The following is a 69,883-nucleotide window of genomic DNA, read 5'->3' as shown; positions in this document are numbered from 1 at the left end:
TGTGAGATATTGGATCGAACTCTAGTATGGTCGAAGGATAGCTTCTTGATTCGAGAGGATTAAGTATGAAGTCGAAGGTTGTTCACATACTTGTGTCAAAGATGCTAGGGTTGTTAGCATGTTAAATTAGGTTTAATGTTTAAACCCTAATTTGTTAAGTTAGCTTGTTTATTAAGTTGGCTTGTGTAATGGGCCTTGTGGAAAAAGCCCATTAGTTAGTATGTTAGGTTTTATTATAAATAGCATACTAGTCTCTCATCATTGCTAAGCTGCAAATCCTAATTTAGGATGAGAGAGGTTATTTGTTATTCTTGTAAACTTGTAATCTTGTTTTAAGAGAAAGTAAAAGAATAGCAGTTATAACCAATTCTTGTGTTCTTCTTATCTTCCCTAATTCCTATTATATTTTGTTCTTGACATCGTTTTTCACAACAAATTGGTGCGGTGAGCATGGAGAAGATGCCGTCAACAAAGTATGAGATTGAAAAGTTCACCGGAGTGAATGATTTCGGTCTATGGCGCTTGAAGATGAAAGCCCTACTAGTTCAGCAAGGTTGTTTGGAAGCGTTGAAGGGAGAGGCAGCCATGAATGCTGCATTAACGGCAGCGGAGAAGACGACTATGATCGAGAAGGCACACAATGCAATTTTGTTGAGCCTTGGTGATAAGGTTCTCAGACAGATATCAAAGGAGACGACGGCATCAGGGTTATGGGCAAAACTTGAAAGTTTGTATATGACCAAATCGCTGGTAAATCGACTCTACCTGAAGCAGGCTTTGTATTCATTCAAGATGGTTGAAGACAAAGTGTTGGCTGAGCAGTTGGATATGTTCAACAAGCTGATTCTTGATCTTGAAAATATTGATGTAAAGATCGATGATGAAGATCAAGCGCTGTTACTATTGTGCGCTTTGCCTCGATCACATGCTCACTTCAAAGAAACTCTCCTGTATGGAAGGGAGTCCCCGACCTTTGAAGAAGTTCAATCATCCCTATATTCAAAGGACCTGAACGAACGAAAGGAGCATAAACCTTCGACTGTTGGCGAAGGTTTGGCCGTTAAAGGAAAACTCTTACGAAAGGATGGTAAGTTTGACAAGAAGAAAGGCAAAATCCTGTCGAAGTCTTACAGTGGCGAAGCATCTGGTATTCGATGCTATCATTGTAAGAAGGAGGGTCACACAAGAAAGGTGTCCCCTGAACGCCTAAAAGATCATGGAGGTAAGGATAATGGCAATGCAACCATTGTTCAAGATGATTTCGAATCATCTGATGTTCTTGTGGTTTCAAGCAGTGACTCGAGAAGAGATTGGATTATGGATTCAGGTTGCACTTGGCACATGACTCCAAACAAAGACTTGTTCGAGGAATTATGTGATCAAGATGGTGGATCAGTATTGCTGGGAAACAACAAGGCTTGCAAAATTGCAGGTGATGGATCTGTGAGATTCAAGCTCCATGATGAGTCAATAAGGTTGTTGACTGAAGTCAGGTATGTTCCTGATTTGAAGAGAAATCTGCTTTCTCTTGGTGAATTCGACAAGAAAGGATATGTTTTCCAAGTAGAGAAAAGTATCCTAAGAGTCATGAAGGGGTCGAATGAAGTCTTGAGAGGCGTGAAGAAACAAGGCTTGTATACCCTTGAGGCTGAAGTTGTAAGTGGTTCGACAAATGTTGTATCCACGAAACCTTTGTCGAAGACAGAAATATGGCACATGAGATTGAGCCATGTCAGTGAAATGGGTCTTGTCGAATTAGGGAAACAAAATCTGCTTGGTGGAGACAGTCGAAAAGCTGAAGTTTTGTGAACCCTGTGTACTTGGAAAATCTTGCAGGGTGAAGTTCAACAAAGGCAAACAAAGAACACATGGATCCCTTGATTACATCCATGCTGATCTTTGGGGGCCTGCAAGGTGTCCATCACATTCAGGGGCAAGGTATTTTCTATCCATAGTTGATGATTATTCCAGGAAGTTATGGGTATTCATCCAGAAGACTAAGGATGAAACTTTTGAGAATTTCAAAAGTTGGAAGACTCTGGTAGAAAATCAGACTGGCAGGAAGGTCACGAGGCTGAGAACCGACAATGGCCTTGAATTTTGCAATGAGGCATTCGATAGTTTTTGTGCGGCCTCTGGTATTGCAAGACATATAACTACTGCAGGTACTCCACAACAAAATGGTTTGGCTGAAAGGTTTAATCGAACTATTTTGGAGAGAGTGAGATGCATGTTGACTAGTGCGGGGTTAAAGAAGGTGTTTTGGGCTGAGGCTGTTTCGACAACAACATATCTGATAAACAGATGTCCTTCGATAGCGTTAGATATGAAGACACCTGAAGAAGTTTGGTCGGGACATCCACCAGATCTCAACAAACTGAGAGTATTTGGCTGCATAGCCTATGCTCACATTAGGCAAGACATGGTCGAACCTAGAGCTCTGAAATGCATGTTCATGGGATACCCTGAAGGAGTTAAAGCTTATAGGCTATGGTGCCTAGAGTCAGGTCACAGGAGGTGTATCACCAGTCGAGATGTAGTTTTCAATGAAGCTGAGATGGCTTTCAAGAAAACTGATGATGATGATGGTCGAAGTGCAGAAGAGCTGGAACAAGTAGAGATTCCTGTTGAGGTGGAGCAAGTTGATGTTGAATTACATATTCCAGATGAAGTCGAAGAAGAAGCAGAAGATGCTGAGGAAGTTAAGGAAACTGACGATGACTACCTATTATCGAGAGATAGGTCGAGAAGAGTCATCAAGCCACCTCAGAGACTTGGGTATGCAGATCTTATAGCTTATGCATTAATCTCTGCCAGTGAGGTTCTTGATGATGAACCTAGAGATTGTAAGGAAGTTATGAGGAGTCGAAATAAGACGGGATGACTAAAGGCCATGGATGATGAGATGAAATCTCTTCATGATAATCACACTTGGGAACTGATCAAGAAACCTGCTGGGGTAAGGTTAGTCAGCTGTAAATGGATTTTCAAATTTAAGGAAGGAATTGAAGGAGTGACGTCGAAAAGATATAAGGCAAGGTTGGTCGCAAGGGGTTTCACTCAGAAAGAAGGTGTCGACTTTAATGATGTGTTTTCTCCTGTTGTAAAGCATAGGTCCATTCGAATGTTGCTTGCCATGGTGGCACAGTTCGACCTTGAACTGGAACAGATGGATGTGAAGACTGCGTTCTTGTATAGCGATTTAGATGAAACGATCCTGATGAGGCAACCTGAAGGGTATGTCGAAAAGGGAAAGGAAGATTATGTGTGCAAGCTAAAGAGATCTTTATATGGGCTGAAACAATCTCCTCGATAGTGGAATAGGAGATTCGACAAGTTCATGGCACGCATAAGTTTCATTAGAGGTCAGTTCGACCACTGTGTTTACTTCAGATTTCGACCTGGTAATTCATTTGTTATTTTGTTGCTTTATGCGGATGATATTCTCATAGCAAGCAACAATGTCGAAGATGTGATGAGGGTGAAGGATGAACTCAATAAGGAGTTCGATATGAAGGATCTGGGAGCTGCTTCCAAGATTCTTGGAATTGACATTCGAAGAGATAGAAAGAAGTCGAAGTTATGCTTATCTCAAGAGGCATGTCTACGAAAGATTCTCGAAAAGTTTGGTATGTCGAATTCGAAGCCAGTTGTGACTCCAACAAACCCTCAATTCAAGCTGAGTATTGATCAGTGTCCCAGTACTGATGTTGAAAGAGCCTATATGAATAACATCCCATATGCTAATATAGTTGGTTCTTTGATGTATGCTATGGTCTGTACTAGACCCGATATAGCATATGCAGTAAGTCTTGTAAGCAGGTACATGGCGAATCCTAGAAAGGCTCACTGGCAAATATTGAAGTGGATTTTAAGGTACATAAATGGGTCTCTGAATAGAGTCCTAATTTATGGTGGAGCCTTGGGTGAAGATAGTAAAGCAGCAATTGAAGGATATGTCGACTCTGATTATGCAGGTTGTATGGATTCTAGAAAATCTATTTCTGGATATGTTTTCACTATGTTTGGCACATCAATTAGTTGGAAAGCAACACTTCAGAAGGTTGTTGCTCTATCAACCACTGAAGCAGAATATATTGATCTCACTGAAGCTGTGAAAGAAGCATTGTGGCTTGAAGGTTTTGCAAAGGAGCTGAAACTTCAAGGTCGAGGTATCACTGTTAAATGTGATAGTCAAAGTGGAAAAATCCCATTAGTTAGTATGTTAGGTTTTATTATAAATAGCATACTAGTCTCTCATCATTGTTAAGCTGCAAATCCTAATTTAGGGTGAGAGATGTTATTTGTTATTCTTGTAAACTTGTAATATTGTTTTAAGAGAAAGTAAAAGAATAGCAGTTATAACCAATTCTTGTGTTCTTCTTATCTTCCCTAATTCCTATTATATTTTGTTCTTAACATCGTTTTTCACAACAAGTTGGTTTTTGTAAGTTATAATAATATATTACTAATAAAAAATAAATTTAATTAAATTTTTCAACACATTTTCTATTTTGTTTTACTATCTCGGTGGCACACACTATATTATTAGACACATTTTTTTTGTTAAAAAGTCAATAAAATAAATAAAAATGAATTTCTCATATGCATTGTAAAGTCTTATCAAAATTAGAGACCGATTGCTTTTTGCAATGTTTTGTATAAAGTTATAGCTAAAGTTCTCGCTAATCGGCTTAAGAGAGTCCTCGACAAATGCATTTCTGACAACTAATCAGCTTTTGTGCCGGGAAGATATATTTTGGACAATGCCATGGCAACTATTGAGGTGGTTCATCATATGAAGGCCAATACCAGAGGTAAGATTGGTGACATAGCTCTTAAACTTATATCAACAAAGTTTACAATAGGATTGATTGAGACTATCTTAAGGATGTGCTTTCCACTACGGGTTTCTGTCAGAAATGGATTGGATGGATTATGCTTTGTGGGGAAATTGTTGATTATTCTGTGGGTGTGAATGGAAATATGGTGGGTCCGATTGTTCCGGGTCGGGGTTTGAGGCAAGATGATCCTTTGTCCCCGTATTTGTTTATTTTGTGCTCTAAAGGACTTTTAGCCCTTATTAAACAAGCATAAGCGCGAGGGGATATTCACGGTATAAAAATTTGTAAGAATGCTCCCATTATCTCTCATTTAATCTTTGCCGACGATTGTTTTCTTTTCTTCAGAGCATCTATTAGCGAAGCAAATATGAAGAAGAGTATTCTTACCACTTATGAAGAAGCCTTCGGTCAAGCTATCAATTTCCAGAAGTCCGAATTCTATTGTAGTAGAAATGTTGATTCTGTTCTTAAAAATCTTATGGCTGGCACTTTAGGAGTTCAACAAGTATTGGGTACTGTCGCTACCGCGAAAAAATGGATCAGAGTCGCCACTAATATATTTATCCCATCGAGGGAAAGGAATATCATAAAACCTAGAATAAAGAAAGGATAAGAGAAGGTCTTGCGACCATAGATCGGGTAAGAAGTCAGTTACGCAAGGGGAAGGTATTAGCACCCCTCACGTCTGTGGTACTCCACAGGATCCACTTATGTTTGTTCTATTCTAAGGGTGTATAAATCTAAAGCTTAATGCTAAGGGAATGCATGCAAAGGAAATAAGAAGAAACACGGGGAAAATAAGGTTTATAAATAGTTGTGCTCGCTTAGGCCCCGCGACCTAATGCCTACGTATCCTTTTCAGGAATCAGAGCGCCGTAGTTCGGCTCACATGTCTTTGTTTGTTTTTGTGTTTTTTAGTTGAACAGTTACATTCGCACTCCGCTGCTCGACCTCTGGAGTCTTAAGCTGGGAATGGAGCGGAAATAACGTGTCAGATTAAGGGAAAGAATGCCCTGAAGGCAAGAGAGAGAAGAGAAAAGATTGGTTTGTGTTTTTTATGTAACTTCATGATAAACAAAACCCAATACAAGGCTTCGCACCACTTCATTACTTTATTTAGGTCTGAGCCTTTATTAAGTATTTTGGATGTTTTTGATTGGTGATTTTTAAGGGGAATTAATCTGCGAGTTGAATCACATAAGAGTGTATAATGGTAGAGAAATAGATTAGGGAATGAACCCCACTCATTTCTCCCCCATTATATAGTGATCGAGAAACAGATTAGGGAATGAATCCCACTCATTTCTCTCCCACTAAGTGATTGAGAAACAGATTAGGGAATAAATCCCACTCATTTCTCTCCCACTTTTAGTGAAGTGTGAACCGCCTCTTCCTTTATTAAAATGTTTTAAAGTTGAAAAGAAAAAGGAAAGGAAAACTAGCTTAAAATGAAGTAACTAGCCTAAGTGTTATGATTATACCTAAGTGTTAAGATTTTAAGGGAAAGAAGACTAAGCCTAATAGTTATGAGACTTAAAATCTAATGGAATATACAAGTGAAATTACAAGATTAGTCACAAGTAAGCATGATACAAAAATAATACAAAATTGACTTAAGGATGACTTGAAATATAGTACAAAACATGGAGGCAAATGATGCAAAATATAGTACAAAATGATTCACAATATAAGGCAAAAATGAATTAAAAGGACTATTTAATTTCTATGATTTTTATATAACAAAACAAGAATTCTAATCAAGCAAAAGAGTTAAAGTAAAAGCCTAAACTAATATTTTTTTGATTATTTTCTATATGCCAAAAATTGGCACTAAGGTCTAAAATTAATAGGAAAAATTACCTTTTTATCACCTAAGAGAAAAGGGCAAAATTCAATTAAGAACCTAAATTAAATTAGAAAAATGAATGGAAACCAGGGGTGTAAAATGAATTGCATGGTGTGATTAGCAAATGGGCGCAGGGCCCAGGAACTGGCCCAAGGATAGTTTTTGTGATTCAGGTACTATGCCAAAAATGCAATGGGCTCAGGGGGTGCAGTAGCGTTTTGGCTTAGAATTTATGTTTTTGTTTCAGATTCTATGAAGTGCCAAAAATGGCGCAGCACTGGGCCTCAGGGGGAGTGTAATGAGTAGTTCGGGGCCAAGAGATTGTTTCCGTTTTGATCCATATTACAATTTTGTTAATCAAAATAAAAATTTAAAGGAAACAAATAATAAAATAAAAAAAGAATAATTGAAAGAGGAAAATTAGGGTTCGTGTGACGTTCCCCATCCCGTTCTCAAACTCCTTCTCTCTCTCGCTCTGCTTGCGAACGGCGCACCTCCGAATGAGATCATCGGCGCGCCACCGTGAACCTACACGAGGTCTCATCTTCCTCGCTCGTCTCTCTTATCTTGCAACTCGGTTATCAGCTTAACCACAAATCTAACTCACAATACTCTACCAAAATTCAAAATCAAAACTGAATTGAAATGGAACCTGGAATAGCAGAACGAGAAAGATTAGAGAATTCCAGAGGAGCTTCCCAATCGGAGTTGACAAAAGATCGAAGCTTTCGATTAGAGTTGATACAAAATAGGAGTTTTCAATCAGAGTCGACGCGAAATAAACACGGACACGGAGGAGAAGATGATGATTCCTGTAATGCTCTTTTCTTCGTTTTTCAGATTCCTCGATTTTTTCTTTTTCTACTTTCTGTTCTTAATTGTGTGAGTTGTTGTAATGCAGATGTTGATGGACGTGATTGCAGGTTGAATGTGTTGATGAAGAAGGAGGATTATGGTAATTACTGAGGGTTGAGCACAAGCTTGTTGAAGTTCTAATGGTGAACTTCAACAGCTCTGAGATAGTGCGTATGGTGAGGTGAGGGAATTGAGGACAAATTTCTAAGTCGTGGTTTTCATTACTTTTATCATTATCTTTTGAAATTTAAAAAAATCATGTTTAATTCTTCTTATTTTAAAGGCTTAATTACATTTTTGGTCCTCGTGTTTTAAGCAACTCACGAAAATGGTCCTATCCTTTTGAAATCCACGAAATTTGTCCTAACCTCCACTCCCCCCTTCCAAAACGCTGATGTGTCATTAAAAAGACTTAAGTGGTATGGCTGACATGGTTTTTCACAATTTAAATCACTTTTCATTATTTGTAAAAATTCTGAATTTTTTTTAGATGATTAAATGGTCAAATCCATAATTCATTTTTCCCTAATTCAATTTCACGCCCTTGTTCCAACTCATCTTCGTTTTCCCTGTTTTCCTCTAACTAGTTCGTTTCACTCCAATCTCTTCGTTTCTCCAACATCTTCGTCTTCAAGGATTTGTCCATAATCATCAATGTCACAAACGAGTTACATATCGACCTCTAGCTGTGCGTCACGAAGAAGAGAAGTTTGTTGCTTCTGTGACCTTGACTCACCTCTCACTACTTTATGGACGACTGGGAATCCTGGGAGGAGGTTTAATGGGTGTGAGTTATTCAAGGTAAGTGAAGTTCTCTTTTTGTTTGAATCTGTTGCAGGGAATCTGGTTATCTGGTTGCACTGTGATTTTCTACAATTAACCAACAATAAAGTAAGTAACAACAAACTAACATACCTATACATTGATGATTATGGACAAATCCTTGAAGACGAAGATGTTTGAGAAACGAAGAGATTGAAGTGAAACAAACTAATTGGAGGAAAACAGGGAAAACGAAGATGAATTGGAACAAGGGCATGAAATTGAATTATGGAAAAATGAAAGGGATTTGACCATTTAATCATTTAAAATTTTTTCCAGAAATTTTACAAATAATGAAAAGTGATTTAAATTGTGAAAAAACAGGTCAGCCATGCCACATAAGTCTTTTTAATGACACATCAGCATTTTGGAAGAGGGGGAGTGGAGGTTAGGACCAATTTTGTGGATTTCAAAAAGGCAGGACCTTTTTCGTGAGTTGCTTAAAACACGAGGATCAAAAGTGTAACTAAGCCTATTTAAAAAAAAAGGTTTAAGTATGTTTTTGGTCGATATAAATATCTCAAATTTCATTTTTATTCCCTATAAAAAATGACATATTTTAGTCCCTACAAAATTTTTATGCATGCAGTTTTAGTCCCTGTCATTTTTTAAAATTTTAAAAATTGTTTAATTATGCTTAAACTTTTAAATTTTTTAATAATTTTTTACCAAATTACATATATACATAATAATTTTGTGGGGATTAAAACATGTCATTTTTTAGTTGAGACAAAAAACAAAATTTGATAATTTTATAGGGACCAAAAACATATTTAACCATTTAAAAAATTCTAAAATTTAGTAAAGAAATATTTTGTTGTATTCTAAACATGTATAAAAGAATTATTCAAATATTCGAAAGTTCAAAGGTAATTAAATAATTTTCAAAATTTTAGAAAATAATAAGGACTAAAACTGTTTGTATGAAATTTTTATAGGGATTAAAATATATTATTTTTTTAATAAAGACTAAAAATGAAAGTTGAGATATTTATAACTACCAAAAACATATTTATCAAGAACGAGATTCCGTAAACATCATAGAGAGGAATGAAAGGAATAGCCTCTCGTGGTAATAAAATTTGCTTAGGAAAATATGCTCTTTAGGCACTTGAGGCCGCTTGGATCACATCTAGACAACTAGAAGCGGGTCGACGGGCAATGTCACAAAATATTCGCTGGGGTGGACAAATATGGGTATACATATTTCTAGACAAATCCGTTACAATAAGACCTACCAAAACTCGTATGAATTCGGGAAAAGGATAGCCCAAATATTGGGTAGCTGTCTGTCGTTAAATTTAATTAAATTTTTCAACATGTTTTTTTTTTCTATGTTGTTTTTACTATCTTAGTGGTACACATTATATTATTAGACACATTTTTTATATTAAAAAGTCAATAAATTAAATAAAAATGAAGTTCTCATTTGCAATGTTATGCAAAGTCTTATCAAAATATAACATATATGACCTTACACCATTTCACTACCTACTTTTAATGCCACAAAAATTGGTTTTTTTTTTTTAAATTATAATAATATATTACTAATAAAAAGTAAATTTAATTAAATTTTTTTAACATGTTTTCTATTTTGTTTTTACTATCTCGGTGGCACACACTATATTATTAGACACATTTTGTTGTTTTTTTTTGTGTAAGCAAGATGGAATATATAGGAGAACAAAGGGTTCTCAAACCTGTTTACACAGAAGACGGAAAAGAACAAAAATCCGCCGAAAAGAAATTACAAACCAAAATAGCTATGAGAGAAAAAACAATGGGTCTTTAGTAAACTCATAGAAACTATATATTGGGTGCGTAATTTCTCCAAAAAACGACCACTTCCATAACACAGACTTGATTTTCCACACCGTATTATCAACATCCCAACCTTCATTGCGGAAACAAAAGCCGTTTCTAGATAACCAAAAAGTCCACACAATGGCTAACCATAACACCCCACATTTACTTTCCTTAACTTTCTTTTCTTTACAAAAGAGGAACCAATCCATAAAGCTTTGATGGCAATCTTCTTCCAAACCACCAATCGGTTTTCCAACCCAAACCGCTATCTCTCTCCACACCACACCCACCTCTTTACACTTGAAAAAAGAATGATCACAACTTTCCGGAATGGAACCACAAAAAGCACACAAAGAATTCTCTATTGACAAAAGAATACCCCTTCCCATCAATAAGTCCTTAGTTGGTAATCTATTAATTAAAATTCTCCAACCAAAGGCCTTAATATTAAACGGCACATACACCTTCCAAATTAAATCCTTCACAACATCGAGTCTATTCGGAGAACCGAAAGGATAAGTTAAGCCGGCCATAAACTCATAACAAGAAGCAACCGAAAACGAATCACCACCCGAACCGCTCCACTCAACCTTATCTCTCCCCTCCGTACGGATAAAACGGCCACTCAACCATAAATGAATAGAGTCATTTTCGGCCACCACCGTAGGCAGGGGCGGATCTAGACATTAAATATCAGTGTGGCTAAATATGGATGTTGAGCGTCCGATGCTTCTAGATTAGTCGAAAAAGTAGTTTTGTTTTTAGAAAGTATCGGAATTTTTTCTTCATCCTATAAAAAGAATAATGAAACCAATTGATTATAAATGAATGAGAGAAATTTGAAATACTCATTTTACCTTTGATTTTCAATCACCCACAAATAAATGCAATCAAACCAAGTAAAAAATAAATGAATATTGGATTAACAAATATGATAACAAGAGATAAATACGAGAGATGATTGGGTTCGAGAAGAAAAGAAAAAATGAAAGAGATAGAAAAAAAATGAGAGGACACTAAAAAAAAAAATTGAAATTACCCATCAACTATTACCCGAGAAAAATTAAAACTACAAAAAAGAAATAATAATAATTTTGTTGTGTTTTACTTTTTCCAGTCCAATATAAAAGAATCGACCTTTTAATACAAAAGATGATTTTTTTTTTTTTAGAAGTTAATTTAAAATATGATTGCAATCATTGTTTAATTTAAAAGTACCCATTAGTATTGTAATAAAAAAAATTAATTTTTAATCATTAGCTTATAATAGTTTTTTAACTTTAATACTAATAAGTTAGAAATATTAATAAGGTAGAAATACAAATAAGTTAGTTGAGTAAAATAAACTAATGAGTTAATTAAAACAACTTCTTTCTTAAAATAAAGTTTACTGTATAAATATTTTCAAATATTAAAAAATGATTTTAAAATATAGCCAACTCAAATGGTTAATAATTTAGAATGGTTCCTAAGGCTCTGTTTGGTAAAACTAGCTGATAGCTGATAGCTGATAGTTGGTAGCTTTTAGCTGGTAGCTGATAGCTGGTAGCTGATAATTGATAAGCTAATGTGAGTGTTTGGTAAATTAGCTGTTTCATTAGCTGATAGATACAAAATGGCATTAATGGCATTTTAATTAACGAGGGTGATAATATATTTTAGTTAAAATAATAAGGGTATTAATGGAAGAAAAACTCACAAGCTAAAAGCTACAAGCTCAAAAGCTACTTCAATTAGCTTTTGAAAAAAAAAGCTAAAAGCTAGTAAAAAAGCTACAAGCTAAAAGCTAAAATAGAGTTACCAAACAGAGCTTTTTTATTAATACGAGCTGAAAAGCTAAAAGCTAAAAGCTTTTTTTTTGTCTTACCAAACAGACTCTAAATATTGAAAAACACGTCTAGTCCAAAAAAAATTGCCTAGAATGGTTTATTTGTTCATCTCTCATATAATATGAAGAAAAAAAATTTGAAAAATCTGGTGTGGCTATAGCCACACCCTGCCTATGAATAGGTCCGCCCCTGACCGTAGGGTCGGAATCATCGTCCAACACCACTCCTAAATTCCCCCACTTCCACACTCCATGAACCCAACCTCCCATACTTGCCACCGACACTCTATCCAAACTAGATAACGCGAACAACTTTGGATACCGCTCCTTTAAACTATGCTTGTTCGCCCAACAAGATTCCCAAAACGGAGTCTTATAACCATTTCCGATCACAAACCTACAATTCGACACTATCGGATCTTCCACCATACTATTGCCTATGGAAACCAAGTCTTTCCACCATACCGAAAAAGAAGAAGAAGAAGAAGTGGAAGAAGGAGAAAAATTAGAAGACATACCTCCACAAAAAGATTTCATCACCAAGTCACCATACCGGGCTTTTAGAACTTTGTACCAAGGCGCTTCTTCCCCTTGTAAGATCCTCCGCCGCCATTTATTAAGAAGAGCAAGGTTGAAAGTACCGACATCCCTAAATCCGAGGCCACCTTTAGAAGTCGGAAGGCAAACATTCTTCCAACTAACCCAATGAATCTTCCTTCTCTCAATCAAACCTCCGCACCACAAGAAATGATTTTGAATCGACTCCACTTCCTTAGCTACCGAAGAAGGCATCTTGTAGAAAGACATTGTGAATATGGAAAGAGAACTTAGAATCGATTTAACAAGAGTGATCCTTCCACCCAAACTTAAGAAGCGATTTTTCCAACCCGACAACCTCCTCCTCAACTTAGAGACAAGATGCGACCAAGATTCCTTTTTCCGCGGATTACAACCCACCTTAATGCCAAGAAACAAAAAAGTACTCTCCTCCACCTTGCAAGACAAAACAAAAGAAGCGGCCTCCAAAAAGTTAGCACTAACATTTAAACCGATCAACTTACTTTTGTGATAATTGATACCAAGATCCGACGCCAACTCGAACGCCCTAAGAACCGCCTTAATCGCCCACACTTGCCTCCAAGAACCTTCCCCCACTAAAAGAGCGTCGTCCGCAAATTGGAGAATATCTATTGAACAACCTCCATTTACATCAATACCTTTGAACTCACCAATACCACATGATTTTTGAACAAGCCCCGTTAATCCCTCCGTCACCAACACAAAAAGAAAAGGAGATAGGGGGTCTCCTTGCCTCAACCCCTTCTTAACATCAAACTCTTTAGTTGGACTCCCATTCACCAAAACGGACATAGAACTACGGAAAATTAACATCTCCATCCATCTTAGCCACTTTCCGCCAAAACCCATCCTATCTAGCATATATCTAAGAAAGTTCCACGAAACCCTATCATAAGCCTTTTTAAAGTCAACCTTAAAGAGCAAAGTAGCTCTACCTTCTTGCTTCGAAAAATCAACCACTTCATTAGCCACCACCACCCCATCTAAAAGATGTCTTCCCGGAACAAACGCACTTTGACACGGAGAAATAATCGAATTCAAAACCAACTTCAATCTCCCCGCTAGAAGTTTAGAAATCGCCTTATACAAACAACCCACCAAACAAATAGGCCTAAAATCATCCAATCCCACCGGATTAGGAGATTTAGGAACCAAAGATAAGAAAGAAGAAATGATAGCCTTTGAAAGCGTTCCACCACCATGGAAGTGATTAAAAAACCTCAAAAAATCCTCCTTTAGGAAGAACCAACATCTCTTAATGAACAAAAAGGAGAAACCATCGGGACCCGGGCTTTTGTCGCTCCCACACCCCCATATTGCTTCCTTGATCTCACCTTCTTCGAAAGGCCTTTCAAGAGCAACACGATCAACCTCATTTAAGCTCTTAAAAGGGATACCATCAAGGTTCACTCTATCTTCCTCTAACTCAACAAATTTCAAAGCAAAGTGATTGCGGACTTCCTCCTTAACCTCTTCTACTTTTTCTACTAAACCTCCGGGACAAACCAAAGGACCGATGTGGTTGCGCCTTCTCTTCTCTTTAACCACATTATGAAAAAAACGCGAATTGGAATCCCCATCATTCAACCACTTAAGCCTAGATTTTTGAACGAGCATGTTTTCCTTAATCCTAAGATTCAACCACAACCTTTTATTCGCCTCACTTCTATCTTGCAAAGAGACAAGAAAATCCTCCTCCGCCACTTCCTCCAAAATAGAGTCTCCCTTGTTCATCTCCTTCATGCTTTCCTCCAAATCCAAGTCGACCTTACCAAAAATCGTAGTATTCCACCATCTTAGTCTCTCTTTCAACCTTTTCAATTTTTCATAAAGCACAAAATCGGGTCTACCTACCACCTTCATCTCTTTCCATTCCGCTTCAACAAAAGAAAGAAACACCGGAAAAGAGAACCAATCATTATTAAATTTGAATGGTTTAGGACCCCAATTAGAATTGTCCTTCACCAACCAAACCGGACAATGGTCCGAAATATCTCTACTCCCAACAAATTGACCAACCAAACACCATCTATCCACCACAACATTAGACACCAAGAATCGATCGATCCTACTCATGGCTCTCCCACAACCACTATACCAAGAAAACTTCTTTCCTTTGCAAGGAATATCCACCAAATCTATGTCCTCAATGAACTTACCGAATAACTCTTCTTCGTTTGAAAGAACCCCATCCCTCCTACCTTTCCTCTCCGATGGATTTTTGATAGAATTAAAATCCCCACCAGTAATCCACTCCCCATCACAATATGAATTCTTCAACAACAAAATATTAGCCCACATAACTTTCTTCTTCACTAAAAAGCACGAAGAGTATACATTTAGAATGTAATAAATATCCCCCTTCAACTTTACTTTGATACCTAAAAAGCCTTCACCTTTGAAACTCACTAAAACTTCCACAACACCTATCTTCCAAAGAATTAACATACCTCCCGACATACCCAACGAATTTGAATAAGAGAAACCTATGTCCTCCTTGGTCCAAAAACTATGAGCTAATCCTTCCGTAGTTTGTTGTTGTTAAAAAATCAATAAAATAAGTAACAATGTCTTATCAAAATTAAACATATATCACCTTAGATCTTAAATACAGTAAATATACAGTTTCTCCGTAATTCATATTAGGGGTTTGTTTAGTAAAAATAGCAGTTGACTGATAAGTTAGCTTATAGTTTATAGCTTATGACTGATAACTGATAGCTTATAGTTTATAGCTGATAGTTGAGACTGATAGCTGATAAGTTAATTGAAGTATTTGATAAAATTAACGGTTCAACTAACTTATAAATATAAAATGATATAAATTTTTTTAATACATAATTATTTCATTTTAAGTTAAAATAAATTATAAAGGATAAAAGTGAGTTTTTGTTAAAATAATAAGGATAAAATCGGAAGAAAAAATGATAAACTATAAGCTACTCCTATAAGCTAAAATGGAAAAATAAACTATAAGCTCGTGATGACAAAACCGTTGCCAAACAAGTCTAAATTGTCAGTTGAACTTATAAGCTATAAGTCATAAGTTATAAACTCAAAAATTTGTCTTACCAAACAGACTCAAGAGGTCATAGTTAGAAAAACCAATTTAAGAAAAATGAACATGGAAATACAAATTAAAAAAGGGTTAATAGTAGTTTACCCTATGTAATATGAGCGTGTTTCGGTTTATCCCCACCGTTACCAAATGCAGGTTTTGGCAACGGTTTTTTTGAAAAAATCGTTGTCAAAAGGTAGGGAAGGGGAAAAAGCAAAATTCGCTAAGGTGAATTACTATTAACCCTTAAAAAAATAAATTGAGAGAAACAAAGTGATAATGAGTTGTATTAAAATTTATAGTGAAGATTTATTTTGATTCTTCACAAAAACCTACACAACCCAAATTAATCGTTCACAAAAAAATCTGATTTAATTCTTACAAAATTTAATCAATCAAGGTTAAATTTTTCAATATGACATAGTAATTCAATTAAATAGAAAAACATAGTAATTCAGTTAAATATTAATTATTTTATTTATATTTAATTAGTTGTAGTTAAGATTTACATTTTATTAATTTTATTTTTTAATCTGTGTATTATTTAAATAAGTAAATAATTAAATATTTATTTTGAATTATTAAGTTAATTATTATTTATTAGAAATATTAACAACAAAAATTGACTGGTCTAGTGATAAAGGGACTACCATTTAATCTAAATGGACGTAGATTCTTATTTTTTGTTAAATTCAAAATTATTTAATATTATTATAAATTATGGAAATTATTTATTGACAATGTACATTGGCTGGCCTAATGATAAAGAATTAAAGACCGACTTAAAAGTTCTTCAGTTCGAGTTTTAAAAAAGATTAATTATATATTTTTAAATATAATTCATTATTTGTAATTTAATCACGTTAGAGTGCTATATATTAAATAATAACTATTGTTGCATTAATCTCTAAAATTGACAACTATTTATTTAGGTAATTTTTTTAAAAAAAATAAAAAATAAAATGGAGAAAATATATATTTCAATAACTTAGAAATTTTATATAAAATAACATATTTTTCAATATTTTAATATATTATATAATATATTGACTTTTGTTAAGTAACATTAATTTGTTCAAATGTTTCAGAATATTTAAATATTATTCTTACTTAAACCACGTTTAATTCCTATGTACATCATATTTTTCTAGAATAGTTTCAAAATTTAAATTCAACTATAATAATTTAAAGTATTGCATGTAGTCAATCTGAATGTGTAGTAAATAAGTTAATAATAATTTTAATCAACTTTATAAAATAGTTATTTTTAATTTAAATTTGATTCAATAACAAAATTATTGCATTAAATATATTTTTATCTTCTAAGCATAATAACTTTTATTTTTCATCCCTCTTGATATTCAAATATTTTATTATTAATTTTAGTATTTATTTTTGTTAAAGTTCACATTGCAAGTTTTAAATGAATTTTTTATGACATGATATTATCGATAAAATACTAATAAAAAATGTCAATTAATGTTCAAAACTCATTTATCTTTTAAAATTTTATTTATCAACAAAATAAATTAATCAATAAGCATCTGCAAAGGAAAATAAACATTTTTTTTTGGCTTTATATGAACATTTTCTTTTAACTTACCATATACTATATCACAATTTTTGTCAAACGGGAATAATATAATTAAATACACCCATAATATAATAGGAATATCCAAATATTATATATATAATAATATTATCATTGTATCAAAATTAAAGTTAATAAAATCTTATTTAAGATGAATTATGTCTCTGGATGAAATAAATTGTCTTTATCATCAATTAAAAATAAATATTAATCTATGGTTAGTTGGTTCAGTGGTGATTAACGCTAGATTTAGTAGGGAGGATCACAGTTGGATTATCACAAGTGCGATTAAGAGGGAACCGAAACTATTTGATGCAAAAAATGAATTCCGAACCAAATTAGTCAATTTAGTGGACTGAATACTGGTGGTAAAAAAATTGAATAAATTTAATTATGATAATTTAATACTTAATTTTAAATTGTAACTAAATTAGGTATTAAATTATCTTGATTAAATTTATCTTATTCTTAGCAAATAGAAAATGCTTAGACTTTTTTAAATAGAAAATACTTAGAATTTTTTAAAAGTCTATTTAGCTAAAAAAAAAGATAGAAAATGCTTAGACTTTTTTACAAGTCTATTTAACTAAAAAAGTTAGGCTAAAAATAATAAAAATATATATTTAAACCAAATGCCTATTTAAATAAATATGAATAACTTTATTTAATGTTATTATCATATTATATTTGTAATTTGAATTTAAATATAAAAATCAAACTTAATTATTTTGAAGAACTTAAGTAAATAAACTCAAAAAATTAACAATTAAAGTGGCATAAATGGATGCAGATAAGCATTTAGTGTCGTTGATATTTTAATTTGTTAGTTTACTTAAACATAGGCTAGACTTATACTTTGAAATTTTTAGTATTAATTCCATGATCTCTATTAAAAATTAATTAAAATTAAAATACTTTTAAAATTATACTCTAATATAACGACCCGTATGCATTCTTGTTTTTTTCTCCAATTTATTTGATAATAAATAGCAGTATTTGTTAAAAAAACAAATGAAACAAATAAAAATGACAAACATTGGTTTTCCTTACTTCGCTTAATATAGCGGACTAATTTTGCTGAAAATTCAAAATGGAAAAATCTTAAAACAAGAACAAGACTAATTTTGCTGAAAATTCAAAATCTTAAAAAAATCAAGACTAATTTGTTGAAAATTCAAAATAGAAAAATCTTAAAAGAAGAAAAATACGTAATCTATGTTTGTTTTTAAGAGCAAATTGGATATTATGCCTTACTTTTATAATATTATAATATGGTATTTCACAATTGATGAACTTTTCTACTAACTACTACTATAAGTCATTTTCATTTTTATGCCGCTATTAATGATTTCATTTTAAGCACAATTTTTGATGATTTCCAAAAGCATTGTGTTTTTGCAAAGTACACGCACATATTTTATTTGAGAAAAGCTACATGATTCAAAAGAATTATTTGTAATTAAATAATCATAACCCATTAATTAATTAATTAATTAAGGGTAAGTTTGGGTGTGTGGTATCAAATGGAATTAAATTAGATGAAATAATTAAGGGTAAGTTTGGATGTGTGGTATCAAAATCAAATGGAATTAGACGAAAATAATGAGATTTTATTTTTTGAATTTGGAAATAATCGATAATAGATGTAACAAATGTGCGATAAAATCTACTATATTTTATTTTATTTTATTTTTCATTCGATTTTACGTGTATGCAATAGAATAAACTAATTTGTATAATTTTGTGAGGTACAGTAGCATATAAAAGATGAGAAGAGCGTTCAAATTGACTGAGAAAACTAAGAGACTAACAAGTGCAATTTAACAGTGACAGAAAAAAAATGGTTAATCCTTCTAGCTTCTGCACTCAAACAAACGCGCTTCTCAGGAAGAACTTAACCTTCCAGGTACGCACAATCACCACCATTTCAAATCACTTATTCAGTTTTTCATCATTATAAAATCAATTATTCATTTCACTTCACTGAACGTGTCTGTTCTTCTTCCATGCTACTATATTGCATGATCACGTTTACAGAAACGCAACGTGAAAACCAACCTTCGCCTGATTCTATTCCCATTGATCCTTTGCATCTTGCTTGTTCTTATTCAAAGCTTAATTGACTCTCAATTCGAGAAGCCTGAATTCAAATGCGGTTGCGCCTGTCCCGATAAAAGAACAACATGTAACAATTCGGAGAAGGTTTGCGGGGCTCAGTATTCCAAACGGATTCAAACTTTAGACTGTGCAATTCCTAAGCCACCGGAATGGCCTCCCATTTTGCAACTTCCTTCGGCCTTTTGCAACGATACTAGAACCGGCACCTGTCCTGTTAAAGTGCTTTTCACTGCCAAAAATCAATCCTTTGGACAGAGTATAGCATTTATTTTTCATTATTTTGTTTCAAATTTCTACTGTTTGCTTCATGTGTGTTTAGCTTAAAGTTCATTCTCTAGGCAGAAGTGGTTTTGATAATAGTGATTTTAAATTGCGGTTACTGGTAATTGTTATCTAAGAAGCTTTTTATTACAGTAACCGTAATTTAAAATTACTGTTATCAAAATTGCGGGCGCAAAACCCTTGCTTTTGCATCTTGTATAATTTTAAATTGCGGTTACAGGTAGTAGTTATCTGAGAAACTTTTTATTACTGTAACCGCAAATTAAAATTACTGTTAACCATATTTGCGAGCGCAATACCCTTGCTTTTGCACCTTGTATAATTTTAAATTGGGGTTACAGACAGTTGTTATCCGAGAAACTTTTTATTACTGTAACCACAATTAGAAACTTTTTATTACTGTAACCACAATTTAAAATTACTGTTATCAAAATTGCGGTCACAAAACCCTTGCTTTTGCATCTTGTATAGTCAAACTAAACGCGCACTTCGCCTTGATTGTTTGCCTGGTGTTTAACTTGTTTTTTGTTTTCACAGTTGTGTCTGACAATATGTTCCCAAGTGCTCTCACTGTGAATGACTCTGATATCATGGCTAGTTTGGCATGGAATGTGGTGGTGAGTTTTTATTTGCAATTCAGAAGTATTTATATTTTCCTGTTTTGAGTTTTAATTATTGTTTATTGGTTTATTTGTGTTTTGTTGTTGGTGGTGCAACTTGGAAAACAATATAGGGATCTGAAGTTAATCCTGACGACACCTATTTTGCTGAACCTGCTTTTACTTCGGGTTTTCCCCTTTATTATGTACAAAATGAATGTCCGGAGGACAACTCTGGACTCACATTTCCCAACCATATAGAAGGCACAACTTCGGATAAAGGTAAGTAACATCCTTGAAATGCAATGTATGATAATAGACACAGGATATCCTGGACATGTTTATTCGCAATATGCCCTAATGGCTGTGCAATGCTTTACAATGTCTGAATGCAATCAGTCTTTTTTGTTGCTTTTGTGTTTCACAAAGCATTGAAATGCTTGATGACAGAAAATGAAATAATCAAATAGTTTGTTACTGAGAATATGTAGCTGTATGATCATCATGTCTGTTTCAAACCTTGTCTGCTGTTTGTGATGTGGGGGCTACTTGATAGGTTATTCTTGGGGTTCTTGACTTGAGCCTAACTCTTCATGTACCTACTTGTGCGGTGACAATAATCTTGTTCACACCGTAACAGATTGTTTAAATACATTTTTAACAAATGACGGGGAGTAAAATGTTAATGATTGATTTTATTTCCACATGAAGATGTTATTTTTAACAAATGACGGGGAGTAAAATGTTAATGATTGATTTATTTCCACATGAAGATGTAGAAATCAAATGTGCCCAAGGTACAAGTTTTTGGCGTAAAAGCTCTTCTGATATCAACAATGAGTTATATAAGTCTTATCAAAGAAATAAGACTGGACGGGTCGATGACGTAACTTCAGGTACTTTTATTATTATGTTTCAACTTACTTGACGTGTGAAAGACAATACTCATTTTTATGTACTGTTTTGACATTTTGCAGCTTTTGATTTTCTTGATTCAAATGAGGATGGATTCAATATCACTGTCTGGTACAGGTCATACTTGAAGGATAGCACTGGTTCTCCTCCACTGTTGCGGATTCCCCGTTCTGTAAATCTTGTATATATCTAAAACTTATTATAATTATTGCCTCCTCCTTGCTGCTGTTAACCTAAATCCCTAATAATGGATATATATACTACTATGAAACAGAAAACTTAATCTAAGCTTAAAAAAACATCCAACTTAAGAGCCTGTGCTATGAATATATCAATGTTTATTTTTTTTTATATATACAGTTCAGTCCAAACTTAATAGCCTGTGCAATGCATAATTTAATTGGGAAGAAGTTAGCAAAACTATGATTATGATGCACATGCAGTATTGAGTTACTATATTTCAAGTTTTAACACTAATTACATCATTAAATTTCACTTACCTAACATAATGATAATAATTCCCCTTTCTATACATTTTCCGACTTTTTTATTTTAAAAGTATACGAGCCTTTCTTTACCTGAATATTGGAAGATAATAGTGACTGATATACATGCAGATATCAAATGCCTACCTGCAGTTTCTGCGTGGACCGGGGACCAAAATGTTATTTGAGTTTGTGAAGGAAATGCCAAAATTTTCCACCCCAGTTAGGATTGAGGTAGCTTCTCTCCTGGGCGGTCTGTTCTTTACATGGGTTGTCCTGCAACTTTTTCCGGTAAGTGCAGAAATATCTGAACAAAAATATCAGCAAGAATAGGCAGCTATCAACCAATTTTAGTTGTTTTTAAATAGCTATGATGTTCTTTATTGTTTACCTGTCTCTAAATCACCTTTATATGTTACCATGATGAAGGTAAACTTTCCTTTTGGATTTTCTGCTTATGGTAGAATACATGATTCAGATTCAAAGTCAACAGTTGTATCTAACATCCAATGCAAACACAACAAAATAGATGTTTTTGTGTGTTTATCTGTTCAACAGGAGTAAGATATACATGTATTTTATGTAGGTTGTTCTGACATCAATGGTTTATGAGAAGGAACAAAAACTAAGAATCATGATGAAAATGCATGGTCTTGGCGATGGACCGTATTGGATAATTTCATATGGTTATTTTCTTGCAATATCAGTGACCTACATGTTGTGTTTTGTGATATTCGGCTCAGTCTTAGGTAAGAATATATTCATTTAACTCTCATTTCTTGGCATTTTTCCATTCTGTCTGATGCTTCTGACTTTATTTTCAGGACTAAAATTCTTCTACTTGAATGACTACAGCATCCAATTCGTGTTTTATTTCATCTATATAAACTTACAAATTTCTCTGGCATTTTTGTTGTCTTCATTTTTTTCAAATGTTAGGACTGCTACAGGTTAGTTCATTATTATGTGTGTATTAGTGTTTTATTCTCTCAGATCTCATTACGGACTTATGTTTTTTTTTTTTTTTTTATATTCGCAGTGACATCATATATAGCTGTCTTTGGAACTGGGTTATTAGGCGGCTTTCTTTTCCAAAATTTTCTAGATTCATCATTTCCAAGTAAGTTACATGACTAAATCCACCTACATATAATATTAATAAAGCCAAACACTAGCATTTTTTGTTCAAATTCAAGACCTCCTCCCTCCCTAATAAACCCTATATTGACCAATACTTTCCATTGCGCTTAATCTTGTTATAAGTAAAACACAACTTCCAAACATCAGCCTGATAAAACATAGAACTTTGGCAACTAGTACTCCTCGATTCGCAGAAGTTGCCAATGTCTTCTTTTGTCTCTCCTTGCTTCTCTTGGTATGATCCCAAACTGTAATATGAGCAATACAAGGAGCAACTAGAGTTATAACTTGGGTTAGTTGAGGCACCATACTAATGTGATATGACATAAGCAACATAAGGAATAAGCACCATTGCTTTACTAGCAATGCGACGCTTCTCTGAAGTGAGACAGAGTTGGCAGTTAAGGTTATATAGCATATTAGTGAGAAATTCAGAAATTATTCTGTTCACTACAAATTTACATGACTGATATGATCAGTGGTTAGAAGTTTTATCTACATATATTTCACATCAGTCATTTTTATGCGTCACATGTCTCTATTTGCAGCTTCTAACCATTTAGTTTGCTCATTTCTATGCTATTTCTGCAGGAGGATGGATCATTTGTATGGAGTTGTATCCTGGCTTTGCTTTATATCGTGGGTTGTACGAGTTTGCACAGTCTGCCAACAATGCTGCTAATTCAGGGGCTTCTGGTATGCAGTGGCAGGATCTAAGTGATAGCTCCAATGGCATGAAAGAGGTCTTAATTATCATGTTTGTTGAGTGGAAACTAGTGCTTTTTGTTGCTTATTACGTCGATCAAGTATTGTCGACAGGAGGTGGAAAAAGTCCACTTTTCTTCTTGAAAAGATTTCAGAAAAAACCTCTTACGTTAATCAGTAAGCTCGGTATTCAAAGGCAGGGGTCAAATGTTTTGGCTCAGATGGAGAAACCAGATGTCATCCAAGAGGTAATTTATGTGTACTGAATAAATATGTTCACCTTCTAGATTATGAAATTAAGAAAGCTAATATCCATTACAAGGGTGCATTTCACCTGTTTTTAGAAATTAACGTGCTGCATCAGTCACGAGTAGGATTGTGATTTACAAAACTTAGAGAACAAAATAACTTTCCTTTCAGTCACAACCTTTTCCTTTGTTTGAACATCAGTTTTGTATTATAAAAAAATTAACTCCAAGGTCTGAGTTTTAAACAAATAACTTCAGCGAGGTTCTTCTTAAAATGGATTTTGAACTTCAAGAGCCACTTCTTAACATTTCAGATTTGGAGTTGAATGAATTGGTCTGCTACACAGGCTTAGTTAAATGCATAATGTATTAAATAAGTTTTTTTTTTTCTTTTTTTTTTCCTTAAGAGGGAGAAGGTGGAGCAGCTACTACTTGAACCAACCGTTAATCATGCAATTGTTTGCGATGACCTTAAAAAATTCTATCCAGGAAGGGATGGAAATCCAGGGAAATTCGCAGTGAAAGAATTGTTCCTTGCTGTGCCTCGAGGGGAATGCTTCGGTATGCTAGGTCCTAATGGTGCAGGGAAGACTTCTTTCATTAGTATGGTCAGTTAAAAGTTGATTTTGTTCAATATATTTTTTTGTTGGTAAATTACATATATTCAAAAAGATGCTTGATCCATACATATTATGAGGACATATGACTATGGACCTCTGGCTCTGATGCGAAGTTCTACTGTAATTCAATGAATCATTTTTCATCCTTTGAATGGCTTTCTCCTTTATTTATAAATTTAATCATCTTATGTGTGCTTATAGATGATTGGTCTCACAAAGCCGACATCTGGTGCCGCATATGTTCAAGGCCTAGACATAAGAGCTCATATGGATGAAATATATACTAGCATGGGAGTATGCCCACAGCATGAGTAAGCTAAAATTTTCCTCCAATGCTTATGCTTTTCCTGAAATCAAATTTGTATCAATTTAAAGAAATTTCTAAATTTTTTCCTCATGATACTATAGCTTGCTATGGGAAAGCTTGACCGGTAGAGAGCACCTACTATTTTATGGTAGACTAAAAAATCTTAAAGGTTCCGTCTTGACTCAAGTAAGTTCATTCGACAGGAATTCTTTCTGTTTGAAATATTAAGATTATTATCACTGTGCTAGGAGACTGATTATGTAAGGAGTGTTAAGTCTTACAAAATTTTCTTTTAAAGTATAAATAGGTTTTTATGCGATATATTAACACAGCATTATGTATTCATGTTAGTTTTTTCTACTTACTATTACATTGTGTGGTTTTGTTCAAGGACTCAATCATATATAAACCAGTTACGGAACAAGATTTTTATCATTACAAATGAAACATCTCAGTTTTATTCAGAAAAAAGTAATTTAAAATTTGGAGAAGACAACACAATTTAGGTGCTTTGATAACATGTTTCTCCTCCAATTTTTATTGCTTGTTTTTCTGTTAAGAGTCTGGATCTATAAAAGACGATGTAGTTTAGATGCAATTTGAACAACTTTCTCTTTAACTGGCACTTGTTTAGCCGGGAAATTTTTAACTAATTATCTTCCATTCTATTGTTACAGGCAGTAGAAGAATCTTTGAAGAGTTTAAACCTTTTCCATGGAGGGGTTGCTGATAAACAAGCTGGAAAGTACAGTGGAGGGATGAAGAGGAGGCTTAGTGTTGCAATTTCATTGATTGGAGACCCTAAAGTTTGTATTTCTTTTCAACTCAATTTGATCATTTTTTTCCTTTTAATTTTTTTTAATATAAAAGAAGATTCAAGTTTTATATTTTGTAAATGCCAATCCAAATTTAGGTTGTTTATATGGATGAACCAAGTACCGGATTAGACCCTGCTTCAAGGAAATGCCTATGGAATGTTATTAAGCTTGCAAAAAGAGACCGTGCAATCATTCTCACTAGTATTTTCTCGCTCTCATGGATTTTATAGCACTATATTCTGCTTCTAGTTTATGCTTTAGATACTTTAGCTTGTTTAATATTTGATTCCATAACAACTTGAGTGTGTACTTTCTTCCCCTCTCTATGTATACGTTGATAAATCTATCTTTTTTGCTTTCAGCACATTCTATGGAAGAGGCAGAGGCCTTATGTGATCGATTAGGAATTTTCGTAGATGGTAGCTTGCAGTGCATAGGAAATCCAAAGGAGGTACATTGCTCAAGTGATATGCTTTATCAAAATGAAACTGTTAAACGGGCTTGCGTATAAACATCTTGATTTTTCTTCGCTTCTTCTGTTGTTTTGTCATAGCTGAAAGGCAGATATGGAGGAACTTATGTGTTCACAATGACAACATCTTCCGATCACGAGAAGGATGTGGAGAACATGGTACGACGGCTCACCCCAAATGCCAACAAGATATACTGTCTCTCTGGTACCCAGAAATTTGAGCTACCAAAAGAGGATGTTAAGATTGCCAATGTATTCCAAGCAGTTGAACATGCAAAAAGAAGGTTTACTGTTTTTGCATGGGGTTTAGCAGACACCACATTAGAAGATGTCTTTATTAAGGTTGCACGCGAGGCTCAGGCATTTGATACCTTATTATAGTTTTTACTCCTTTCAAGGTTAAGATTATATTTGAATGATCTTACAAAAAGAAAAGTATTATGTGAATTTTCAGATCCATTTAACAAATTTTGGAGTGATTTACCTTCATAAACTTTGCTTTGATGAGGACATGAAACCTTTACATGTCATATCACTACAAATATGCCTATACTAGTTTACTATATAATATAAGATTAGATGGTTCAAACTATTTTATTCATCATATATGCTAAACACTAGACAAATGATATTTGATGACTTATTCATGCTGATTTGTGGTTAACGCAATTTTTTGCAATGCAACATGCTACTTGGGGAAATGGAGGAATGATATGGTGAAAGTGGTGTATTTTAACTTTGTGTTGTTTTGAAAGTTGGTAATTAATTCTATCTTGAGTTATAATTTTGGTTCAAAAGTTTGTAATTAACCATGTAATGAGTTATAACTATAATCTGAAAGTTTGTTATTAATTTTGTGTTGAGTTGTGATTTGGCTCTTAAAGTTTGTAAATAACTTTGTGTTGAGTTTTAACTCTGGTACGAAAGTTTGTAACTAATTATGTGTTGTAATTTTAGTCTGAAAATTTGTAACTAACTACTCCCGCGGGTCTTATTTATAAAAAAATTTGCTTTTTAGATACATTGAAAAACTATTGTATCAAGATAATATATGAATCATATACATTTTTTTTTTAATGAATCTAAAAAGTAAATTTTTTCTTATAAATAAGACCAGAAAATATTCTTTATTAATTAGTTACAAAAGAGTTTGATGAGAAACTTGCTATGGAAGTTATGTATATGACTTAAGTTTGTTAAAGTTTATCTTATATATAACTATCTAGATCAATCACTGAAAATTATTTTAATTATCAACAAATTATTCTCACTTGTTCTGTATAATTTCAAACTTATAAAGTGCACTAGATTGAGTCACGAGCAACCCAGTTCTAATTATTCTTTATTAAGTTGTCAATATTTTATTTAATTGATGATAATCCCAAACATTGAATGAAACGAACACACTTATGTTTTTCACATTGCTGATGAGATTGAGCCATATTTTTAAAGATACAAGAAACATCTTAAAAGGTTGAACTCTAACATAAACGAAAACTGAATAATGTAATTGCTAAGAGTATAATATGTGACAACCTTTATAGATTAAGGACTATAGAGGATTTAAGGTATACTGTGGGGTTGAGAGCTAGCTCGCATAGGGGTGAGAAACTCTTATGTGGTTTTATGTATTAGAATTCTTCTCAACTTTAGTGTTGAGGTATTTATAGCGGTGATGATCCTGAGCCCTTGAAAACTGATATCGTCATTGAGAAGATGCAGAAGTCGACAGTTAGTCCACTATTATTGTGGAGAATGTGGTCAAATGTTTCCTTCTGTACCGTTATGGTACAGAGACACGTCATTCCCACATTTTCCTACCCTTGCGCAACTCGTGCTAGAGGAGGGAGACATATTCAATATAGGGGTGACACATCTAATAAATGGCCAATTGATCTAGTAGACAGGTGGTCAGGAGAACTTTATGGCGAGACAAAGTGTCATCTGCCTTTCTTGTCACCTCTCATGGCCCCTTACAAATATACCAACACAGAATCTCTCAAGCACGAGGGCTTAAAGAGGGCGAAGTGATTTAATTCATTTTCCTCTTACACAGGTGAATCTCTCATGCACACACCCACGCTCACACGTACGCAGTGTAAACTAGATAAAATATTTATTTTTGGTTGGGGATAAGCCATTGTAAAATCTGAAGAACTGCTTGAATCGAAGGTTCGTGGGCATAACTTGTAAAAGATCAAGTTTATAGTCAAAATCTCAAGAAGATCTCTTGTTAAGGACTAATCCTAAAATATATTTTGATGTGTGTGTTAACATGGTAATCTACATTTCAATTTTTTGAAGATATAAGTATCATTAAAACATATTCAATTAGGTCTTTAATGAAATATGCTTCCACTATTTTAGTAAAACCAAATAACCCACAATATTTTATTCAAAAAATCCCGTTGGAATATTTTCTAGTGGATCGAGATTCATATTTCACATTGTTTTAAGTCAAGGGTAGGCTGATTATACAAAATTCAGTTATTTAGATAGGAACTCCTTCCGATTATATCTAATACAACTCTTAATTATTATCAGTTGGATAATTAACTCCTTATTCTAATTCATTATATGGATTGTTCCCAACTCTTGCTTCAAACACATATTATTCATCATATAAATAACTCCTTATTATAATTAGTTTAGTTAAGTTAAGCCCAAAGTTTTAGCAATTGGATAGTACATTTACCACATCACATCTTACTAATAAAGAACACGGAACTCACGATGAGAAAAACCTACATTATTCGATACTAGTCTTGATGGATTTAAATATTGGATAACTTTTAATATTTATTTTGAGAGAATTTGCAATTAATTTGATATCTTTGACTTATTTATCATATAAGTCGTCTCTCACATGAATCAACATACATTCACACGCATCAACATACAAATAAAAATAAAAAGATACGATTATGGCCCATAGCAAGATTGTCCCCTCAAGCAAATAAGGGAACCTAAGCTAAATCTAAGAACGACCTATGTTTATCCATGTCAAACCTCCATGATTGTCCTCCTTTGATCTTGTCTTCTTCTCTCTCTTCATTACATAACTTAAAATAGTACTCGTTTTACATATGAGAGAATGAGATGAGAAAATAAGTTATATATAGAGTAGAGAGAAATATACAATATGCAAGTTGTAATACTCGGTATTATATTCATCCAATAACTATTGTTAATTTGTAGTGACATAGAAATTGGATGAGCATGATACACATTACTCTAATGGACTTAATATGAGTTATAAGCCCATTTGTAGTGATGAGGGGCATTTTAGTCTTTTCACCCATTAAGTAGGACAAAGCCTTGTTTGGTTATTGACCCTTTTTTACTTATCAAATCAGAATTTGGAAATTAGAAGTAGAAGGAAGAAAGAAACGTGAAATAGAAGGAGGAAAGGAGAGGAGCCATTGCTATCTTCAAGCCTTGCATGCACCAAGATTCAACCTTGAACTCAGATTTTCACCCCCAATCTCGTTTCCGCTTCATCTTATTCATTTAGGCGAGTCCATAGATAGAAAATGAGGGATTTAAAGCATGTTGGATATATTGGAGTTTATGGTTTGAGAAGTTTTGCATGATTAATGGTGATTAGGATGCTTTAGAGTGTTAATCAAGGTTAATGCATGTGTTCAAACCTGTTAATTGTTGATAAAATGTGTATTGCATGTGAATTTGGTGGTTGGAAATACCTTGATGCATGTCTGATGCATTATGTTTTTTTTTCCTGAAAAATCGCTATCCCTCTAAGCGGACTAAGGCCGCTAAGCGGATGTTGTTTGTGATTTTCAGAAAATCGCTAGTCCGCTAAGCGGATGCTGTTTTCATTTTCAGAAAATCGCGAGGCCGCTAAGAGGACACAGGTCGCTAAGCGAGATCGCGAAAAAAGTGATATTCTGGATTTAGTTCCATGTAGTGCGCTAGAAGCTCGCTAAGCGGACTGTGCTGTGCAGAATTTTATTTTTCTTTCCCTGAGTCCAGTTTTGGTTCCCTAGTCGGAACCAGACTCCTTTCCAGCTTTTAGTACGTACCTGTAGGTTGTATGTATGGTGTATTATGGCATGTAATTCCGGAATTTCATTCAATTACTTATGTATACGTATTATGCATAATAATAATAAGAATGTTAATTCAATTATTCTTGACTACTTGCTCATGCCTAATGATGTAATATAATTATATGTGGTGTTTCATGAGTGATTGCTATTACCCGTTGTTCTGGTTGAACATTCGGGGTTGTTTGTATTGTATGACTCGACGCTTGGCGTGTTTGTGTATGCTTGAATCGAAGCAAGTCAGCTACTAGGTTCGTTTTATGACTCGGGATTCGTAATCAATGAGTCGTCCCTGGCTTCGTGATCAACGAGACTGCCTTGGTTGTGTGACCAAAGGGCTCACACCTGAGCTACCGTTACAGTGTGCTTGTGGGGGTCTGGGGGCATTTACTCACTTGGCGTTAACACACTTGCGTGCTCGGTATGGTGGGGTTATGAGGCCACATAGGCAATAACATATCGGTAACTCACCTCTAGTGATGTCATTTAGACTAATCACTAGGCTTTCGCCCGGTGGGCTCATGGAGTCAAGATGGCGTATTGCACTTGGCGTTAACACGCTTGCGTGAAGATTATTAATGGGACAATGATGTCACTTAGGCCAAGGTCATCTCGCGGCTACATAGGCTTGAGTGAACCCATCTAATCATTCTTGCAGCGTGCTTGTGCAAGTATCTTGACAATAGACATGGGAGTTAACCCATTGAGGGTGTGTTGTGTAAACTAGTAGTGGAATTAACGTGCTTCTGGATTCTCCGTACATGGGTAGGAGTTTGCATACATGATTGTCTGTGTAAATTATGTATTTGTGCCATGATGAGTCCTATGGTGGACAAATCACTTGTTTGCTCCGTGCTTGTACCAAATGTGAGAATAAACCTCGGATCAATGGTTGATTCGGTTTTGTGATTCATGTACCCTGTAGACCCGAGTGGACCCATAGGATATGTGGACTCACTGAGATTTAGTAATCTCATCCCACTCCAATTCTTATCTTTTCAGGTGGTTCGAGGCAGAATCGAGGTAAAGGCAAGATGAATTAGTTGCTTGTGACTCTTAGATGGATGCCTTATCTCTTGTTCCACCGTAGTGCTTTCATAGTACTTGTCTTTTGGGATATTGTACTAGCATATGTGATGTATTATTTTGGCCATGATACATTCGGCTTTTTGTACCTCGTATTGATGATGTACTTTCATTTTCCGCTGTGATATTATGTTATGTTGTCTTTATTTACCATTATTAGCATTACACGCATATTATTCTAGACATGTATGTGTGGGGTGTTACACAAGTCATATTTAAAAATCCCAAAACAAAATAAAAGAAACTAAGGTTATAACTTCTCACCAAAAGCAACAATAATAAATACACGTTTATTATTATAAAATTCTGTTAATTAATTAAATTAAAATTTTGTGATTAATCACACTACATAGAGTTAGTAGGGGTTCCATTGCTCGATCAACACTGGATGCTTTTTACAAATATTAAAGACACAACTCTTAAATCATCATAAACTCTAACCGTATAACTCATAACAACACAACTCTTGTGTCATCATAAACTCCAATGCAACACATTCATACAATCAAAAACATAGTGATCGTTTATTCAATATAATTGATTAAAATATCATTGCTTCACAATACAAATGTCAAATTCCGAAGCAGAATGAATATTGATCATTCAAATGTATAAGAATTATTACACTAATCAAATCGAAACAAAACAATATATCAAATATGTCACACAAAAAATATTTGTATCATATATAAATCAATCACTCATATTTATATCACTTATGGATGACCGAAATATCCCAAATTCACTATATAAACTTGGAATTCTAAAACATAGACAACATTGAACATCCAAATTATCCAAATTATACACAATAATACCAATATTTAATTTTTTATTATTTAATTTATTCTATAGGTTTAATTAAACTAAAATAAAAAGTACATAATACAAATAATGCAAAACATAATGCCAATATTTAATCTAGATGTGTAGAAAGAGGTAATAGGTCTTAGGTTAAACTTTGGAATGGGAAAAGGAAGTTTGAAAAGAAAAATCTCTTAAGCTAAACATTTGTAAGAAGGTGAATTCTTACCTCTTATCCCTCTCAAGTCTCTTTTATCAAAAAGACAAAGAGATCTTTCCTTATAAACTCCCTTCTCTCTTTCGAAAGATCAATCTTAGCCTAGGATGAATGAATACCTATTTTATAAATTATTCAATCCCAATTGTATCTCTCATAAATTACTAAAATATTAACTAATTTAAGAAAAATATTACATTTTATTATTTTAGAGATTTCTTAACGTATAAGCATTGTATAGTTGTGGAATAATAGTTACTACTTCCTCTAGATAATTTTACCATAGACACTAATCGTACTTTTCGCGGTAAGAGTGTTCGCGTTGTCTGAAAACAAACAACATAACAAGTGCTGCTTGTGTCATATGTGTCAGTGTCTCCGACGAACAATCACAAAAACATGGCAATTCCTTCCACCTTCTCGACTCAAGCAAACGCGCTTCTCAGAAAGAACTTAACCTTCCAGGTACTACTTTACTAAATCAACATTTACCTTCTTCCATGCCATAACATAACACTTTTTTTGCTTTTGAAGAAACGCAACAAGAAGACAAACATTCGTCTGATTCTATTCCCGTTCATGCTCTGCGTTTTTCTGTTTCTCCTCCAACCTTTAATCGACAAACAATTCGATAAACCCCAATTCAAATGCGGTTGCGTTTGTACCAACGATGGCGCAACGTGTAACGACTCAGAGAAGCTTTGTGGAGTCGAGTATTCTGATCAGATACAAGTTTTAGCTTGTGCTGTTCCTAATCCACCGGAATGGCCTCCTCTCTTGCAACTTCCGGCCGGAAAGGCGTGGTATCCGCCTGTTTATACCATGCTCTTCACAGCTGAGAATCACTCCTTTGGACAGAGTATAACTTGCTTTTAATTAGTTATTATTATGTTTCAATTTTCAATTGCTGATTAATGTTTTGATAATTTTACTTTCACATTGTCTTTTGTTTGCACAGTTGTGTCTGATAATATGTTTCCGAGTACATTAACTATGGATTACTCTGATATCATGGCTAGTTTGGCATCAAATATGCTGGTCAGTTTTTTTTTTGTTGTTGTTGTTGTTATAACTTTGTGTATTAAGTTGTTATTGGTGGTGAAACTGTGAAAATGATATAGGGATCTGAGGCGAAGCCGGAGAGCAACAATTTTCTTGAACCTGCATTCACTTCGGATCTTCCCCTTTATTATGTGCAAACTAAGTGCCCTCAGGACGGCCTTATATTCACACCAATTTACTCGATAGGAGGAACTGATGCGCAGCAGTATATGGAAACATTTCCATACATGATAGCAGACTTTCACATGAATAAAGGTATGGAATTACCTTCTAATGGCAATATATAATGCCGTGCGTGCATGCATACAACTGTTTTATGATGGAAATTGACAATCCAATGTGCCTTTTTTTATGTTTCCGATAGCTGTGTAGACTAAGCATATCCTAGATGTGTTTATCTCACAATGTGTCTTTATGGATGTGCAATGTTTGACAAAGACTGTGTCGTTAATGGTTGAATTTATTTCTCCTTGACGTAGAAATTGGATGTGCTGACGGTATAAACTTATGGCGTACCAGTTCTTCCGAGATCAACAATGAGTTATATGAAGGTCATGAAAGAAATTACCCAGAGCGGGTCAATGCAATATTTTCAGGTACTTTTATCATTATGTTTCAGTATACATAATGTGTGGAAAATAATACTCATGTTTCTATATTGTTTTGACGTTTGACAGCTTTTGATTTTCTAAATTCAAATGGGAATGGATTCAATGTTACTGTATGGTACAAGTCAACCTACAAGGGTCTCACTAATTTTGGTCCTCCTGCATTGTTGCGAATTCCTCGTTCTGTAAATTTGGTATATATCTAAAACTTGTTTAATGATTGCATCCTCCTTGCCGCTGTTATTCTAAAATCCCTTTTGTATACATAACAACTACAACAACCAACCCTTTGAATCTTGGAAAATAATAGTGACTGATAACAAGCATTGTTATGCATGCAGGTATCAAATGCCTACCTGCAATTTCTGCGTGGACCTGGTACCAAAATGTTATTTGAGTTTGTAAAGGAAATGCCAAAATCTGAGACCCCAATTAGGATTGAGGTAGCTTCTCTCCTCGGCGGTCTGTTCTTTACATGGGTCGTCCTGCAACTCTTTCCAGTAAGTGCAGAAATATCTGAATGAATTTGACAGAACTGAGAGGACAGTACTTACATTGTATTGCAGAATAGATAGCTATTGGCCAATTTTGAAATTTGAAATAGCTGTCGTATTCTTACCTATGTCTAAATCAGCTTTATATGTCTTTAAAGATTATGTAAGTATACATTCGTTTTGTATTTTCTTCTTACGAAACAATAAATGACTCAGTTTTAAAGTCAACAATTGCATCTAACATCGAACGCAAACACAATAGAATAGATTTTTTAGTGTATTTATCTGTTCAACATGAGTAAGCTCTATATGCATTTAATGTAGATTGTTCTGACATCTCTGGTTTATGAGAAGCAACAAAAATTAAGAATCATGATGAAAATGCATGGTCTTGGTGATGGGCCATATTGGATGATTACATATGGTTATTTTCTTGCCTTATCAGTGATCTACATGTTGTGTTTTGTGACATTTGGCTCAGTATTAGGTAAGAATATAACCATTAACTGTTTGTTCTCGACATTTTTCTGTTCTATCTTAATCTGATGTTGCTGACTTCATTTTCAGGACTAAAATTCTTTACCTTGAATGACTACAGCATCCAATTCGTGTTTTATTTCATCTATATAAACTTACAAATTTCATTGGCATTTCTGTTGGCTTCCTTTTTCTCAAGTGTTAAGACTGCTACAGGTTTATTGATAGCTATTTCAAGTTGTTTACAGTAAAGAGTGTGTTAATATTGTTGATAGCTACTTCAAGTTCTCAGATCTCATTACTGACTTGTATTTATAATATTTGCAGTAACCGCGTATATAGGTGTCTTTGGAACCGGGCTATTATCCGGGTTTCTTTTTCAATTCTTTATTCAAGATTCCTCATTTCCTAGTAAGTTATATGACTGAAGAATTATACATAAATTTCACATCAGTCTCCTTTATATGTATCACATGCCTCTGTTGGCAGCTTCAAACCTTCTACCTTGCTGATTTCCTATGCAATTTATGCAGGAGGATGGATCATTTTTATGGAGTTGTATCCCGGGTTTGCTTTATATCGTGGGTTGTATGAGTTTGCACAGTCTGCCATCAGTGGCAGTAATGTAGGGACTGATGGTATGCGGTGGCATGATCTGAGTGATAACGCCAATGGCATGAAAGAGGTCTTAATAATCATGTTTTCTGAGTGGATAGTAGTGCTTTTTGTTGCTTATTACATCGATCAAGTGTTTTCGACAGGAAGTGGAAAAAGTCCACTTTTCTTCTTGAAAGGATTTCAGAAAAAACCTCTTTCGCCAGGTAAGACGCTCAGTATTCAGAGGCAGGCATCAAAAGTTTTGGCGGTGGTGGAGAAACCAGATGTCATCCAAGAGGTTAGCTTTATATTTATGATTGTTGAATAAGTGAAATCTATTATATATTCACCTTATTATGGATAAAGAAATTAAGATTCCTAATGTCTATCAAGGGAGTGCATTTCACCTACTACTGGTTTTAGAAAGTAATATCACCATGCCACTTCAGTGACATGTATTAATGTGGTTTACAAAACATCAATGTCTTAATACAACTAAGGAGAACTTTAATTAGGCATGGGTTCTACTTCAGAATCAAATCACTTTTGGGTTGGTCTTACTCACCCTGCAAAGCCGGCTTAGAAGATGCAGAGTGTTCAAACTTTATAAGCACTACTTAGGTAATATTTTGTTAAATGGGCTTGGATCTCACCCCAAAAGTTAACTCAATGGATGAGGTTGTCCAAACGTATTTATACATCCAGTAGCTCAGAAACCTAAGCAAATATGGGACTCCAACACAAGTTCACCTATGCCAGAGTCTAATTCCCACATTGTAATCTTTAACCTGATTCTCATACCATATTAAGAGTCCCACATTGGACGTTACATTGTCTGAACATATGTTTAGAAGTTTGGGCAATCCTCACCTTACAAGCCGGTTTTGTAAGGTTGAGTTAAACCCAACCCAAATTCTAAGATGATATCAGAGCCTAGTTTAAGATTCGTTGGGCCACACCCTATCAGGTTTTCTCTATCGAGTCATCCACCATTTATGTCCACCCACCAAATCCCATAGTGTTGGGCGTGAATGTGTTTGTTAAGAGCCCCTCATCCAACAATTTATGATCTGGACATACGTTTATAAGTGTAGGCAATTCTTACGGCCGGTTTTGTAAGACTCAACCACAATTCTATAGGAAGTATGAGATTAAACTCACCCCTCCATATTCAACACATGTTGGATGTTGCAATAACGGCAGCCCAAATGTAGCATTCAAGAGGCTAGCAATGGACTGCAACAATGGCAGAATTTCCCACACAATCTTTTTCTATTTTGAACACCAGTTTTTCATTATAAAAAACTTTAACACCAAAGAATGAGTCTTACTTCAATAAAGCAACTCCAGTAGGGTTCTTGAAGTAGATTTTTAGTTTTAAGAACTAGTTCTTAAAATATTTGGCATTGGAGATGAATGAATTGGTTTGGCAACATAATGCATGAAATGATTTCTTCTTTTTGTCTTTAGAGGGAAAAGGTGGAGCAGCTGCTACTTGAACCAACCATTGATCATGCAATTGTTTGTGACAACCTAAAAAAAGTATATCCAGGAAGAGATGGAAATCCAGAGAAATTTGCAGTGAGAGAATTGTCCCTTGCTGTGCCTAGAGGGGAATGCTTCGGTATGCTTGGTCCTAATGGGGCTGGGAAGACTTCTTTTATCAGTATGGTCAGTTAAAAGTTGATTTGTTCAATATATTCAGACCTATGATACATATGTGTTTGGTCCGTGCATATAAGAATGTACGGACCTCTAATACATATGCTCATTTCAGTTTGCTACGCAATTCTATTATAATTCAACGGATAATATTTTTATCCTTTGAATGGTTTTCTCCTTAGTTTATAAATCTAATTAGCTAATGTGTGCTTATAGATGATTGGTCTCACTAAGCCAACATCTGGTGCGGCATATGTTCAAGGCCTGGACATAAAAACTCACATGGATGGAATATATACTAGCATGGGAGTTTGCCCACAGCATGAGTAAGTAGAAATTTCTTCCTGTGTTTATGTTTTTCCTGAAACCCAATTTGTATCAATTGGAACAGTTTCTAAACTTATTTGTCATGATATTATAGCTTGCTGTGGGAAAGCTTGACAGGTAGAGAGCACCTACTTTTTTATGGCCGGCTTAAAAATCTTAAAGGTCCAGTCTTGACTCAAGTAAGTTCATTCCACATGAATTCTTGTGCGATAAATAGGTGTTTTATGTTAACTAATTATCTTCCATTCTATTGTTACAGGCAGTAGAAGAATCTTTGAAGAGTTTAAACCTTTTTCATGGAGGGGTTGCTGATAAACAAGCTGGAAAGTACAGTGGAGGGATGAAAAGGAGGCTTAGTGTTGCAATTTCAATGATTGGGGACCCCAAAGTTTGTTTTTCTTTTCAACCCAATTTGATCATTTTTTTTCCTTTTCATTTTTTAAATAAAAAAGAAGATTCAACTTTTCTTATTCTGTACATGCTAATTTAAATTTAGGTTGTTTATATGGATGAGCCGGGTACTGGACTAGACCCTGCTACAAGGAAATGCCTATGGAATGTTATCAGGCTTGCGAAACGGGATCGTGCAATCATTCTGACCAGTATTCTACCACTCTTTCATGGACTTATTAGCAATATATTATGCTTGTTCGTTTATGCTTTAAATATATTAGCCTGTCAATAAATCTTGTTTTTTTTTTTTTCCTTTCAGCACATTCTATGGAAGAGGCAGAGGCGTTATGTGATCGATTAGGAATATTTGTAAATGGTAGCTTGCAGTGCATTGGAAATCCAAAAGAGGTGCATTCGACCGTTTTTTTTCAAATTACTGCCAAGTAGAAAGTGCAAACTATCATGTATAATTTGACTTTTTTATGCCTACTTTTGTTGTTTATGTCATAGCTGAAAGCGAGATACGGAGGAATCTATGTGTTCACAATGACAACATCTTCCGATCACGAGAAGGATGTGGAGAACATTGTGCAACAGCTCACCCCAAATGCCAACAAGATATACCATATCTCTGGCACTCAAAAATTTGAGCTTCCAAAAGAGGATGTTAAAATAGCGAATGTATTCCAAGCTGTTGAAGTTGCAAAAAAGAACTTCACTGTTTTTGCATGGGGTTTAGCTGACACTACATTAGAAGATGTCTTTATTAAGGTTGCACGTGAGGCTCATGCATTTGATACCTTATCATAATATTTACACAGTATCTAAGTTCGAAACAAATTAGAAAAGTATCTTAGAAACAAAAGAGGGTACATAGAAAGACTTGTAGCTTCACCTTCAGCAATAGGAAGACACTGTGCAATTGAAGATGTTTGAAGCACCACCACATTTGCAACTTCCAAAGGAAACAACATGTGAAATGCACTACTATTCCAACATTTTGAATTGGGTAGCCACAAGTAAAGAAAAATCTTCCACGCTTTATAAGATTTGTATATCTGTTAAATATGGATCGGCTGAGGTTCGAATATTGGTTTGTTTGTTTATAAAAACTAGCGTGCATTTGGGCTGTCAATATGCCGGTTCTTTTAATTATACTAATCCGGTTAAATTATACACGGAAATGATCATTGTACTTCATTCACTTTTCTCAAACTTTTTGCAAATTTGAAAATATCCTTTTTGCGGAGTTTGAAATCTAGACGCACCATATACTACAAAAGATTCAAAATTCACTTAAAACACATAATTATATTCGAATTTTGTAATTTAGATGCACCAATTATGTATGAATATTTTGTCTTTAAAAAAGAATAAAGAAAATTTGAATGAATTTTTTTTAAACAAAAATATAGTATTGGTGGATATTTATTTACAACTATAGGTAGATATCTAAAAATCCATTAATTAGTATTCTGTGAATGCGGACACTTTTATGATATTTATATAGAGTAGCCAATAACTAAAGAGTAAAGGCTATCATATTCCATGAATATTCATTGTCAACAAATTTAATTTTTTTTCTGGTGCTATCATTAATGTCACATGGATTATTTTGGTTTAATTGGAAAACTATCCATGCATACCTTTGCATAGACTAATCATTTAAAGTGAAGAGGACAAAAATAGAATGTCACATGTTGCATACATAGCTGATTTGAGCTTGAATCTCTAGAATGTCGCATGAATTATCAATTAATCAATTCACTTTAAATTAATTTTCGTTGTAAAATCAAACACACTCTTAAAATGAGGGAAACAAAGTTCCTAAAAATTATAAGAGAAATGCTAAGAAGTGTCCTTAGGACACTAATTAAGTGATTAAAATGGTAAATTTTTTAAAAAATTAATTTTTATAAAAAATATTATTTTTATTTATTATGCTTAAAGAGTGCACTGAAAATACTCGTTAGCAAGATCCAAATTATAATTGATCCTTATGTTAATGTCCTTTGATGATCGGTTGGCAGAATGAGTTGTTAACCACAAAAATAAAACAAAATACTAATATTATTATTAACATGCTGTCAAGAAACTCTTACGTTGTAACAAAGTTGAACCGGTCAAAACATAGAAATAGTTTGAAAAATATGTCTATTTTTGGGTATATATATTCTATCAAATGATTTAGAAAAAGAAAAAGGTAAAAATCCTGAAATTATCCACCGTGGCAATGACGCATATGCCCTAACAACTTTATACAAATCCAAAACTTATCCAATAATAACGTTAAACGCTGATTTGGAATTTAATCCGAATTTTGTGGGTCCCATTTTCTCTGCTATTCTTTCTCTATTTATTTCTATTTTCATGTTTTGTGTTCATTTCAATGAAAGAGTTTGAGAAACATTTTTCAATAATGTCTAAAGCATCCTTGTTGTGTTGTGCCCTATTGGGGCTTATGGTTTTTGTTCATGCAAAGGAAAATACAAAGATTGCATTTTATGAATTGAAGAGAGGGGATTTGAGGCTTAATTTGACAAATTATGGTGCTTCAATTGTATCTGTTTTTGTACCTGATAAACATGGTTTGTTTGGTTTTTGTTTCATTTCAATTCTGAATTTGAATTTTATTTGTTCTAATCTCCTACATTAACATTTTTTTGATTCAATTTTATAGGGAAATTAGCTGATATTGTTCTTGGCTATGATTCAATTGAGTCCTATGAGGTATGATCCATTCATTGTTTTATCTTTTAATTTGACAAATTGAAATGAAGATTTACCCTATCCCTTTGATTTTAGTTTTAACTGATTTAGGTTATGATTTTTAACAAAGAAAATAATGCATTTATGAAATTTAATGAAAAGTTACCAAAAATCTGAAATGTGTTTATTGTTATATATGCACCAGAAAAACGACACCGATTGACACGGAATAATTTGAAAAAATGAATAACTAGTATTGGTATTGGTTGACACGGACACACCTTTTCTCAAAGGTATGAGTGCTAAAGAGGTTGTTATAGTGACATTAATACATGAAATGAAATGTTGAAATTTGTTGCAGACTGATACATGTTACTTTGGTGCTCTTATTGGGCGAGTAGCAAATAGGATTGGAGGAGCTCAATTCACTTTGGATGGTAAAACATACAAATTGCCAGCTAATGATCATGGGAACACACTCCATGGTAAGTTTCTGATAATGATTTCTAATTATATGCTTGCAATGATTCATTATTATGTACCATTTTCTGATTGATCATTATTGAGTGATGAAACTGCAGGTGGAACGAAAGGGTTTGGTGATAATGTATGGACAGTAGATACTCATAAGGAAGATAGTCATATCACATTTGTCTACAACAGTTCTGATGGCGAACAAGGTTCGTAATTTGATCATTCATGAAGTTTTTCAAAAGGTTCTTGAATGCAATTTGCAATATGAAATTAAGGTTATTTATTATGTTGCCGCGTCTACGTTTTTGTATGATTTTCTTTGTGAAAACTTGACAGGTTTTCCTGGAAAACTTGAGGTAAGTGTGACTTACATGTTAATTGAAAAACACATATTGGGTGTGAAAATGACTGCAAAGCCAATAGACAAACCGACACCAGTAAATCTCGCACAACATACATATTGGAACCTAAGAGGACACGACAGTGGCGACATTCTATCACACACCGTTCAAATCTTTGGTTCAAACATCACACCAGTAGACGATAAACTCATCCCGACAGGCAAACTCCAACCTGTGAACAACACACCGTACGATTTCCTTACACCAAAAGAAGTTGGAAGTCGAATTAACGATCTTCCTGGTTTGTACGACATTAACTACGCGTTGGACAAGAATGGTCAGAGTCACTTGAGCAAAGATGTTGTGGTGAGAGATCCTGTCTCAGGGAGGAAAATGGAGTTATGGTCAAACCAAGTTGGGTTGCAATACTATACTAGTGGTATGTTGGGTGATACTAAAGGAAAGAATGGAGCTACATATCACAAATATGGTGGTATTGCTTTGGAGACACAGGGTTATCCGGATTCAGTGAATTTGCCTAACTTTCCATCTCAGATTGTGAAGCCTGGAGAGACTTACAAGCATATCATGGTTTATAGATTTACAGCTAGCTAGATTTATTTCTGAATCTTTTTCTTACATTTGGCATACCCTAAACAATGAAGATACTTCACTTCTGTTAACCGATATCCTTTTCACGCAACTACAACTATGTATCTATATATTTGGTGCGCGAATTAACCAGTATACGACATACTTTTATGCAATGTAGCAAGTTCATGATTAGATGAATGAAATGAGTATTAAAATGAAAGAAAATGTTCAAAGTCATATAAATTTTTATGAACAAAGCAAGAATTTTCTTTCTTCTCTATCTTTATCCAAGTTACTAAAAATGAAAAAGTGAAGAAAGAGGGAGAGTGATGCGTGTCAAGTGGAGTTCTAAGAGATTTTTGGGTGTTATATTTTATCTGTTTCAACTTTCAACTCTTGGAATCAAAAGGTATAGAGAGGTAACTAATTGCACTTAAAGTCTTCTTGACTATTGTCTTTAGTTTTTTTATTTTAATTTGTCAAGAGAAAAAATTTAGTGATCTGAATTCAAACCCATAATTTCTCTTAAGTTATATACAATTAAACCAATAAGATGTAACACCGATGACCTATAATATGTTGATCATGGGAGAGAACCTCATCTACATGGAAGTTATGATTTCATCGGGTTCCATACGAAAGAGTTCACACTAATATGTTAATTTTAGATTGTTTGATGCCTTCAGTTCGCCCATTGAGAACTTGAAGTGTGTCCCACACTGTCTTAGCCGTTTTACAATGTGAAGTCAAGAAATACACATTAGCACTCAAGGCAAAAATTAGTATATTTCTATCTTGCGAATCATAAGAGACTTTCTTAGATTCTTCATCATTTTAGCATTTGGGTTTTTTTAAATCGAAATGCCATCGACTGATACTTTGTGAGACAAAAGGACCGTCCTTGGTAGCAATCCAAAGTTTTTTATTTACTGACATCAACATCAAATGTACATGCATGCATTCTTTCCAATATGTGTAATGTTCTCCCTTGAATATGAGAACTCTATTATACCTCATTTCATATAATCCTTATCTATATTCACAACTTTTCAAGTCGTGAGACGTGTTCAAAAGACCAGCTTTTGCTGCCAATTGTTTGGTTGAATATGGACGTAGAATGGTCTAAAGGAGGGGGGTTGAATAAACGTTTCCCCAATAAAATGGTTTTCAAAAAGTTTTTTGAAATCGAAGTTAAAAATGTGTGGGAACGAAAATTTAAAAGTGCTTTACAAAAGGAATTAATCAATTGAATTAATGTACAAATGAGTTCAATAATAATAGAATTAATTAATTAATCAACAACATTGTAATTTGATCTAAATAATATGTTTAAATAGAATTTGATTAATTGATATAATAATCTACAATTACAAATTTCAAGAATAATTCTTCAAAAAGAAATGTTCAGCACACAAGATCTAATACAAACCCAAACTTAAACATTAATTCACTATAAACAATAAAACCTAACAACATGCAATTTTAGAAAGTGATTTAAACCTAAGTACATGAAAATCCATACATGAATTAAAAGAGATTCATATAGAAAAATGTACGATGTGAATTAAAAGAGATGATATGTGTGTGTGTGTGTGCGTGCGTGTGTGTGTGTGTAGAGATAGATAGAGAGAATTAGGGTTTCACTTTTTGATTTAAGCCATGACTTGAATCATGTGATTTGAGTCAAGCCAATTCATGTCTCAAGTCACATATCCTAAAAGGAATTCCGAAACTGAGAGGTCATTCATGATTTAAGTCAAACAAAACTATGATTCGTACAAGGTGCCTTTAAGTTAGGCAAAACCTTGAACTAAATCAAGCCTTTTAACGCTAAAGTTCATATTTTTGTCTTACTCATGATTTGATTCAAGCAAATTTATGACTCGAGTCATGCTTGTATGAAAATCTTGTATCAAGTCTCTAAATTCTGATCAAAGCCACATATATGTAAAAGTGAGTTGAACAATAAATTTCAATGTGAAAATCATTCAAAATTAATTCTGCAGGAAGAAGTTACAAATTCTAGCTTCAAGTAGAATCAAATTTTGAGGCAGAATAAATTCTACTTTTGATGAATGAAACACCTCAAAATCACATAGAATCAATTCTACATCTCTAGAATTAATTTTGGATCTTCCAAAAGTGGAATCAAACATACACTTATTCTATTAACAATTTCTATACGGTCTTATGAAATTTGTATGAGCTTCTTCGACTTGATAACTAAGCTAAGGATCAATCCGCTCAAGATGACCTAACATATAAAATATTTCATATAGGATACTCGAGATACATTATTATGATCTCCACTTTTACTACACTCATAAGAAATTATGAACTAACTTGGGCGTTGAAGTGTTATCCTTGTAGTTTCAGCCCGCGCCGCTGCATGAGAGATCAGCACCACCGATTCAATATTCATCACCATTGATATTCACCTAATTTTGGTTCTAGAATGGAACAATCGCACTGTTTGTGGGAATTTACTCCTAATTCTCGCAAAATTTCACAAGTAGATCATTCTCGGTCAAATATTAGATCTCTACCAGAATCGAGAAAGAAAGATAATCAATAAATTCCTCGATATAAGGAGATCAGTTAGACACTATGATTTTATTCTATCGTATTTGATTAACATTGATGAGAGCCACAATACAGATAAATCTGCCAGCGATCCATCATCGAAACACTTCTCACAAATGCCAAGAGATTCCAAGCTGCAGAACAAGGATCGAGTTGCGCTAGGAAGTTCGATAAATGAGGAGAGATGGAGAACCTCAAGTGCAGAGGTACCGATAGTTTTAGTAGTCTCTCTTGCCGGAGAAACACCTACGAGATACCTTACAGACAGTGGATCTCACGTAACAAGTTATGTTCCAATGGATCCGAGCAATTGAATCTCCAACAATCAGATCTAAATACATATGATGCAAGAGATCCACGAACCTTTGATAAATACCTTCAGATGACTCAAGCTAGGCTTCACACTAAACCAACATTCTTCTGGCGTAATTCTTTCTAACTTCTTTGTCGGACATCTGTTTAAAATGTATGTTATCGTCGACAAAACATCACCCCAAAACTCTTTAGATAAATGCTTGCCTTTCAACATACTATTCACCATATTCATGATGGTTCAATTCTTCCTTTCTGCAGTTCCATTCTGCTGTGGAGTGTAGGGTGGCACCACCTCATGCACAATCCATTCTTTTCACATAATATGTCGAAGTCTTTCGACACATATTCTCCGCCACCACCAGTTCTTTGAATCTTAAGCTTTCACCCACTTTACCTTTCTACCATATATTTGAACTTGGCAAATACCTCGATCACTTCACTTTTCTTCTTGATCAGGTAAGTCCATAGTTTTCGATTGAAATCATCTATGAATATGATAAAGTATTTGTTACCTTTATTCGACTCCACCTGGATTAGACCACATACATCAGAGCATATGACTTCAAAGATTGCCTTCGACTTGCTTCCTGCATCCTTGCTGAAGTTATTCTTGTGCGGCTTCGCCTACACACATTCCTCACACATTTCTCTTGGAATGTATATTTCTGATAATTCTGAAACCATATTTCTTATTTTCAACTCTCTGATGTCATTGAAGTTGAGATAGTGTCATATCCATTCATCTCCTCTAACTGCAGTTGCTAGGCACTTATGCTCCATCACATTAAGTTCAATCGTGAAGCTTCTATTCTGAGACATGGGAGCCTTCAAGATTACCTTTCCACTTGAGTCTACAACTTTCATCATCTTGTCTTCAATTGATACTTTGTAGTTTTTTTCGACCAATTGCACAATGCTGAGCAAATTTCTCTTCCTTCCTGGTATGTACAACACATTGAAAATTACTGACCTTTTTGTCATCTTTCTACATAATCATAACATCTCTAATACCTTTATGTGCTAGAGTATTGTCATTGGCAAATGTCACCATGTTCTTCATCGAGGGTTTTATGTTGACAAACTAATCTTTCCTTCCAGACATGTGTGATGAACATCCCGAATCTAAGTACCATTGGTCCTTGAATCTCTCTTCATCTCTTGTTATGACCACCAGCATCATCTCTTCTTCTTCTTCATGTTTTGCAAATTTTACATTACTTTCTTGATTCTTATGCTTTTCAGGACAATCACTAGAATAGTGACCATAATTCTGACAATTGAAACACTGAATGTGACTTTTGTCAAGCTTTCGACCACCATCTATTTCTCTACTTGCAACACCACCTCTTTGGTTTCTTTGGTATGAGAATTTTCTCTGATTCGACCAGTTTCCTTCTTGTTGATTTTGACCAGTTGAATTGTTGTAGCCTCATCTACCTTTGTTGTCATTCCAACTTCCTTTGCCTTTCTTTTCTTTCTTTTACTAACTGAGCCTGCAAAGCTACATCGCTATTCGACTTTCATGGAGCTCTTTCTGTCATTCTTTGTTCATGTGATTCAAGCGTTGTTTGAAGCTCTTCTTTTGTCAATTTTGATAAATCTTTCGATTCTTCAATGGCTACCACTATGTGGTCGAACTTAGGAACCAAAGATCTCAAGATCTTTGCAATAACTAATCTTGATGTCAACACCTCTCCACATGCCTTGATTTGATTCACCAGTTTCATAACCCTAGTGGAGAAATCAGTTATGCTTTCACTTTCTTCCATCTGAAGCAATTCATACGTTCTTTTGTGAGTTTGTAATCTCACCTCTTTCACCTTTTCTCCACCACCAAAAAACTTTTCAAGAATCTCCCAAACTTCTTTTGCAAATTCTACATCACTAACTTTTTCAAAATTATCTAGACTCAGACATTGATGAATTATAAAGGGAGCTTTATAATTCTTCTTCGGTTCTTTGTGTGCAGCTTCTTGTTCATCCGTTGTGTTTCTGCAAGCGGTTCTAACACTTCTTTCACAAGATCCCAAAGATCTTGACAACATAACACAACTTTCATCTGGTTGCACCAATTCTCATACTTATCTAATTTCAGAATTGGAAGACTCTCTGGAAAATGGCCATTCGGATGATTCATTGTCATCGTGATTTTCTTGCCTTGAATCGTTCAACCAGAGCTCTAGATACTAGATGTTGAAATTAAACTCAAATCTTTGAGTAATTTCTTATCGCTACACAATGACAATGAAAAAAACAAGAACGAAAATTTTGGGAAGAAAGGTGAATTAGGGTTTGAAAAAATAAGAGGAGGAAGAAGAATATTTTCTGCAGAGTTTCTCTCTGTCCATAAACGGTGGAAAATCTTATTCATTTTGCAACTGCAAAATTATGTGAATGTAAGTGTATACAAAATAGGGGTTACTCCCTATATTTATAGTTTTAGGTTGCTTTCTCCCTAAGTCAAAGCCCAAAACATAAAAACCCAAAATACTTATTTTGGTCTCAAAGTCGAAATCCTGTGTGAAGCAACCTGATTCGACACTTCGACATCTAATACAACTAAACATAAATTAAACTATTTCGACACAACCTTCCTTCTGTCGAGCAACCTGCTTCGACACAACGAATTACAATTTAAAAAAAAACCTACTACCAAATGACTTGTTTGCCTCCCATTCTCAAACTAACAAAGCAAAATAATTTTTGAAAAATCATCAAACTTATCCAAAAGAAAAACTAGTGTATGACATTTAACTTAGTGTATGATTTATTCTCTCTAGAATTAACTATAATAAGTTAAATTAACTAATTACACATACATTATGTCTGTTACAAAAAGATGTTTTGAGCTTCAATATATTAATGCACACAAATGTTGAACATTTGAATTTTGAAGAAGACTATGATCTTCTCCCTACATCCTGAATAAATAAGAAAAACAGTCTGAAGAACTTGTTTTCCTTAATTAACTCCACTTTATGGAGAGAATAACATAGTTTTCTTCTAGTGTTCAATGAAATGTAACCATACTCTTCTCCTCCCCTCGCCAATCTTGCATGTGAGAAGCAGAAACTCTGCCACATCACAAATATCACAAATATCTTGCAGTATTTCACTCTGTTCTGTTATTTCCTCATGCAAAAATAGGTGACAGAGAATGTGAGATAGTATACTCGAATCATTTGCATTTAGCATACAACTAAACTGAAATTCTTTTCATTAATCTTATATCTCGGTCAACATGTTATTAGAATACTATTATGATATTGAATGTTGATGGCACCGCAAAAGCTAAAATGTCTAAGATAATAATTTAATGTTTGTCAATATCTTTCAATGATCAAAGGTATACATAGAGAGAAAGTATATTAAGAATTCACAAAACTCTGTCATGAAGGCTAACGCTATCACCTAACAAAACCAAGAAAAAGCAAGGGGATATCCAGAGGTATACATAGAGAGAAAATAAACCTGCGTTACATTGTCCTCTTTTACATCTGTTTGTACGTACGCACGAGTATTTCACTAGTTTTTGCTTCATACTCTCTCTCTCTTATTGGACTTGAGATTGGTTTCACCTCTAATCTAGAAGGACTAGCTGAATGTCTGATGACAGGCAATTGTTCCAACGTTGCCAAAACCTCAGACATTTGTGGTCTAAACTTGGCCTCACTAATACACTGTAATGCAAGAATTGCAGCTGTATAAGCTGCCCTTTGTGGATACTGCCCTTCTAATCTTGTGTCCATAATCCGAAACAATTTCCTTCTATCGCCTAAATATGGCCGCGCCCAATCTACCAGATTATGTTCCACTCCTGATTTTGTTTTATCGACCGCATTTCGCCCTGATAGTAGTTCTAATAGCACAACTCCAAAGCTATAGACATCGCACCTTGTTGTTAGCCGACCTGATCAAAAAATTTTGTCATTACATTTGCAAGACGAAACACCATTTAACTATCTTGTATGACAAGACACCATTTGTGTATACATGGAAAATGTAAATGCTAGAATCTATAAGGTAAAAGCATTGAAAACGAGGTACCTGATAAAAAACCGTTTTTTTATGAACCGAAAAGCATTATATATGTAGGTTTAAAAAAATATTCCAACCTGTAGCAATATATTCAGGAGCAGCATAGCCTTGAGTTCCCAGAACTTGAGTAGAAACATGAGAACGATCGCCAGTAGGCCCTGCTTTGGCCAATCCAAAGTCTGAGAGTTTCGCATTAAATTCCTGCGTTAGTAATTAAACACATTTAGATACCAGATTGTTAGAAAATATTAAAGTTTACATGAACATTTAATCAGTAAATTTGAAGTCCACTGATTCGTTTGTTTTGTCTTAACCCTCCGGTTCTCAGGAGAAGGGAAACCTAGTAATCCAAAATTCGATCAGGAGATAGGTAAAGCCTAGTCAATGATTGTTCAAGTGAGAATTCTAACTCAAGTACTCCAGAGCGGAAACCACTGATCGGTAAACTTAGTATGCATTTTATTTTAAATGCTTTGAAAAATGAAAAAGGGATAGGAAAAAAATAGATAAGAGATAAAGAAGATACAGCGAAAAGAAGTTTATACCAACATATTTTGCAAGAAATTTCACAGTAGCATGGCATTGCTTATACTCAACATACCGAGTCTAATAAAATATTAGAAGCCTTGAAATCACGGTAGATAATTTGTTGATTAGAGTCGTGTAGAAAAGTGAGACCTCGAGCAGCACCAGTTGCTACTTTGATTCTTGTTGCCCAAGGAAGTAGTTGTGCTCCTTCTGCAATTAACAGTTCCTTAGTTATTACTGCACAAATCAGAAACTTATACAACCTACTAAAGGCATCAACGTACTGCGAAATAGATGATCTTCCAAGCTTCCATTAGGCATGAACTCATAGACCAGAAGCCTGTTATCTCCATCTAGGCAATATCCAGTAAGTTTGACAAGATTTGGATGATGAAGTTGGCCAAGATAATTGAGTTCAGACTGTCAATAAAAAAAATATATAAGTATATATAATTCACGAAAAATGAAACACGCGCCGTCAATATAAAATCATTCCACACTGACAAAGAATAACATCAGAGCCGTCTTTAAAGGTGTGCAAGGCAGGCTACTGCACAGTGCCCAAAATTTGTCACACAATTAAACAGTGGCTTAATAAGGCCTCATAAAATATTGTCATGGTTACATCATGGTTAAATAGGGTATGCATTTGTTTTTCCATAGTTAAACTGTGACTAACGTACGCATAACCTCCAAAAACTTGAGACGCCTCTGAATCACATAACTAGTAATGTTTAAAAACTGTGAAACATAATGTGACAAATTAAAGAGTTGTGGTTGATTGTAATGACAAACCTACCAGCCACTCCTTATGGCCTTGAAAACCTTCCGGCTTAAGCTTCTTGACAGCAACAGCAGTTCCAGCAGCAGGCTTTGCAGCTTTACGCGATCGATCGTCAATCCAGCCTTTATAAACATAACCGAATCCTCCTTGTCCGATTAAACTATCATTACTGAAGTTTTTAGTTGCATTCCTAAGATCCTTAAATGTGAAGGCTTTTAAATGAGGAGAAGAAAGTATGTCCCCTTCCGATCTCGGAGTTGGTAGAACTAGAATCTCAGGTTTACCTCCTTCACTGTTTCCATGTACTGCTGCACCACTTGATTTAACTAACAATTGAGTGCTTCTAAGAGGAGCTTTTGTAACATACCAGAGACATGATAAAAGATCGATTAAGTTCGAGAAAACGGTTTATGCATTACAAATTATTAAAAGCAGACACAATTAATCACAATCATTTTCTTCATCATAGATAACAAACACCAAGGCATTAATTATATTAAAGAATTAATCTATGAAACACAGACACCAGAAACACGACGCAGACACATTCACGCCAGACACAATCTTCAAAATATTGCTATTGAATTGCATGCAAACATGGATTGAAAAACACATACATGAAATATAATATATGTAATAGGGTGAGAAGAAAAAGTACCAGAATTGGGTTGGGAGGTGAGAGGGACATCAACCTTGGAACGACTTCCAAAGCAATTTCCCATCAAAGGAACCACCAACCAACCCGTTTTTGAGAATCTAACAAGAAAAAACTATGTAAGAATATCGCATAATTCTCGACATGAAAAATGCAACGTGAGACCTTCAAAGGTGTTGTTTTTTGTGATTCTATTGCAACAATGTCCTTCTCCCACGTTTCCAGAGAAGAACACCTTGCCTTCTATTGTTTTTACGCATAATAATAAACCAGAAACATTTCTCACAAACACTAAATATTTTACAAAATACTTTTTTTTTATGGGCTACATATGAATTATATTAAAATTAAGTGGTTTTATAAATCATTTAATAATTTGAATAATAATATCCTTTTATATTATAGAATATTTAAAATGTCACTAATTTCAATTTTTTAACATATATAATTTTTTGCTTGGAAACTTTGGCTCACTTCAACCTTTAAGATAATAGCTTCAAGTATTATCTTATCTTATTTTGTCCCACAAATTATGATTTCTTGTATTATCAAGGTCGGCCCAACCCGTTTAGAGACTTAAAATAAATTTTTAAATGAGACCTTTAAAATATATTTTAAAATAGTAATTTTGTAGTTGTTAAGAGTTGAATTCAAGACCAAAAGAAAAAGACACTTATATTTTATCAACTCAACTACAATAATATATGTAATTCAAATGTCATTATATTTTTTTATAACTAAATGGAACAAAATTTGAGGTTTTTTTAAGTCCAAACTTTTAAGGCTTAAAGCCCTAGCTTGGGTAGCTTGGCCCTCGGGCCGACCCTATATACTACATACAATTTATATTATATTTGAGCAATACATGAGTTATATCTAAGCCCAAGGCTTAAAGAAAGAATGCCTAATAAAGAAGCAATGGAGCATCCATCGCACAACATGAAGACTTCATTCCATGTGAAATAGGAAATATTTTTCACGAGGATCTTGTTAATCGTCCAGATCAATGGTTGCTGTAACACCCGAGGCCGAAGAAGGCGAGGGATGGTTGCACCAAATGTAACACTCAAGACTGAATATGGCAAGGAGTGGTCGCCACATCGGAATGAGAGGGATCCTAAGACCGTGCAGGTACGGGACTGCATGGTTGAAGAAAACCTTATAAGGATTGATGGGTACTATCTATACCAACAAGATGCATCTTCTTTTCGGTAGCCCATTCCATAAGAACTCCACAGTTAAGCGTGCGTAACTTAAAGCAATTCTAGGTTTAACATGGAGCAATTCTGGAATGGGTGACCTTCTGGAATGTTTCTCAGAAAGCGTGCGAGTGAGGTCAAAGCACGCTGAAAAGACTCATGTTGGTTTGTGGGACCAGACGATATTCCTGAAAGCAGTCAGGGCGTTACAAATGGTATCAGAGTCGGACCTCTCCCAAAACGATGTGGTGCGAGGACGAACCATGCAGAAGCTGGTGGGCATGTAACATCTGAGGCCGAAGAAGTCGAGGGATGGTTGCACCGCATGTAACACTTAAGGCCGAATATGGCAAGGAGTGGTCGCCACATCAGAATAAGAGGGATCCTAAGGCCGTGTAGGTATAGGACTGCATGGTTGAAGGAAAGCTTATAAGGATTGATGGGTACTACCTATACCAACAAGATGCATTTTCTTTTAGGTATCCCATTCCATAAGAACTCCATAGTTAAGCTTGCTTGACTTGGAGCAATTCTGGGATAGCTGAAAAGACTTGTGTTGGTTTGTGGGGTCAGTCGATAATCCTGAAAGCAGTCTGGGGCATTATAAATGGTATCAAAGCCAGATCTCTCCCAGTATAATTTGGTTCGAGGACGAACCATACGGAAGCTGGTGGGCATGTAACACCCGAGGCCGAAGAAGGCGAGGGGTGGTTGCACCACATGTAACACTCAAGGCCGAATATAGCAAGGAGTGGTCGCCATATCGGAATGAGAGAGATCCTAAGACCGTGCAGGTATGGGACTACATGGTTGAAGGAAAGCTTATAAGGATTGATGGGTACTACCTATACCAACAAGATGCATCTTCTTTTCGATAGCCCATTCCATAAGAACTCCACAGTTAAGTGTGCTTAACTTGGAGCAATTCTGGGATGGGTGACCTTCTAGGAAGTTTCCCAGAAAGCGTGCGAGTGAGGTCAAAGCATGCTGAAAAGACTTGTGTTGGTTTATGGGGTCAGTCGATAATCTTGAAAACAGTCTGGGGCGTTGCAGTTGCAATCTATGTCTTCTCACACGTATTCTGTTTTCAACCGTTTTCCCTATTTAAAGAAGGAAGTTTGCCATTTCTTGGGGATTCAAATCTTTTTTCATTCAAACACCACTTTTAACTCTCATGTTGACTTGAGTTGGAGTGTTAATCTAGCAAGTTAGTCCTCTTTTCCACCGCACAAAAAGCTCTGAACCACTAAAACAAGCTCTACATTCTCACTTTCCGATCTGTTCCAGTTTTACTATGGAATGTTGACGCCGCATGTGGGAACCGTCTTCTAATCCCTATGAATCCTCTCATGTTTCAATTGAATCCCCTCATCATAAATCCAAATCTTCCCTACTCGAAAGTGAAAATCTCCATTTCTTGATCTCTTATCTTAAACCTCAACTTCTTTTCCACTAGATCAATCAGCTATGGAAGCATCCAAAGCGACTCATTCCATCGTTTCAATTGCACCATAGTTTTACCAGGACGATCATTCGTTCAGACCTCCACCACTGCCTACATTTCCTAAACAAGGAATGTTTTGCGGACTTCAATTGCTGTAGGCTAATCTAGTGTCCAAGGAGCCAATGACCTCTTGAATAATGTTTACCACAGGGTTTAACAATAAAACTCTCAGGCCTTAGCAGAAGGATTATTTCAAATTGAAGAGAGTTTACACCATGCCAATCAGAAGAATAACATTGTATAAGAGGAGACTTTGCAAAAGAACCAAACTATCATCCCTCAACCGAGAAGAGATCTAGAAAAAATCCATAAGTCGTCGATGACACCATAGACACCAAACTCCTTTCCCTAATCCCAAAGGGAGAATAGGTAGACATACTCCTCTTGAAGTACGCCATCCTAAGAGGAGGGAAATATATTAAGAAGATGCTCATGTCCAGGCGCGGAAGAAAAACCCCTATCTACTCGCATCCAGAATAATAAGAGCCTAAAATCACTAAATAAACCACCGAATCTCCAAAGTTACAATGAAACCAGTGATCTTGATGAACACATTAAACACTTAGACGAAAGAAGGGACGACTACCACTCCCGCGGAGCCATGAAATACAAGCTCTTTGCACCAACTTTGACATGGTCATTGGTCAGTCGTCACCTGGTACAAGTCCCTTCCAGATGGGAGTATAGACTCTTCGAATGACCTATGTGATTCTTTCACCGCCTACTTCACTACTAGGAAGAGGAAACCTACAACCATGGCCTTGCTTAGGGAATCATGCAATGTAATAAATAAACCCTGCATAAATATATTGATCGCTTCACAAATATGTCAGTGGCTGTTGGGGGCTCAGATGAAAGCTTGAACTATTGGATCTTCAAAAAAATCTTGAGGCTAGACTTTGCATTCTAGGAAAAATAAGGGCCGAAAGAGGCCCATAACTTGAAATACTTGTTGAGTAGAATGCAATTCTGCATCTACTACAAAGAAAAACTCTTGGCAGCAGAGGTCAACCTAGGACAAGGGAATGAATTGTTAGAACAAGATTTGTTCTGATCAATTATCTTAGTTTTGATGATAACAATAATATGAATTTTGCTTAAGATAATATGGTACTCTAATCCAATGCAATTTCCTTTTCAGGAAATATATAAAGAGTATGCATAATTCAGCGCTCAGAAGCTTTGTCTCAAAGGGTTCAGCATGCAACATCAGAACATGGTCTGGCAAGACATCAGAAGATGGTCGAAGCAGAATCAGAACATGGGTCTATGGAAGCATCAGAAGAACATGAGATCAGAAGCACTGAAGTTCTGATGGTATCACGCTCAGAAGCACTTCAAGGTCAGAAGATCAGAAGATGCTTTGCACCAAGCTGTTTGACTCTGATGATATTCAAACGTTGTATTCACAAACATCAGATCAGAAGGAAGTACAAGTGGCAAGCTACGCTGACTGACAAAAGGAACGTTAAAAGCTACTATAGGCAACGTCAGTAGACACAGCGTGAACAAGGCTCGAGGTAGTTGACAAAAGCGTATAACATTAAATGCGATGCTGTACGGAACACGCAAAGCATTAAATGCACTCAACGGTCATCTTCTCCAACGCCTATAAATATGAAGTTCTGATGAGAAGCAAGGTTAACGATTCTGCACAAAACAACTCATATTAACTTGCTGAAACTCTGTTCTACTCAAAGCTCAGAATCTTCATCTTCATCAAAGCTCACTACATTGCTGTTGTAATATATTAGTGAGATTAAGCTTAAACGTTAAGAGAAATATCACAGTTTGTGATTATAGCTTTTAAGAAGCAATTGTAATACTCTTAGAATTGATTACATTAAGTTGTAAGGAACTAGAGTGATCGTGTGGATCAGAATACTCTAGGAAGTCTTAGAGGTTATCTAAGCAGGTTGTAACTAGAGTGATCGTGTGGATCAGAATACTCTAGAAAGTCTTAGAGGGTATCTAAGCAGTTGTTCCTGGAGTGATCAGTGTGTGATCAGAAGACTCTGGAAGACTTAGTTGCTGACTAAGTGGAGAACCATTGTAATCCGTGCGATTAGTGGATTAAATCCTCAGTTGAGGTAAATCATCTCTGCGGGGGTGGACTGGAGTAGTTTAGTTAACAACGAACCAGGATAAAAATAACTGTGCAATTTATTTTTATCTGTCAAGTTTTTTAAAGCTACACTTATTCAAACCCCCCCTTTCTAAGTGTTTTTCTATCCTTCATGAATGACCTAGTCGTCCGTTAGAGAAAGATGTCGGAAGGCCTACAGAAGAAAATTAGTGTGGACCTCTCACTATGTTTTCTCCCTACACGCCCTTGAACACTTCATAGTAAAGAATCTAAAAGTAATGCGTGAGCACGTAATAGAAAAAAGTTGCAATAAGGAACCTGTATCCGATCAGGGAGTATGCCCGAACGGAAAAATCAAAATACTATTATTTCCACAAGAGTCGCATCCATAACACAAACAATTAGATATAACTAAAGTATGTAATTGAAAGGTTGATTAAGAAAGGATGATAGGCCAAACACACCGAGGACGACAAGAGGGGCCGAGAAGATTCCCTTAAGAAAAAATAGTGTTCCAAGAAGACCATTAAAGGTATTTCCATTGTTGGGGCGGAAGATGGACACAAGGGGAAGTGCTAGTACATCACTTATATCACCACTGGTGCTCCAAGGGTAAGCAACCCATCCAAAGGTACAATGAAGAGAAAAACCGCCGAGTTAATGGTTGTCAGCAAAAAAGACAAAGGCACATCAACCAAGAGCCAAGAGAGGTCAATCTTTGGATTTTGTGATATTGAGAAAATTAGGGGGGTCCCAAACGATATTTTCACCTTAGTAATAACAACCATGATCATTAATTTCGATATCTCTTGAGTACTTATTGATGGTGGCCCGCATGTTACATAAAGTACTCAGATCTCTTTAAGAAAATGGGGTTGATGAAGTAGAAGTTGTGGGCGTATGAAGGGCCCAACCTATAGGCCTTCAACAATACAGTAACCCATCCATGGGGAAACATCAAGTTAATGATCATCTTAGGAGAAGGAATGGATGCCATAACTATTGATTCTCAGTTCATGGTAGTTTTGTGCAAGAGTGTCTACAACTACGTCCTTGCTCGTCCCTTTGTAGAAACCTTGGACGATGTAGCTTCCCAAATCCATCTCACGATGAAGTACCACAACATCCATGACAACTCGGTGATGATAAATTCCAACCTTAATGGAGCAAAAAGGATTTATAAGTCTTTACAAAAGAACCAAAAAGAAGGTGGAGGTAAACCCATGGAAATGAATGTGGCCTCCTTAATCGAAAAGTTTAAAGACATGGCTATCCAACCTCTTGCATGAAAGACAGGTCGTCTCGGCCAAAAAAGTAGAAGTGTATGATCCTGACAAAGTCAAAAACAACTATTACTTGTCATGTGGCCAACAAGTAGTGTCATAGCCATTTGGTTATTTCAATCTAAGTTTTCTTTTAGAACAATGACTTCTGGATACGACCCGAAAGATGAAAGCCTCATCACAAAGACTCAGGGGCGTTGTCACAAATGTCGCACACATATGACTAAATCTATCAAAGCCTCGTGATGCCAATGCACACACACAAAGAACAAAGTGGAAAATAACAAACTCAACCCTTCTTGGTTGCTAGCCACTCCAGAGGCAGTGGTCAGTCAATTGTACGGCAATCTCGAACCAGGTTTTCACCTATGAGAAGAAAAAAGGTACTGACCCTTGGACCCTTGGTCAGGCATGGTCCATATAAACATCCAATAAATTTTGAGCACAATCTCGGAGAAAAGTTTGAGTCCTAGAGAAATGGACCTTAGATCATAATCAACACAACAAATCAGGTAAATTACGAGTAAGTAATACAATGAAGTATACATATCACATAAAAAGAACAACGAATATTTACACACATCAGGTACAAGCACACCGTCCAACAAAGGTGGCGCACTAGTCCGTCAAAGAGACCATCCTCCCGTCCTCGACAACTTGATTAAGACAAACTTGATCTTGAGAGGTTGGCACGGTAGGTTAAAAAATATTCCACATGCTTCAAGGCACTCTAAAAGGAGTCCTCAACAACAAAGTAGATTTCTTGTATTGACTTGTCCAACTCCTTAGTGAGATCAATATTCTCTTGGTGCATCGCATGAAGGTCGTCATCAACCTTCTTCTAACTATCTTAAGACTCTTTCAAAGACTTGTCTAACACTATTATCCTTTTCTTGATAGGATCTAAAGATGGTTTTGCTTCTTTTAGAAAGGCCTCCATCTTGGAAAAAGATGTGAGCAAAATCCAAAGCCTTATTTTTCCCAGTTACTTCTTGTGGAAGCAACTTCATCTTTTAAACCAGAGTAATGGGATAATCGAAAGACTCCACGACGACCTCCAAAGCCAAGAATGAGTTGGAAGCACATTGGATCTCCTCTAGGTATCGATTTTAAACAATTTTAAGGGAACCTACCTGTTCTTTGAGCTCATATCTCTTGTCGGAAACAATTAAGTAAGAAGGCCTCTCCTTAGCCTGCATCCCCGAATGCTAAAATGGACGATGTTCGACGGGTATAGTAAACTGATTCGGTTTTGTCGAGCTTCCTCAAATAGACCCGAGAAGTAAGTATAATCTTTATCAAAAGTGGAAGACTATTAACTATTTTGTATAAGACTATTAACTAATTTGTATAAGAATAATTTGTATAAGAATCATATGCATTGGTTGTTTGGTTTAATGTGGTTTAACCTGATAATGAAAATCTTCATATTTTGATGATAATGTCATTCCTTTGGAATATGGTTGGAAAAGGTATTACGAAATATCTTGTAATGTATTATGAAATTGGATGAGGAATAAAGAAATTCATTCTGATTTTAGTGATTCGTCTTCATCTTGGGAGAACATTTGTGTGCAAGTTACAAATTATAATCAAGCCATGGCTAGTTTGGGATATATTTAGGAAGTTCCTAATATTCAAGCTCTTAAGAGATGGTGGCTTCCTCCTTTAGATCGGTTGTAGTAAAAATGAAGAATCTTCTTCATCCCCTTTATTTGCACGATCCGACCTGTTATGATTTCCTAGAGGATGTAAAACCGAGGGAAATGTAGAACCTTCTAACACAAATAGCCTCATATGACTCATACCAGACTGTTATGATTTCCTAGAGAATATAAAACCGAGGGAAATGTTGAACCTTCTAACACAAATAGCCCCATAAGACTCATACCGATTGGAGTGACATTATTTATTTTGTTGGATATACTCTAAACAACAGAAAAATGCATTATAAGAATATTAAAGGGCCCCTTGAATCAAATCATCAGATTTTTTTGCTAACTGTGAAACTAAGTATTAAGTTAAAAAACGTTGAGCTTTAAAACCAGTATGCAGCGATGACAGTTGGCGTAACAAACTGTTCCTGGTGAAGATGATCTTGACATTAGGGTCAGGTGAAAGTGCAACAATTAGTACTTACAGGAGCTATGTTTAAAAACTTAATACTTGAAAAAGAAGTGTTTAAAAATAAAAACAGCATAAAGCAAGCAATGATTTCCTCACACAGAAACAAAGGTAGCAAAATTGTAAAATTCATGCATGATAAAATATCTAAAAAGTCTACAACATAAATAAGGTAGGTGCCATAATCAAAACATCAGACATAAATTATTTAATCTTCATCCTCCTCATCTCCATCACCGCCAGATGCCTTCTTAGCTGCTGCCTTGAGATTCTTTCGCTTCACGCGACCAGGACGACCACCACCAAGAGGACTTGTGAGTGAAAAGTCAATGTGCTTCTGGGAATCAACCCTCACCATGAATGATGGAATGTTCACCACCTGTCTCCCAACCCTGAGAGAAACACAAAATGACATCATCATCATCCCAAACATATCATCATCATCGCAAACATGACACTACCATCATCCCAAACATGACACTATCATCACCCCAAACAATTGTCATTAGAAAAAGGATAAAACATTATGGGACCAATAGACATACAAAAATTATGAAGGATGTAACATGAGGATCCATTCAGGGTAAATATCAATTTCTAGAGCAATAGATAGGATCATTCCTGCTTAATAACATGGAATGTATTGACAAAAACCAATGCTACTCTAACAGCAGCTATAAAGAGTGGAAGATATTACCGGCATAGTTCAAAGAGAAGCCAAAAACACACTGCACTAAAATTTGTTGCACAAAACACACAAAGAAATGGAAATATAACAGAAACCAAACATTGTTAAAAACAACCAATAATATAAACATAACCTATACAAAAAAACATGTAGTAAACACATTAGTAAAACAATCAAATCTTTTCGCAACATTAACCCAGGAGAATGTTTCCAAAACAATACGTTGTGAAAACAATTTAAATGACAAATTGGAAGAAAAATTCAATAATAATCCCAGACTAACATAACCCAGATGAACAAATGAAAAAAGCTTCACTCTTTAACAACAGTAAATTAGATTAAATAAATTAAAATTCTCAATCAGTTCCAAAGAACGGTTCATAACAAAGTGAAATATAATCAACAAAAAGTGAGATGCGATCAAAGTACCTGATGTGCCTTTGCCTGATAAGAACCCTAGCATGATGAATAGACTTAGCCATGCCAGATTTGAAGACAAGTGTCTGAAGGCGACGCTCAAGAAAGTTCTCAACAGTTAGAGCCAAGACATAATCGAGCTTGTTCTGAGTTTCATCAAGAAGACCATATCTAAACATTCTCCTCAAAAGTGCCTCTCCCTCAAAGATCCGGCGAGGATTCTTCTCATCCAGTGTCAACAGATTCCTTGCATTGTTACGGATACGGCTGAGAGCATATTGAACCCTCCAGAGCTCCCTCTTGCAGCGAAGTCCGTACTCTCCGACGAGCTTCAACTCAGCATCCAATCGCTCCTTCTCGTATGGACGACGTGGCTTCTTGAAGGTTTTCCCATCTGTTCAATCAAGAGGTTTGTGTAAATTCAACAAAAGTTCAAATGAAATGAAAAAAATAAAGAAATAAATAAATAGATATGGAGGAATATGGATCAAGGAATTGGATACTTACAATTCCGGTAAAACGAAACATGCACCATGGCTGCTTGTTTCGCCGCCGGTTCTCTCTGGTAGGTTTTAGCTTCTGTTTCTCTGAGTTACGGTAATGGCAAAACCCTTATATTTTGTGGACTGGGTATTTTTCGTTAAAGGCCCATTTACATGCAATATGCTACTTTTTCAAGGGCCCTACTACTCGCACCTCTCCAATTAACATATGTGTATTATTAAAGGTATATGTTTAAATCAAATCCTAGTATTCAAAACATCTCATTATTAGTAAGTTGTAAGGATTTCATTAACATAAATAATTCAATTATTTTATATTTTATATAAAAAATTATATGTGTTAGTTTATCGATTGGACGGGTCTTAAATTATATGTGTTAGTATTATTTTAAGTATCATATAAATTTTGATAAATTTGAAGAAGTATATCACATTTTACCCTAAAAGAGAAATAATTAAGTTAGTACATTTTATGTATTATTGTAAATTTTTATTTTTTATTTAAAATTTCAAAATAAGTAATTAATTTATATTATAATTGTTATTTTTAATATTTCATTTCTGCATAAGTCATATTTAGAATAATTTTTTTCAAATAATCATATTTTTCAAAAAAAAATCACAAATAACCATTCTTTCAAAAGAATTACTAAAGTAACCCCTTTTCAAAAAAAATCGTCACATGGAGACTGCGTCACTCTGTGTGGTGCATGCACGATAAATAAAGAGGAGGCGCCACACTGCATGGCGCATGCTCCTCTATCATGTCATGCAGTGTGGCGCATGCATTGTGGCTTTAGGTGCAGTAGTCATTTAGTACGGCTACTCAGTTGTTTTGGTTTTTTTTATTTTAAAAAAATAATAATAAATATAAATAAAAATATTTTATAATAAAATTCATCGTAAAAAAAATTACAAGACGTTTGAATTTATTTTTACCAACCCCCTTCACCCAAACGCCCACCGATAAAACAAAAACACCCACGCGTTTGCCTTTGAGGTCTTTGATTTTGATCTCCATGAGGTGTTTGGTGTATGTTTTGATTCTCTTGGGCAAAGATGTTTGATGCAATGGTCTCGGGACAACAGTCGGATCATACAATTTGTCGACTATTTCTCCTCAATTTACGGTGCTTCCAAAGAGATTTGTGTCCATGTTGTCGAAGTTGGGTCGAGTCGGTTGGGTTATATGTGGGAGGGGTGGATGGTAGAATTGGGTTGATGAATCGTGTTGGAAGTGACGCAATGGTTTTTGTGGGGTTAGAAAGACATATGATGGTTGGGTGCTTCGGGGGTGTGATGTTTGACTGTACATTGGATGGGTGCTATAGTAGGAATGGGAGGTATGATATATGTCACCAGTGTTGCGGTAAAATGTGGTGGCAGCATATTGGTGGCGGTTAAGGCGTTGTTCTTGGTTTTGTGCTTGTGTGTGGCATGAACTGTTGGCGGGTTTGGATGGATGTGGTGGGGTAAGGTTGTTGGATTTGGGTGGTTTATTATGTTGTTAGGTTTGGTTGTGGGGTTGGTTGTTGGGCGTATGATGAAGATCTTTAACGTGGGTCAATGAAATATGTTAGGGGAGACATAAACAAATTTGTAGAAACCGATGTATACCAACTCATATAATGGCAAGTTAGTTCAACATCTCCTTGCAAGATTGGTTCGTTTAGGGCAAATTCACATCGGTGCTTCCATTGACGACATTCATTTCTTGCGAAGTATCTTAAATCAAGATATATCCATTGGTTATCTACTCTTAATTGGTGTGATTGCCACAAACACGTCGGGGGATCTGGGACACCTTGTTGTATGCCGAATTAGAGCTTCACACAATCACTCTGGTGCATCTCCACAGTAGTGAACCGGATGATTGTTGTTTTGCAGTCCAAACAGCAACATCATTTGGGTTAATCTCATGGTCGAGACCCAGATAAGCCCAACTAGGATCGAGCTCAGGTAGTAATTTTGAGACTCATATTATAGAACGTTTTTGGCCCAACCCTAAAAAACTCAGGCCTGTGAGGGCCGGCCCTAAATGGGTCGGGTAACCTATTTTGACAACTCTAGACATACCAATCTCAATTAGCTCCTTTATGTCAAGTCTACGCGATATATTTCATGTGTTTATGTTAAAAAAGTATATTTTGAATTCATCTCAAACCTTACACTTTATATTTCACAAGTATATTTTTAATCCATCTCAAACCTTATAATTTAACATTGAGTTTCTCGTAATTCTTTTAATCAAGTTAATAATTGCTTTTATTTATTTATTTGGTGATTTAATTAATTATTTTGATGATATTATGTGTTATACGAAACCCGAACATTTAATAAAGAACAAAACCAACCTTAATCACTATCGAAAAATGTCAATATCTATTCCTCGATACTTTTGAAGATGAAATCAATACTTCAAACGGAAAAAAATCTTTTGAAGATGAAATCAATACTTCAAACGGAAAAAAATTTAGATTAGATTTTCTATTGATGAAACATCAAATATCGATCGTTTTGTATATAAAAACAAGAAAACTATTTAATGTCGTAACTTTGAAAAGCTTATTAATTTTAATCACAAATTATGTGTTGGAATTCCACGAGAACATAGCCTCAATGAGAAATAGAGAAATGCATATTGTGTCCCAACAAATCACAAACATATCAAAAGTAGTGTGTTACTAAAATCATTTTTATTTGGAGAAAACAACAATCTCACTCATGATGGCTAAGACTTAAAATACCTTTTTAAAATACCTTTTTATTATTTTAGTGTTGAAATTATTTAGATTTGGAGAAACCTGTAAGCTCACCACTCATGATGGTCAAGATTTAAAATATTTTTATTAGGGATTAAAGTCTTACCTGCTTAATCAAATAAAAAAATTTAATCCTTAACCTAGTCTATTTTTTTTAAAGAAATAGCTTAAAGTAATATTAACTGTAAGCCTCTATCGATCATAATTAGGGTTGGTCTCAAAGTTCAGAAAACATCAACATAAGTGTATGTAGGCTACCAATCATAAAAAGTCTTTGAACCGGCGTAGGTTTAAAAATTTAAAAATGTCATGAATATTAATATGTTGATATGTTGATTATTTTATGTTGATGAAATTTTGTGTATAAGTACACACACAGTCCCGTGGAATTAAGCTATAGGCTTCAGTATGCTCTAAGACATCATGCAACATGCCCATTTATTAACAATTTTTTTTTGGTTTATCACCACCGGTTTAGTCTAGTTCGAAGGTCAGTTCTGGCATCAATTGATTTCAGCCCCCTCCCGATTGTAGTGGCGGGGAATCAAACAATTATACCAACAAAATCAATAATAACTTCTGTGTTTGATTGAGCCTAATAAATGCGTATAAAAATGACAACATATATAATCAGTCACACGCAAATAACATGTATTTAACTTCTCCATAGCTTAGTGTAGTTTGAAAGATGTGCAACCCGACTTTGATTTCAAACAGTTAGGTTCATCAATCAACTCCTGCAGCGGGTTAACATCAACTTAAGCCAAATTATATGAATTTTTATGTATGTAAGCAGCAAAAATTGGTAAAATCATATCAAAACAATAAATTTTGAATATTTGGCACCATTGTGAGAAAAAAGCTAAGCTTAAAATGAAAGGGTGTACATGGTAGGATTCAATATAGCAAAACTACCTTCTCTTTATATTGCGTCAAAACTGTGCCCAATTTTTCTGTCCCTAGTCCAATCAACAATGCCCGACTAATATACTTAAAATTATTGTGGAGCTTCAAAAAGAAAAGGAAAAAAATCAGCTTTCTTTCATAAGCCAATAGTGTTCTTTCTTTTAAGTTATTTTCCAGCTCCTATTAGTAGAGAGGAATATTAGAAATTTAAGTATTTCATTCAGCATTGAGTACAAAAGAGAAAAGTCTTTACTAGAACTAGTTTATAGTAATATAAGTTGATATCGTAGAGAGGAATATTAGAAATTTAAGTATTTCATTCAGCATTGAGTACAAAAGAGAAAAGTCTTTACTAGAACTAGTTTATAGTAATATAAGTTGCAGATATCAGTAACAAAATGCAGTGACAATAAGAAGAAAAAGAATAAGCACAAATTGCACAGATCGGTCAATTCAGCCAGTATGGTTTGGAGAGGAGGAATTAGTAACTTGCACAAACTTATCTACAATATAAGAAAAAAACCTGTTGTGGAAAATACCTAAATGCCCCTTTGCTTTCACATTGCTCCACGTGGACACCTTCATTATCTTCCCCTATTCTAACTTATGTATCTATCACCACATTTCATTGCATGCTTTGGAAAGACAAAATATTTTTCAAAATCATTAGTATGCATAATGTTCTCATGATGAATGCATTTTTTTTCATTTCTCTCTCCCACTACCTTTTCATTTCTTTCTACAACTACCACTGCTCTACCCACTTTATTTCCTTCTTCCTATTGTCTTTCTTCCACTTCTTCCTCTTCTTTCTTCATCTTTTTATTATACTTTCTCTCTTTCAAAATGATTTACGAAAATGGTTTTAAGAAAAAAATTGTTTATGAAAATGGTTTATAAATATTTTGATTATTATTTCTTCTCCTTATTTCTACTTTTTAAGAAATAGTTAACAAAAATTATTTCTTCCGAAAATTCTTGCAAACTTGTCTTCATAAGAAGAAAAAAATTATTTTTATTGGTGCATGGTTAATGATTGGTTTGACTCATTATTTTCTTGATTAATTTTTTGAATAGGTTTGTTGAGGAAGTAAGTGTTCATCTTCTTCATCCGAGTTCAGGTAAGATTTTTTTTATAGAAATTGTATATTTCGATTTTGTGATTGTCCTTTTCTTTTTTCTATTAATGTCGGTTGGTTTCTAACAATCTTATCCCCATTGACATGATAATTTTTGTTGTCTTACTTTGTAGCAGAGACTATTAGCAGAGACTATTGGATAGAGGTTGAGGATGAGATTCTTGAAGATTTGGAGTTTTGCATTGCAACGTTTGCCAGCATGGCGAACTTCAGCAGTAACTTTTTAAGATGTCATGCTTGACATCTGGCGAACTTAAAGAAGAAACAATCTGTTGGTGATGGTCTAAAACTATTCCAAATTTCATCTCTTTCAGAATCTCTCTCATCCTCTTACTTGTGCTAAAGATGGTTATCATTTCGAAAACCCACCTTTAATCAAGGTAAATATTTCGAAAACCCATGTTTGAATCTAATACAATAAAGCTTATGACTTTTGTTTTATCATTGAGATATTAGATGCAAAAGCCTCATAAATATAAAAACTTTTTTTATTTAAATTCTTTATGTAGATCTAACTCTTCTAAAGTTTCATAACTTAATTTTGATTAAATATAATCACAAGTTACTTATTTGTATTTTTAAACTCTTATATTTTTTTAATGTTTGTTGCTTTTTATCTAATAAAATGCAGGTGGATCTGTGTCTAGAAAATGCAAGTGGATCTTTATCTATATAATGTCTCTAAAATGAGGGAAGTATTGTTTTGTGTCATATAATTTTGGGTTAAATATACGATGCCCCCCTGTCATTAGGGCGACATTTGGTTTTGCCCCTCTGAAGTTTTTTTTTTGTAATCTGCCCCCTATAAAATAAAGATTCCGTTTTCAGCGCCCCCTGTTTCTTGTTTGGCTGACTGGACAATAGAATATATCTAGTTGGCATTGTTTGACTTGCTGACTGGATAAAATTCAATGCCACATAATAATTCCTTAATTTATATTTAATTATAATTTATTTATTTTTCTACTTTTAACTAATTAATATTTATTAGTTTTTTTACTTTTTTTAAGATTATATTTTTTATGTCTGTTTTATATTTATTATTATATTTTTTTATGTATTTTTTTAGTAATTTTATTATTATTTTGTATAAAGTATTATTTTAAGTTAACCAAAATAATAGAATTGGGCCCATACCCAACTCATAATGCCCATTTAGTCTTAACCCATTTACAATTATAAGTTCAATGTATGTTTGGTATATAAAGAGTGTTATTATCTCTACACCAACCGATGTGGGACTTATATATTCCATATCTCCACCCTGCAACTTATATTTTCTACCTACTGTTCATCATCATCTTCAAGTCTCACACATAAGTGTTCCATGTAGCAGTTTGTCAATGATGCTGACAATAAGATGTGCTCCACCTTGATTCCTTCATCCTCTACCAATGTTGTAACATTCTTGAAATGATATGTGGTTGTCCATAGGGGTATCAAATGCATCATAGTTTGAATTCTCAAGCAGGTGTAAGTCTGAGATAAAAAACATAACAACAAGAAAATATATGTCGTTTTGATATTCCAACACATCTCAAAATATATATTCCAACAAGAAAATATATAAGTCTCAAGCAGGTGCAAAGGCTACTAAGTAAACAAACAGGGTAAGGGAGAATATTCCAACACATCTCAAAAGGCTTATTGTTTTGATAACCAACACATCTGAAAACAATAAAGCATCGTACACTAATAAAATGACATTATTTCTTCATTATTTTTTCATTATAACAAACATGGGCTCTCAGTATTATAATGTTCAGGTATTCACAATTTCTTCATTACAACTATAATATACTCACAATAAAAGGACATTGAATCTGTAATATAATCAAAGTGTAAACTAACTCCTTTAAACATGATTGCTTAATCTCATTTGCAAAACCATAACTATACAGCCTACACCAAAATGACACAGGAAATCATGCCCCACAAGAGGCGAGACATGAGAGTATGGGTGTATGATGTTGTCTGGTTTTGATGGGAGAAAGTGGCAATATTTGAGAGTATATGAGATGGTTGGTGTTGTTGTTTTTTGTTCAGTGTTGTTGTTGTATGTATATTTAACAAGTCCCACATTGTTTTTTACAAAGATAAAATGAACCTTTATAAGGCAAACACTCACATGCACTTGTAAATTAAAAACAAACTCATAAAATTGGGCCACTAAAGCATTAGATTCGGGCAAGGCCCAAATATAAATTTTTAGAATTCATTAAAACTAATAAATATTAATTAGTTAAATTTAAAAAATAAATAAATTACAATTAAATATTAATTAAGGAATTATTACATTATTATGTTATTATGTGGCATTGAATTTTATCCAGTCAGCAAGTCAAACAATGCCAACTAGATATATTCTATTGTCCAGTCAGCCAAACAAGAAACAGGGGGCGCTGAAAACGGAATCTTTATTTTATAGGGGGCAGATTACAAAAAAAAAACTTCAGGGGGGCAAAACCAAATGTCGCCCTAATGACAGGGGGCATCGTATATTTAACCCTATAATTTTTTATTGATTTTCTTTTAATTTCATTAAAGGTTGAGTTTTATGAGTCTTATCTAAAGGTTCTGTTGCAATGAAAAAAAAGCCGAAAATTTTGGTGAAAGAGCATGGTAATTTTTTTGAAGTATTTTTAATTCTCCTTGATAAATAAGTTATATTCTGCAAGTGTTTTTTTATTTCTGATAAGTTTTATTTGCGTAGGTAAGAGTCATTGTTGCAGTAACCATGTTTTTGTTTATGTGGCTAATACACTGATATTAAACTTCAATTTTAATGTTATTTAATTCAATTTTTGTATATCTTGAAAATATTTATGTTAGTCCAATTTAAAAAGAATTAAATGAGTTTAAATAATTCAATATTTCTATTATAAAAATAACTCAAAAAGAGAGAAAGAAATGGGGTTTTGGTGAGAGGAGATAGAAATGTGTTCTTGAAGGTTTATTAAAATTTTTGGGTAATGAGGAGAAAGAAAATGGGGTTTTGGTGAGATAGAGAAAAAAATGAAATTTATAGTGATATAGTGTATTTTATTTAATGAAATTTATTTAGTTTAAAGTTAGACTTTAATTGTTACTATAATATAATTGATATTTATTTAGTTAATGAGAATATGAAATGAGAGATTGATATTTGAGAGGATGATGCACAATAATAAGTTGGGTTTGTTTTTTTCAAGTGGCAGAGAGAATAGAGTATGTACACAAAACTTTGTATGTTAAAGTAAAAAAAAAAAATTAGAAAAGTGGAAACGTAGAGAAAATGTACTCTTTAAGAAATATAAATATAATAAAGGGTAATGCTAACTTATGCCCTAAGGGCACAAGTTAAGAAACTCGTAAATAGAAAGTTTGTATTGAAAAAAGTAATTGAAAACATTAATTATAAGTTTTTAATAAAAAATACACAATTTCCAAGTAATTTTTTCTAAATCTAGCTGTTAACTTGTGCCCTTGGAGCACAAGTTAGCTCTTAAAAGAACGAGTTGTCATTTCAAATTTTCAGAGCAAAAGACAATAAGTAATTGTTCTGTCAAAAGTAAGGGCATTAAATGTTATGGTAAGTTCACAGTGAAATGTTTGAATCTCAGTATCTTTTTTCTTCATATCTATATAAAAATTGAACGGAAATTCGTCAGATATACATGAAATTAGGTCCGATTTAGACCGTAATAATTTAGGTCCGATTTAAGGTAAGAAATTATGTATTTATAAATATAATTAAATAATTAAATATAAGACACATATTTATTATTATTAAATAAAAAATTAATATAATATGACAAATATTTATTGTACTATTTTAGAATTAATGATAATAATAAATTATTTGGTTGTTTTTGGATATATAAGTTTGAGTTTTTATTTTTTAAAACTGTATTAAAATGTTGCAGGTTAGAGTTTACGAGTAAGTTGTAAGAAGAGGAGGGTGAGAGGCTAAAGGTTCAAATAGTCTAATACATTAACTCTTTTATCATAGAAATCAATGTACAACCTATCATGAAGTAATTAGTTACATGTAAATGTATTTATGTATATGTTGTCTTATCAATATATAATTTAGTATTTTTTTTTTTTGCATTTACAATGACTTAATTAAAAGAAATTAAGCATCTACTTATCTAGAATAGGATACAATACACATAAAAAAAATATAGAAAAAATAAAACTTATACAAATCAAACTCAGATTTTATCTTTAAATCCTAAATTTCTAATATATATTCTTTTGTACACGGAAATACAAAGTTATTGATCAAAATATTGATTATTAACAGGACATGAAGTTCCTGATCAAAATATTGATTATTAACGGGACATGAAGTTATTGGTCAAAATATTTTTTAAGGTACACGGGGACATGAAGTTATTGATCAAAATAATATTTGGAAACGAGAACATGAAGTTATTGATCAAAATATTGATTATTATCGAGACATGAAGTTACAGATCAAAATATTTTTTAAGATACGCGGAGACATGAAGTTATTGATCAAAATAATATTTGT

At 34.4% G+C, this 69,883-nt stretch overlaps 6 protein-coding genes across 6 annotated transcripts; 3 read left to right on the top strand and 3 right to left on the bottom strand.

The window, feature by feature from the left end:
- Positions 1-10,130: 10,130 nt before the first annotated feature.
- LOC131621433 (uncharacterized) lies at positions 10,131-10,706 on the bottom strand. Its single transcript, XM_058892516.1, has one exon. It carries the CDS (start codon positions 10,704-10,706, stop codon positions 10,131-10,133), a length of 576 nt encoding a protein of 191 aa, XP_058748499.1.
- An 8,297-nt stretch (positions 10,707-19,003) lies between these two features.
- On the top strand, positions 19,004-26,602 carry LOC131604932 (ABC transporter A family member 7-like). The gene is made up of 18 exons (XM_058877347.1): positions 19,004-19,135; positions 19,267-19,603; positions 20,167-20,246; positions 20,363-20,510; positions 21,002-21,124; positions 21,206-21,324; positions 21,761-21,919; positions 22,215-22,377; positions 22,453-22,578; positions 22,668-22,748; positions 23,360-23,721; positions 24,129-24,329; positions 24,543-24,652; positions 24,750-24,834; positions 25,326-25,454; positions 25,562-25,667; positions 25,829-25,917; positions 26,020-26,602. The coding sequence occupies exons 1-18, from the start codon at positions 19,070-19,072 to the stop codon at positions 26,317-26,319; spliced, it is 2,784 nt and encodes a 927-aa protein (XP_058733330.1). The 5' UTR covers positions 19,004-19,069; the 3' UTR covers positions 26,320-26,602.
- Positions 26,603-32,350: 5,748 nt separating this feature from the next.
- On the top strand, positions 32,351-38,867 carry LOC131635462 (ABC transporter A family member 7-like). Its single transcript, XM_058906081.1, has 18 exons — positions 32,351-32,577; positions 32,647-32,971; positions 33,071-33,150; positions 33,234-33,429; positions 33,654-33,770; positions 33,852-33,976; positions 34,124-34,282; positions 34,601-34,763; positions 34,844-34,969; positions 35,081-35,164; positions 35,287-35,648; positions 36,821-37,021; positions 37,229-37,338; positions 37,434-37,518; positions 37,599-37,727; positions 37,836-37,941; positions 38,052-38,140; positions 38,243-38,867. The coding sequence occupies exons 1-18, from the start codon at positions 32,512-32,514 to the stop codon at positions 38,540-38,542; spliced, it is 2,823 nt and encodes a 940-aa protein (XP_058762064.1). The 5' UTR covers positions 32,351-32,511; the 3' UTR covers positions 38,543-38,867.
- A 1,242-nt stretch (positions 38,868-40,109) lies between these two features.
- Positions 40,110-42,023, top strand: LOC131604924 (uncharacterized). Its single transcript, XM_058877341.1, has 5 exons — positions 40,110-40,320; positions 40,413-40,462; positions 40,803-40,926; positions 41,023-41,121; positions 41,252-42,023. Exons 1-5 carry the CDS (start codon positions 40,122-40,124, stop codon positions 41,869-41,871), a joined length of 1,092 nt encoding a protein of 363 aa, XP_058733324.1. The 5' UTR covers positions 40,110-40,121; the 3' UTR covers positions 41,872-42,023.
- Positions 42,024-48,047: 6,024 nt separating this feature from the next.
- LOC131635454 (probable serine/threonine-protein kinase PBL3) lies at positions 48,048-51,010 on the bottom strand. The gene is made up of 6 exons (XM_058906073.1): positions 50,757-51,010; positions 50,114-50,451; positions 49,599-49,734; positions 49,388-49,524; positions 48,864-48,987; positions 48,048-48,658 (listed from the first exon to the last, which is right to left on the bottom strand). Exons 1-6 carry the CDS (start codon positions 50,818-50,820, stop codon positions 48,240-48,242), a joined length of 1,218 nt encoding a protein of 405 aa, XP_058762056.1. The 5' UTR covers positions 50,821-51,010; the 3' UTR covers positions 48,048-48,239.
- Positions 51,011-59,061: 8,051 nt separating this feature from the next.
- On the bottom strand, positions 59,062-60,705 carry LOC131635436 (small ribosomal subunit protein uS4y). Its single transcript, XM_058906061.1, has 3 exons — positions 60,562-60,705; positions 60,067-60,448; positions 59,062-59,341 (listed from the first exon to the last, which is right to left on the bottom strand). The coding sequence occupies exons 1-3, from the start codon at positions 60,587-60,589 to the stop codon at positions 59,158-59,160; spliced, it is 594 nt and encodes a 197-aa protein (XP_058762044.1). The 5' UTR covers positions 60,590-60,705; the 3' UTR covers positions 59,062-59,157.
- Positions 60,706-69,883: the final 9,178 nt, after the last annotated feature.

Source organism: Vicia villosa, linkage group LG1 (assembly GCF_029867415.1).
Source record: "Vicia villosa cultivar HV-30 ecotype Madison, WI linkage group LG1, Vvil1.0, whole genome shotgun sequence".
NCBI classification, from domain to species: Eukaryota; Viridiplantae; Streptophyta; class Magnoliopsida; order Fabales; family Fabaceae; genus Vicia; species Vicia villosa.
Note: the sequence above shows the minus strand (reverse complement) of the source record. Positions and strands in the feature narration are given on the sequence as shown.

What these genes read in the sequence shown, in the direction of transcription:
- LOC131621433 (XM_058892516.1), bottom strand. Translation starts at nt 10,706, where the DNA reads ATGGCCGGCTTAACTTATCCTTTCGGTTCTCCGAATAGACTCGATGTT.
- LOC131604932 (XM_058877347.1), top strand. Translation starts at nt 19,070, where the DNA reads ATGGTTAATCCTTCTAGCTTCTGCACTCAAACAAACGCGCTTCTCAGG. An exon ending in CATTGATTGGAGACCCTAAA is followed by an intron (nt 25,455 to 25,561) that starts GTTTGTATTTCT and finishes ATCCAAATTTAG; the next exon opens with GTTGTTTATATGGATGAACC. An exon ending in CCGTGCAATCATTCTCACTA is followed by an intron (nt 25,668 to 25,828) that starts GTATTTTCTCGC and finishes TTTTGCTTTCAG; the next exon opens with CACATTCTATGGAAGAGGCA.
- LOC131635462 (XM_058906081.1), top strand. Translation starts at nt 32,512, where the DNA reads ATGGCAATTCCTTCCACCTTCTCGACTCAAGCAAACGCGCTTCTCAGA. An exon ending in AAGTGTTAAGACTGCTACAG is followed by an intron (nt 34,970 to 35,080) that starts GTTTATTGATAG and finishes TAATATTTGCAG; the next exon opens with TAACCGCGTATATAGGTGTC. An exon ending in CAATGATTGGGGACCCCAAA is followed by an intron (nt 37,728 to 37,835) that starts GTTTGTTTTTCT and finishes ATTTAAATTTAG; the next exon opens with GTTGTTTATATGGATGAGCC.
- LOC131604924 (XM_058877341.1), top strand. Translation starts at nt 40,122, where the DNA reads ATGAAAGAGTTTGAGAAACATTTTTCAATAATGTCTAAAGCATCCTTG. An exon ending in TCATGGGAACACACTCCATG is followed by an intron (nt 40,927 to 41,022) that starts GTAAGTTTCTGA and finishes ATGAAACTGCAG; the next exon opens with GTGGAACGAAAGGGTTTGGT. An exon ending in CAGTTCTGATGGCGAACAAG is followed by an intron (nt 41,122 to 41,251) that starts GTTCGTAATTTG and finishes AAAACTTGACAG; the next exon opens with GTTTTCCTGGAAAACTTGAG.
- LOC131635454 (XM_058906073.1), bottom strand. Translation starts at nt 50,820, where the DNA reads ATGGGAAATTGCTTTGGAAGTCGTTCCAAGGTTGATGTCCCTCTCACC. An exon ending in CACCTCCCAACCCAATTCTG is followed by an intron (nt 50,452 to 50,756) that starts GTACTTTTTCTT and finishes ATGTTACAAAAG; the next exon opens with CTCCTCTTAGAAGCACTCAA. An exon ending in AAGGCCATAAGGAGTGGCTG is followed by an intron (nt 49,735 to 50,113) that starts GTAGGTTTGTCA and finishes TTTTATTGACAG; the next exon opens with TCTGAACTCAATTATCTTGG.
- LOC131635436 (XM_058906061.1), bottom strand. Translation starts at nt 60,589, where the DNA reads ATGGTGCATGTTTCGTTTTACCGGAATT. An exon ending in TGTTTCGTTTTACCGGAATT is followed by an intron (nt 60,449 to 60,561) that starts GTAAGTATCCAA and finishes TTGATTGAACAG; the next exon opens with ATGGGAAAACCTTCAAGAAG. An exon ending in ATCAGGCAAAGGCACATCAG is followed by an intron (nt 59,342 to 60,066) that starts GTACTTTGATCG and finishes TGTTTCTCTCAG; the next exon opens with GGTTGGGAGACAGGTGGTGA.